Below are 72089 nucleotides of genomic sequence, written 5' to 3'. Positions count from 1 at the left end.
CTCAAGATCATGTACCTCTAGACTCAGCATATATTTGTGGGAAAATGTGTCATAGACTTTAAGGGGAATGTTTTGCACCAACTGTTCTTATAATTATAGCACCTTCATAAATAACCCTTTCTAAAGGGGTGTTTCTAAAATTTCTTGGAAAAAAAGAGGAAGTATTTCTTCAGTAGCTTTCTAAAAACTGCTTAAGATTGGATGATAAAAATGATTATAAACTGATAATCTTGGGTCACATTGGGAGCTTGAACCAATGGCATTAAAGAATGACACCTAAGTCCTCAGGGGTATCCCTAGAGCCCTGAGGATAAGATATAGCCTTACTCCAGGACCCAAGATTCATCTCTGAAAGCAATAGTTATGAGAAGGAACATCAGAGCTTATATGGACTATACTCACAAATTTAAGCAAATAGCAGCAAAAAAAAAAAATAAGTGAAAACATGTAAATTTTTAAAAATGGAAATTGAAATTTTCTGTTCCTATTTCTTAAATGAGTACCCTTATGCTTCCTTCTTCCTTAGCACAGTCTGGGAATGAAGCTTTCCTCCTCCAGCTTTCCTGCCTTGAGGAAGTCAGGCAAAGTAGAGGCAGATTTGAGCAATTGGTGTTCCTAGTTCTCAGTCAGCACTCTCTGCCCAGGTGTACCCCTCCTTGGCACTTTCAGACCCTGGGAGTTTGTATAGCCCTGCTGCCTCATATCCTCATAGCTGAGCCAGCAGCCTGCTCATCTAGTTCCTGACTGGCCCTGTGACTTATCATTTCATCACATGGCTCAGCTTCTACTTCCTCCTGGACTCTGCTATTCCCCCTTAGGTGATCACTCTGTGTCGTAGGCACATTCCATGAATCTATGAGATGTTGGCAATGAGGGAATCCATTCTGCTATGTCAGAAAATGTTGCGATGCAACAGTTTTTGCTGTTCCTGTTGCTGGCAGTATTCTATTTGTAAACTGGTGTTTTTCATTGCCATATGGAATTCATGGTAAAGAAATTCTCTCCACCAATGAAGATCACTGTGTTCCATGAGTTCATAGAGAGTTGATCTGAATCCCTTGTCCCCAACCTTTTCTAAAACTTAGGGTCTTAGTGAACTGCCTAGAGCATTGAGAGGTGAAGAGCCTGGCTGAGAAATGTATAATTGATATCAAATCATCTGCTTTCTCAAGGAGGGGGAGGGGAAAGAGGGAGGAGGGGAATTTACAACTCAAATTTTTAAATAAATATTGAAAATATTTTTACATGTAATTGGGAAATATTTAATGAAATAAATGAAAATCTATTTTTTAAAAATATATTTGGCAAGTTAACCAGTGTCCTCCATTTACTCTTCCGGACTCTTTGGAAACTCCAAATATCTTTATCCATCTCCTCTCAAGTCATAGAAGATAGCCTTCCTCACCGCAGCTTACTCCTTTATTCCACATATGCCCAGTGCCTAGTACATTGTCTGGCACATAGTAAGCCCCTAATAAATTGTTGTTCATTCATTCAGTCGTGTTCAACTCTTCATGACCCCATGGAGCATAGCACAATAGTCCCTTCTATCTTCTATCTTTCAAAGTCAGTTCAAGCTCACACTTATTGATTCCATGACACTCTCCATGCCATCCTCTGCCATCCCTTTCTCCTTCTACCTTCAATCTTTCCCAACATCAGTGTCTTTTCCAATGAGTCTCATATTTTCACTATGTGGCCAAAGGATTTAAGCTTCAGCTTCATCATTTGACCTTCCAGTGGCTAACTTGAATTAATTTATTTAAGATTCAACTGATTTGGTCTCCTTGCTGTCCAAGGAACTCCCCAAAGTCTTCTCCAACTCAAAAGCATTGATTCTGCATCACTCAGATTTCCTTAGAGTCTAACTCTCATAGTCATACAATGCTATATGGACCTTGTTTGGCAAGGTGGTGTTTCTGCTTTTCAGTCTGCTGTCCACATTTACCATGGCTTTCCTTCCAAGGAGCAAGTCTCTTAATTTCCTGGCTACAATTGCCGCTGTAGTGATCTTTGAGCTCAAGAATAAAAAATTTGACAACAGATTTCTTCTCCCTCTATTTGCCAGGAAGTGATGGGACCAATTGCTAGGATATTAGCGGTTGTTTTTACTTTAGACTCCCAGCCAGCTTTTACACTCTCCTCTTTCACCCTCATCAAGAGGTTTCTTAATTCTTCTTCATTTTCTGCCATCAGAGTGGTATTATCTTCGTATCTGAGATTATTCATATTTCTCCCAGTGACCTTAATCCTTGCTTTTGATTCCTCCAACCTGGAATTTTGCAAGATGTGCTCTACATAAGTTAAATAAATAAGGTGACAGTGCACAGCCTTGTGTCCCTTCCTCCTCTTTTCTTCCCTATCTCTCCAAAAAATATTCAAGAAAGCAGAATTGGCATGGTTTTAATAGTTAACTGCTTTTAAAACCATTTTAAACACATAACAAGAAATCAAAAAGTTCCTCTTAAAGCATTGAAAGTTTAATGCCAGCTGCTCAAGTTGTCATTGAGAAAGCAGCTTCATCTCCCCTTATCCTGTTCCATCAGAAACTTAGTGAAGGCACATAAAAGGAGTGTAAGTGTCCACTTGTATCAATGGGAACCTCAAGATAGTTTGAACATAAAACACACATTTCTTCCTGTTTGATGAGCACTTACTGGTGTTAGGCTATCTTGTCTCCCCCTCACAATGTCCCTAGAGCCTAGATCTCTTTGCTAACATGGGTAAGGGAAGCACATTCATTCAGGCCACATCTCAACCAAACATTGTAGAAAGTTTTGCATGAGGATCTGAGAAGGAGGAGGGGGTCTCTTCCTGGCCCCCAACTAGTGCTATAACACCATTCTTCTCCATCATCTTCACTGTCATAAATTCTCCTTTCTCTCCAGTAGGGGAAGCCTTGTCACTCTTCTAAACCATTAAGAATTGGAACACTTCCAATGAAAAGTGAAAGTGTTCTCTTCCCTCCCAGGTTCCAAACCTTCCTAGTCTCTGGAAGGATCACAGATTTGAGTTGGAAGAGACTATCAAATCTAATCCTCTCATTTTACAGGTGAGGAAACTGATGCATCAAGGAGTTAGGCATTTTTTCTTCTCTATTTTATTTCACAACATGACTATTTTGAATGCTTTGCATGACTACAAATAGATAACCTATATGGAATTACTCGCCTTCTCAATGGGGGGACAGGTGGGGACAAAGGGAGGGAGAGAATTTGGAGCTCAAAGTTTTAAAAACAAATGTTAAAAACTGTTTTACATGTAACTGGGTAAAAATAAAATACTAAATAAAAGCTTAAAATAAAGTATATAATAAATTCAACATGTAACTTTCAAAAAAAAAAAAGGTTAACTGACTTCTCTTGGGTCACATGATATCTGAAACCAGTCTTTCTAACTCCAGGTCCAATACCCTATCCAGGTAGGTTAGAGGGGAATTTATTTAACTATTATAGAAGCTATTAATGGTCTAGCTGTTACTGACTATATTTTTAGAAACCCTCCCATTTTCAAAAGGAGAGTTCCTTTTTCTCAGACCTTTAAAAATCTTGATTGATCCATTGTGATTGGCACACAAGGGAGGCAGGTCTAAAGAGTTAAAGAGATATACCAATTACTGTGTATACTACAATCTCCACGCCTGAGCTGTTCATTATTTTAGTCATCTATTTTGATTCTTTTAAATAACTGTATCATACTCTTCAAAAAGGTTAATCAGCAGATGGTCAAAAAATGAAAAAGATTAATATAAGACTGAGCATATAAGGCTTCAAAACTCTAAGCTAAAGGCCAAGAGTGAGAAAAAGACACAGCATACAAGGAAATTACAGATGTGACAGATAAAATGGATGGAAAAGAGATCTGATACAATTCCCTGAAGTGGCCTCCTCTGAACTTATTCACTTTTATTTATAGGCATCCAGAGCCTCGGGCTGACAGCTTCTGTGACTCTGCCCAGATGTCCTACTGAGACCTCAGCATTAGTGACAGTAATGTTCATATACAGTGCAAAGCCAGATGGCATCTACCAGTACATCAGAGCATGAGGTCACCTGAAAGAACGTGAACTAAATCCCCATTGGCTAGTTCTGGAACTCTTCAGATTACATTAATTAAAGAACTCCGAGGGAAACAGGAAGAGGATGAGAAGGAAAGGAAAACAATTTCCCCTTTCTCTGACAATGATCTTTGGTGAAACTGGGATTCCAAGAATTTGTGCACATTGACAAGATCATGCTTTAGCCGAAATTGATCCAAATAACTGATAGTGTCTGTCAGAAAAAAAAATTCCCAATAATTAGAGCTTCCCCCGAATGGGCAGTCTTTGGATGGCTTTCCCATCATTGGAGGTCTCCAAGCAAAGGATGGAGTAACTCTCCTCCCAGTTACTGAGGCCCACAACTTTGCTATCATCCTCATGTCTTCATCGTCTTTCACTTCATATATCCCAATTCATTGCCAAATCTTACTGTTTCTTTTTTCACATCTCCTATATACATTCCCATCTCTCCTCTTATAGAACCACTATCCTAGTCTAGGGCCTTGTTATCTAACTCCTGTACTGTTATAATATCCTTCTAATTGGTCTCCCTGCCTGGATGGCAATATTTTCACTTCAATCCATTGTTAGCTGAGCAGCCAAGGTGATTTTCTAAAGTGGTGATGGTGGTGGTGCTGGTACTGGTGGTGGTGCTGGTGGTGGTGCTGGTGCTGGTGCTGGTGGTGGTAGTTGGTGGCGGTGATGGTGGTGGTGCTCATAATTGCCAGTGGCTAGGTGGTGCAGTGAATAGAGCACCAAGTCTGAAGTCAGGAAGACATTTTCATGAGTTCAAATCTGGCCTCAAACACATATTAGCTGTGTGACTCTGGCCAAATCACTTAAACTGATCTGCCTCAGTTTTCCCATCTGTAAAACAAGCTGGAGAAGGAAATGACAAACCCCTCTAGTGTCTCTGCCAAGAAAACTCCCAGTGGGGTCGCAAGGTATAGGATCCAAGTGAAATAATCCAACAGCAGCAACCCCATGCCAGGTTCTGTGCCAAGCTCATTACAAGCATCATCTCATTTGGTCTCCACTTCATCTGTGCTGGGTACCCCCATGCCTGAATGCTCTGCCCCCTGACCTCCTTCTCTTAGTTTTCCTGCCATCCTTCAAGAGCCAGCCCAGACCCCACCTTCTGCAGGAAACCTTTCCCACTAGCTCTTAGTGCCTTCCCCTCTAAGGTTATTTTCCATCTATTCTCCATCTCTGTTGCATGAACCTATTTCTTTACTTGCTGACTCCGCCTTTAGAATATAAGTGCCTTGAAGGCAGGGGCTACTTTGGGCCTCTCTTTGTATCCAAGCAATTAACCACAGTGCCTGGCATTTAGTAAGTTTTTTAATAAATTATTTTAGACTGAATGACGGTATCTTCCTAACTTGATCCAATTTCCTTATCTGGTAGCCTCAGCTTACCACCCCCTCTCTTTGCTAATCAGAGCATACCACTGACCCAGTAAGTATTTAATTGTGGTTGTTCAATTATTTCAGTCCTGTCTGACTTTTCATAATCCCATTTTGGGGTTTTCTTGGCAAAGATACTAGAATCCTTGCCATTTCTTTCTCCAGCTCATTTTACAGATGAATTAACTGAGGCCAACAGGGTTAAGTGACTTGCCCAAGGTCACACAGCTAGTAAGTGTCCAAGGCCAGACTTGAACTCAGGAAGATTCATGACTCCAGACACAGCATTCTATCCACTGTGTCACCTGAATAGCCCTTAAGAATCACTGGCCTGGTCACCATCCCCTTCACTTGTTCTCTCCTCCTTTGCCAGTATGAATTTCCTGGAATGGTGGTAACAAGAGTAGAGAAACCTCCGTAAGCCAGTGTACCAAACACAATACAGATTTAAAGCACATAAACAGAAGGTGAAGCATCTGAATGTATTTGGAAATGTAGTAGAAAATCAATCTGGAGAAAAATAGAGACATTCAAAAAAGAGACAAACCACAATATGCCCACTGCATTTCAGCTGGTGATGGCTTGTATGGAAAAGTAGAGAGTATCACACAAAAGACCCATTCCAATCTCTCTGAATAATGTGATTTGGCTTTAATTTGTCTGTCTTCTCTCCAAAAAATATCACATAAAATACATCCTGAGTTTTGGGCTTGGTTAGCTATGGTTCTGGTATTGCTTGTTTATTCATTTGTTTATGGTCAGCTTTTTATACATGGAGTAGGGTTGATAAAAATTTTGAAAACTTTCACATTTAAAATTTAATAACATAAATATAATAACAACAGTGTTAGTTGTTATAATTGTTATTATTTCTGTGTTATGTTTGTATGTTCATTATCAATATAAAACATGTACTGTGTACAAAGAAAGGCAAAAACAGTCCCTGCACTCAAGGATCCCTATATCTAAAACAGGAGACAACCTGAAAACAGCTATGCAGGAATGAATTACATTGGAGGTCATCACAGCAGGGAAGATCTGCAAATACACCTGACAGAAGGGGAAATTTTAGCTGGGGTTTTAAGGAATCCAGGGAAGCATGGAGCCAGAGATGAGGAGAAAAAGACTGCAGGCATGGGGTACAGCCAGATACACACAATCAGGAGATGTAGTCCCTGCCTAGAGGAAGAGCAAGGAAGTCAATGTCATGGTATCACAGGGTACATAGAGGAGATTATGCCACAAGAAGACCAGAAAGGTAGAAAGGGACTAGGTTATAAGAGACTTCAAATTTTATATTTTATCCTGGGGTAATAGGGAACCACTGGAGTCTATTTTTTGGAAGTGGAGGAAGGGTTAGATGGTCAGACCTACACTTAAATTTGACAATTGGGTGAAGGGTGGACTGAAGTGGGGAGAGGCTTAAGGAAGGAAAACCAAGCAGCAGATTATGGCAATAGTCCAAGCATGAGGTAATGAGAGTTGAGTGCAGCAGTGTTGGAAGGGAGAAGAGGCCATTATGAAGACAGAATCAACAGGGCTAGGCAATAGATTGGATATGGGGAGGAGTTGAGAATGCCACCAAGGTTTCCAGCTTGGGTGACTGGGAGGGTGATGGTAGCTTCAAAGGCAATAGGAAAGTAATGAAGAGGGAAGAAGGGGTGGAAAGTTTGGGTCAGCTAGAGTTTAAGAGTCTACAAGACATTCAACTAGAGTTTATATAGCATTTTAAGGTATGCAAAGCAATTTAAATGTTATGCCATTATATATAAGTATACACAAGAAGAAAGATGCACAATTTGGATGTGTGTGTGTTGTGTGTGTGTGTGTGTGTGTTTGGGGGGGAGAGGGGGTGTTATGGTTTAAGGCAAATGAGTCTTGAAGGAATCCAAGGACTCTAAGATTCAGAAGTGAAGAGTGGAGTAAGTCCATTCCAGACATGGGGGACAGTGAAGCTCAGGTAGAATGCAAGCTGAGGATGGTGCTTTTATTTAATTAATTTCTTAGAGTGGTAGCTTGTATCTTTTGTAATAACAATGCTAACATAAATGCATTTGAGTAAAATAGTGCTTAATGAAGTACTTAATGCCAAGCCAAAGGGAGGCACTAATTGTCACCAAGAGAAGATGAGTTTAAAAAGGCATATCTTGCATATGCCCTAACCATGGGGCTGTGGAACAAGGATGAGGTGAGAGCTGTATGAGTGAAGGTACTTCCAAAGAAACATCTTGCATCATCCAGTTCTCTGCAGCTGGCACTGAGCAACATGTTAGCAGGAACATCACCAGGGAATATGAACTGGCTCAGTGGTACAAACAAGGAAGGGCCATTTTAAAAGTTGCTAGAAACCAAATTTCCTGATGAATTTCTATGCAATGAATTTCACAGACAAACCATCTGACCTCCCATTCAATGGTTCATGGTATCATGAGAAATATATATCCCTGTGTGCTTATGTAACAATACCAAATACCACCTGTGCCCAGGAGACAAGGGCCCTGTATTCTTTCCTCTAAGGGCTCCCTCTTAGTTCTGAACCCAAGCTTGTGTGCAGATGAGGTTCAAACCTAGGAGAATTTGACCTCTAATGAAAGCGGTCAAGCTATTGAGTCATTTTTATTCCTCTCCCAGAGTCACAGGGGAAATATTTATATTTAAGCTAGTAACTAGTTTCTCAAAAGGGAGTTGTGAGTATAAAGGTGATCAATGTACAATATAGATCAGATATAGGATAGTTATTTATTTCTTCCTCATAAAAGAAGTTCTAACAAGCACACCAACTCATAGTACATATTTACAAAGATTTAAAATAGGGTATGATACCTTTTAACTCTTTTTATACCATCACAGGAGGCTAAGACAGATGTCAGAGCATGAAGCAGCTTGTAGGGCAGCACAGTATCTTATCTTTCACATTGAATCTGTTCTGTTCAAAGAATCACGCATCTTCTGGCAAGCCAGGTCAAGGACTGGGCTGGTCCTCTACCTGGGGGTTCTCCAAGAAGATCTGTAGTAGATGTGGGTGTAGAGAGGGCACTCTTCACAGTACTCAACACCAATGCTGGAAACATCCATTTCAGGATCACTGTTCATCACCTACTATCAGGCATAGAAACACAAAGGAGAAGAGGCAGTTGAGTCTCTGAGAATAAGGCTCAAGCTTGCCCAAGTAGTATATTTCTTTCAGTTATAATGTGTTCAGGGGCTGCCATGAAGCCTAGGTAGAGAAAGGGTCCACCTTTCTTCCTACCCATCATAGAAAAGCTACTCCTGGGAAGTTGAGGTGATTGATACAGTGCTGCCACACTTCCTGACACTTTATTGAGACTGGGAGAAGAGGAAGTGTTTCCTCTATCATCCCAAGGGACTTTATAAATCTTCTATTCCAACTCTGTCATTTTATAGTGGAAGAAAATTAGGCTTAGAAAAGCAAAGCAGTGAGATGACACATTGTTGGACTTCAAATCAGGAACACCTGAGTTCAAATCTCAGACAAGAAACTTAACCTTGAATAATCTGTTTCCTCATCTGTAAAATGAGAATAGCCACACCTAATCCATAGGGTTGATGTCAGAATTATGAGATAACATATTTAAAGTGTTTTTGCAAATCTTTTCATTCCTATTTAAGCAGTGCTATTTTTTTCATTATTAGGAGAAATGACTGACCTGAATTTCCACCAGCAGCAAGTAGAAGAGCTGAAGTTTTTGATCCAAAATCCAGCACTCTTTACAATGTCCCACATTATCACCTTTGCTAATATACTTTTCTGCTGCATGCTTTCTATTGAACTAGATACACAAAGAAGCTTTACAATTTGAACAAATTCTAATAACATCTCTTAAAATAATTCTTCTTGTAGTACCCATGAGGAAGACCCTTGGTCTTCTAACACCTTATATTTTCTATTTTAGGTCAGATCACTATGGAATGGAATGGATTGAAATTTTAGGCTTGGGAAATATTTAAAATTATCCACTAATCAAACACTTTTACATCTTCTTTTTATTTTTAAAGCAATCAGGGTTAAGTAACTTGCTCAAGGTTACATGGCCAGTTATTTCTGTGTGGGTGCTAAGTATCTGAGCCCAGGATTCGATCTCCAGGTCATCGCGACACTGGAGCTGGTGCTCTTACTCGCTGTGCTACCTGGCCGCCCCTACATCTTCTTTTTCAAAGGAAGTGGACATTTATGCAAAACGAGTTCTGTTGAAAACATATTTTACCCTGAAACATATGGAAGAGAGAAGAAAATATTACCTAGAAAATTGTCTATTGGCAAAAATAGTAATATCCTGTAGGGAAACTGACTGGAAAAATAGGCAGCTGCTATGAAGTAAGGCTTTCATTAAGTCCTGGAAAGACCTAGAACTCAATAATCTTGAGAGTGAGATAAATGGAACACTAGAATAAAGCATTGATTCTTAACCTAGGGTGCACAGACCCCTAAATGGGGTGAGTGATTTCAGGGATTCTGTGAACTTGAATGAGAAAATATTTTTTATTTTAATTTATTTATTTACTTTTAGTTTATGACATTCAGTTCCACAATCCCTTGAGTTTCCAATTTTCTCCCCCTCCCTCTTCTCACCCCAACTCTCCCCCAATGGCGGCATGCAATCCGATATAGGTTCTACAAACACCTTCACACTAAACATTAGTCAAGTTGTAAAGAAGGATTATAACCAATGGAATGAACAAGGAGAAAGAAGGAACAAACAAAACAAAAAAGAGAGAGAGCAAGTAATTTGCTTCATTCTGCCTTCAGACTCTGTAGTTCTTTCTCTGCATGTGGATAGCCCTCTCTATCATGAGTCCCTTGGAGTTGTCTTAGAACTTTGCATTGCTGAGTCCAGTCTATCAAAGTTAGGCATCACAGATACGATGTGTCTGTAATTGTGTACAGTGTTCTCCTGGTTCTGCTCTCCTCACTCAGCATCAGTTTATATAAATCTCTCCAGGTTATTATGAAGTCCCTCTGCTCCTCACTTCTTATAGCACAGTAGTATTCCTTTACATTAATATACCACAACTTGTTTAGCCATTCCCCAATTGATGGGCATCCCCTTGATTTCCAATTCTTTGCCACCACAAAAAAAAACTGCTATAAATGTTTTGTACATACAAGTGGGAAAATATTTTTATAACTGTATTTCAATATAATTAATTTCCTTTGTAATCCTATTTATTTTATTTTATGCATTTAAAATGTTATTCTGAAAAGGTCACATAGACTTCACCAGGTAACCAAAGGAGTCATGAAACAAAACAGGAACAAAACAAACAAAAAAAAAAGATTAGGAACACCTGAAATAAATTACTGAAGTTAATCCACTAAGAGAGGGATGAGAAGGATAGAAGGATGAAATTCATTATGAAAAGATTGACTAGTCTCTTTTCATTCCTCCTAAGGAGACACTGCTCTCAGTGGTACAGTGAATCAAGCATTTGGTTTGGAGTCAGGGCAAACCTGAGTTTGAATCTCCTACAGACCCTTACTAGCCATGTGACCCTGGATAAGTCATTTAATTTCTCAGACTTGGTTTCCTCCTTTTTAAAATTGGGATGATGATAACAGCACCTACTTCACGAGGTGTTGTTGGGAATCAGATAAAATAATCTATGCAAAATGCTTTGCAAACCTTAAAGCACTCTACAAATACTAATTGTTATCATTAAATTAGATTTTTTAAAATTTCAACAGGAAGTTTTTTGGTTAAATATAATGAAGAAGATCTATGAAAAACTCTAGAAACTCTGGTTGTTGTAGGAAGCAAAAGTGGTCTTTGAAAATACAATAGGTTTAGGGGAAGCCAGGTGGCGCAGTGAGTAAGAGTGCTGGCCCCAGCGTCGGGAGACCCGGAATCGGTTCCAGCCTCAGATACTTGGCACCCACACAAAATAACTGGCCATGTAACCTTAAGCAAGTTACTTAACCCCAACTGCTTTAAAAAAAATACAATAGGTTTGGGGTGGCTAGGTGGCACAGTGAATAGAGTACCGGCCCTGGCGTCAGGAGGACCTGAGTTCAAATCCGACCTCAGACACTTGACACAATTACTAGCCATGTGACTTTGGGCAAGTCACTTAACCCCCCAATTGCCCTCCCCCCCAAAAAAAAGAAAGAAAGGAAATACAATAGGTTTATATTGGGCTAAATCAGTTCAAGTCAGCTTCTATCTAGAGATGAAGGATGAACTTTATCAGTTTTTGAGGACTCATCAACTCTGTTTTCATAATCCAAGAAGGTAGGGTTAAGTTCTGGTATTTTTTTTTAGATATCCTGAATATATCTATGCTTTTATCCTCAATTCTCCTTTATTTCTCTCTTTCATCCTCCCTTCTCCTGGCTACCTCTTACCTATTCCAACTCCCCCTTCCCACTCCCAAAAAAAATCATTTAAGAACAAGTATTGATCTATATCATTCAGATTTAAATGATAAAATACATGCTCAGTATCCAAAATCTTCAGACTCAATGAAGTTAGAGAATCATTAAAGCTTAGAATCCAAAGAGAATGATGTTGTCTATGATAGCCTAACCCTGGGCAGGAAGCTACCTTGGAGAGCACCAACCAGGCATAATCCAGATTAGATCCATTTCCCCTTTTCCTCCCCTACAAATTGAAAGGACTCATCTTAATAGTCTCCTTTTAGCCCTAAAATCTATGATTATGTGTTTTAGAAACCTTTAATTACTTTCACATAAAGTAACATTATTGGCCTATGAAATTCACAAACAAGTGTAATGTGACCAATATGTTTTTTGGTGATCAGAGGGATGATTTTTTTTTTCATGGAAGCCCATCATTTTGCCTTAGCCTGGACTGCCACCTACTGGTAAAAGGTGAAACATTCATTCCTTTTCATATCCCTACTTACCAATCCTTCATCCAAAGAGAAAGATTAGATAGATAGATAGATAGATAGATAGATAGATAGATAGATAGATAGATAGATAGATAGATGATAGATACATAGATACAGAGAGAGAGAGAGAGAGAGAGAGATGTTAATAATCAGAGGGTCATTGGGTAGAGTTATCTTTGTGGCTGTATTTATCAAGGAATCCTACAGGATCTTAACACATACCTGAGAACCTCCTTGTTGAGGGACAACCTTTAAAGTTATGCTTGGTTCTATTGCATCATTTTTTTTAAATAATGATAATAAACAACAAACAGTAGGCTCTTGCGTTTTTGCACATTTTAGCCAACTGTAGGACTCTAAAGATGTGGACTGCTATAAATAAATCACTTGCATAAATCGGCAGTAATACTCAATCACATTACACCAGTCAGCATTCCATATCCATGATCAGAAATTCCTCTAATTCTAAGGCAGCTAAGTCAGGAGGACCTGAGTTTAAAACCAACCTAAGCTGTATGACCCAATGCAAATCACTTAACTGCAATCTGCCTCAACTGTAAAAAAAAAAAAGGGGGGGGTTATAATAGCACCTGCCTCCCAAAGTTGCTTTAAGGATCAAATGAGATGTTGGTAAAGCACTTAGTATAGTGCCTGCCAGAAATAGAGCAGATACAATAGAGATGCTTATTCCCTCCCTCATGTCTAACCATAATTTTCCAGCTCTCCCTGCACCTCACTCCCCTTAAGTCTGTTTTTTTCCACATTGTGATCTCCAAACCTTCCATGACTCAGTGCTCTCCCTAGCCATCACCACCCAAGAAGCCCTTGAACCCTCATCCCATCACCACTCGTGCCCTGCCAAACACCTTCTCTAAGTTACTCCCACAACCCACCTTCTTTGCCCCCATTCACATGTGATTGAATGATGCTGGAGGAAGTCACATAGCCAAGCTAACAGGGCCGGAAATAAACTGTTATCAAATCTCAGTTGAGCCCTCAGTGAGCAAGACAATCCTTTTTATTCTTCTTTATTATCTATCAAAATCCCCACAAAAACTGTGGCAAACTTTCTCTTCTCTCCTCAAGCCTCCCTTCTTCTCTTTCTCAGCAGAGGGTCTTGTCTCATACTTTACTGAAACAATAGAAAGCATTTCCTGTGAGTTCCCCCTAATCTCTATCTCAAAATTCCTCATCCCATTTCCTTATTGTTTTTACTAGTCTCTAATGTAGGCCTTCTCCTCATCAAGGACAACCCCTCTACTTATAATCTTGATTATCTAGGTAGCTCTGTGCTATAGAAGATGGAGTGTTATTCTTGGGACCTGAGTTCAAATCCCACCTCAGACCCTTAAAAGCTGTGTGATCCTGAGTAGGTCATGTAATCTCTGCTGGTCTCAGTTTCCTCCTATGTGAAATGATAATAATAACAACATCTACTTCAGAAGGTAAGCCCTTACTTATTAGTAAGGACTGAATGAGATAGTACATGAAAAGTGCTTTGCAAACCTTAAAATGCTTTGTAAACATTAACCATTATTATTATCTGATGTCTTTTCATAGATTTCTTCATCAATAATACATTGTCTATAAGTTTGTGGCTCCACTAGCTACTTCCCCACTGCCTACAAACACATCCCAAGGGTCCTACATCCTTAACATTCTGATAACAATTATCCTCAATTTCCCCTCACATGCATAGACAAACTCCAAGGGGGAATTTTTTCCCACTCAGTGTTGTCTTCCTCCTTTCCATCATATTCCTCGTCTGAATTCCAACTTCACTATCAGCTGTTGCCTCCGAAGTTACGAGTGATCTGTTATGGGAGGGGATGGTTTGGGTGATGAGTGTTAAAAGGGCATTAGGAGAGAATCGTTCCATCTCCTGTTTCATTCACCTGTTTTCTGCAAAGAACGTCAAAATATTTTGGAGATACTCTGTTTCCCAGAGTTTAGGTCCAGCTGTGCCCTGAACTTGGCGTAACAATAATCCTCATAGTTCTTGTTCCCACCACTGCTCCAGAATCAGGACCACTCCTGCAACCCCGGCCTCTTGTCATCTCCCTCTCTTGGTGCCATAACTTCAAGCTAATGATTATGTATGTTTTTTGGCATTATTCCTTGTGGTCCTGGTCAGTGGCTACTTACACACATCAGTCTGACGGTAGGCAAGAAGTCCAGATTCCTGAGCAGGGCAAGAAGGTAAGCAAACCCCAGATTCCACAGGTTCTGTCCTTCACTCTCCTATTATGCAGCATCCTGTCCCAGAATGACTTTGGGGCAAGAAAGGTTTCACTGTCATCTCTCTACCCCCAGATAGAATTAGATAAATCTCAGATCCAGTGGCAGCTAGGTGACACAATGGCTAGAGTACCAGGCTTGAAGTCAGGAAGACTCATCTTCCTGAGTTCAAATCTGACTCCAGACACTTACTAGATGTGTGACCCTGAGCAAGTCACTTAACCACTTAGCCTCTGTTCCTCATCTGTAAAATAAGAAGGAAATGGTAAACCACTTTGCCATGGGCTGCTCAGTGTCCAGCACTTAAACATGACCAGAGACGTGAATAAGAAATGACCAGGCCATGTGGGTAGTTCAAGAAAGAATGATGAACTCCATTTATTGATTCTTAGGACAAGATTTTTATAGAGCAATGAGACAACGGAAGGGGACTCAAGTATTCTTATCATTACCTTATAGTCTGTTATATCCTGGAAGTAGCACAGAATAGATAATTTGATAAGGATTTATTCTCTAGGTTGCAGAGAGTCTTAGGAAGGGTCAGTTAACTCCTTTCATATGCAGTCACATTATAAAGGATGCTCTCAAGAGCTGGCTTCAAGGCCTAAGTCAAAGCCATGATCATCAGGGCATTTACATAGGAGCCAAATAACTAAAGTCTTGGGAAGAGCCTATTGGTTTCAGAACTCAAACAACATCCTTATAAGTGTAACCCCTAACAAATAACTCAGGAGCTAACTTAACAAAAAAGTCTCATCTCAAAGAGCTCTTAAAGTCCACTATTAGGATTTAATATCTGAGTCCTAAACCAGGCCTCTTTGGCTCCAGTATCTTGGCCAAGAAACCCCCAAATGAGGTCAGGAAGAGTCAGATGTGACTGAGACTTGACAATAAGAGAAAACTTCTCTTTGAGTGAAATAGGGGGCACTTCCCTTGAATGGGTCTTGGGCCAATCCCTTTAGGGTTGTGGAGAGAAGGAGTAAGGCAAGATCTTCAAGAAGATAAAAGGTCCACTTTGTTCACATTTCAGTGTCTTCCTTTAATCCATTTCCTTACACAAGAGGCTTTTTTGTTCTTAATCTAACCCACCTTAGAACTGTAAAGTCTGAAAAGTCCCTTAACCTCAGTTTCCTCATCTGTAAAATGAGTTGGATAAAGAAATGACAAACCACTCAAGTATTTTTCCCAAGAAAATTCCAAATGCAGCCACAAAGAGTTGGACACAACTATAATGACAGAACCACAACAGTACTTCTAGTGATGTGTCTTACAAATTCTATTCCATTTCTCTACCCCTTTGGACACATGTTGGGTTCTGGGATCTCCACAGAAATGAAATAGGTGATGAAGTACCAGCTACATACAAAACTATTTAACATCAGAAAAAATAGAGAAATAGATCAGTGGAACAGAATAGAGAACCTGAAATAGAATATAATAAAAATAAAAGGTAAGGATTGGATAAATTCACACTTTAAGAAATCATTGGGCAATGAAATTATTATTGAATTGTTTGCCCAGGAAAATTAGATGACTAAGAGCAAAAATATGTATTTGGATTTATACCTCCAAGAATTTGGATCCCATCTCACTCCATAGGACAAATATCTACCAGAATATCCCCTCCCATCCCCAAATGAAAGTTAGACTGGTTTTTCCCTAAAAGACAATAAAGCCAGGATTTGATTGGCCCCAGGATGAGAAGAGGCTTGGCTATGCCTCCCTTGAGTTTCCAGATAGCCTCTAGCTATATTGATGGTGCTTCTGGGTCACCTCAGTACATAAAAAGGTGCACCAACATGAGGTCAGAGTCCTCTAGACTTGGAAAATGTCCCAAGAGTAGCAATTCATCACACTTTGCTCTGCTGAACAAACACATTTTTATATGAAGATGGGGGGAGGGGAGGAGTGAGAATCTACCCAAGCTGGACTCTGGGGTATTTTTGTTGAATATCCTTTCTATATCAGGGCTAAGTAAACATTTTGTTAACTTTTGTTAACAAAAGTCTTGTGTTCGAAGACCTATGAGTAACCCATTGCAACCCAACACTAAAAGGTGCTACCCTGAGTCAGGACAACCTCCAACTCATCCTCTCCCCAACCCTGCCACTAGCCCTCCAGAACTTAGAAAGTTACCCTTACATATAAAGCTATCCATATTCATATCCATATATATGTTTGTGTATTATATATGTGTACTTATATATCCTTACAATAAACATATCTTACCATCAGGAGAAGTCTAGGGGGTGAGGATTTCCCCTTTATTATATTCCCGGAGTTCTGCCTGAGTCACTAAGATTTTATAGTTTAAAAAGAATGCATAAAAAAGAGAAAAAAGGAATATTTACCTCCCCAATGGAGAGAAAGGGTTGTTTTATGAGTTAAGCAAGTAGAAGAAATAATGGTATAAAATTGAGGTATGTGATTATATGAAGATAGAAGAATTTTTTTAATCAATGAATATTTATTAATATTTACTACATGCCAAGCACTGTGCTAAACATTGGGGATACAAAGGCTGGCAAAAACCCATCTGTGCCCTGAAGAAGCTCACTTTCTAATGGGGAAGACAAAATGTAGATGAGTGCTTATACAGAGTAGAAAAAGGTAACAGGTAATCATAGAGGAGAAGAGAATGCCTTGTGCTAAAGTAGGCATTTGATTGGTTTCAGTGGAAGCCACCAAAACTAAGAGATAAAGGGTAGGAGAAAGTGGATTTCAGGCTTGGGCAACAGCCATTACCAAGGCAGGAGATTGTGTGCCATGTGCAAGGAATGAATGGTCCAATGTGGCTAGATCATAGACGATTTCCTGTTAGCTGGGAAGGGACCAGGCTGTGAGGAATTTAATTCATCTATATAGGGTATTCCAAAAGTCTTAGTGCAGTATAAGTTTTAATAATCTTATTAAAGCTTATTAAACTTGAATACATTTATCTCTTATTAGGATATATTAAATAAGCTTTTTTCTTTTTTATTTATTAAGTTTATTAAAGCTTAAAATTTCACTAAGACTTTTGGGACACCCTATATAAGAACAAGAACCATTCTCCCCAAAAAATGTGAATAGGCAATGATCAAGAGAAGAAATCCAAGCTATCAAGAACAGTGTAAAAAATGCTCCAAATCACTAACCAAAAAAACCAAAAATTAAAACTCTGAGTTTATACTTCATAACAATCAGATTGTCAAGGATAGAAAAATTATAACCATTGCAATGGTTATAGTAAGAAAGGCATACTAATGCAGTGAAGATACTGTGAATTGAAATAAATTCTGAAACGCAATTTGGAAATATACCCAAAAAGTCACTAAACGATGTCATCTTTTGAACCAACAAAACTGTTACTAAGAAAATACCCCAAAGAGATGAGAGACAGAAGAAAAAGACTTTCTATGTATGAAAAATATCTATAGTGACTTTTTGTTTTAGCAAAGAAATGCGGGTACCTATCAATTAGAGAATGGCTGAATAAATTATGACAAATAATTGTAATGTAATATTAATATGGCATAAGAATTAGTTAAAATGACAGTTGCTGAGAAACCTTGGAAAAGTTACATACACTGATTCAGAGTGAAGTGAGCAGAAATATAACTAAACAGTAACCTACAACACTGTAAATGAAAATAATTTGGAGAGATTTAAGAACTCTGAGCAGCTCAATGAACAATTACAACTCAGAGAATTAGTGACAAGAATACACTTCCTACTTCTTAGTGAAGAGGTGATGATGGACTATGGGTTTGGAATGAATCATACATTCTTAGACAGTCAATGTGATAGAAATTGATTTTGCTTGAATATACATACTTGTCACAATGATGGGCTTTTATTCAGGAGAGGGGTTAAGTTGCAAAGTAGTGATCAAAAGCTTTTTTAAAGGAAAGGGAAGAAAGCACACCAGTGAAATATTTTAATAATACATAACAAAGAGCAGAAGGAAGCTTAGGAAGGGAAATTGAAGAAACAAAGCAATGTTGACAATAGCATGAGAAATTTTACTTTATTTTGAAAACAAGCTGTATATGACAGATTCAAGAATTTATATGCAGTCCTTTTCTTGCTGATCTTTGTATATATAAATATTCATGTTGGTTGATGATTTTCTAGTTCATAGTAAAAAAAACATTTTTTAAAGAAAAATACAGTATGGCATGCAATATAGTGGGCAATGCTCTGCTATTTGAGGAGCAATAATATAGCTTATCGAATGTCTATTAAAATGTTTTATTGATTCCCTTCTTGTCTGGAGACCAATCATAGAAGAGTAATTCTGTGTTGTAAGGAAAGTAGTGTTGGAATAATGAAGATTGCTTAGAAAGTGGGAAAAGGATTGCCAAAATTAGGGGACCTCTAACACAGCAAGAGGTCATGGAGGGACAGCACTAAAAAGTGGTAACTCCATTCCTGAGAGATGAACCTAAAGTAGACCTAAAGTCAGACCTTACAACCTGAGCACCAAAAATAAAAATTGTAGTCTTTGTTATCTGAGAGACCCTACCTGCCTTTATTCTTTTAACTTTTGTTAACACAGGTCTTTTGTTCTGACCTATGAGTAACTCATTGCAACCCAACACTAAAAGGTGCTACCCTGAGTCAGGACAACCTCCAACTCATTGTAATGGAAATGCAAATTTAAAGATCTTCTCTGCCCCTAGGCCCTTTGATAGGCTTAAGAGACTCTGAGAACCTTCCTTGATTTGAAAATATACTCTGCCTTCTAATAGGCTGAATGTGGTCACATGGAGCCTGTGGCAGGAGGCTTGGTTTTCAGGAATGCCCATACCTTGATGCTGTGTGATTGGGCAGTGGGTCAAGAGGGTGGTTACATTCTCTGACCCAGGAGAAGGATATATAATCCCTGATGTGAGGCTTTGCTTTGGGGCTCACTTTGAGAAGTGTTCTGTGATTTGATCAGATGAGACTCTGGGAAGCCATTGTTGAGAGCCCCCCCAGCTTTGAAAAACCCAGATGTTGATTTGGTATGGATGTAATCATTGGACAGTTTGGAAACCTGTCTACTTGATCTGTTTCTCCGTCTTAATAATTCTGTCTGTATACTCTGAAGTTCGGGGTACTGACCTTTTTCCCCTGAACTAGGTAAACGATATATGTTTGACTGATTAAAGTAAGCTTGTTAACCCATTTTGAGTTGCTTTCCTTTAGCAAAGCAGATCTAAGATCCTGTGTTGGCAGCCACCCTGGGGACGCTTGGGGTGCTTGCTGCTACACTCATCCTCTCCCCAACCCTGCCACTAGCCCTCCAGAGCTTAGAAAGTTACCCTTACATATAAAGTTATCCTTTCCTATAAAGCTATCTATATTCATATCCGTGTCCATATATATGTATGTGTATGTGTGTATTATATATGAGTATTTATATATCCTTACAATAAACATATCTTATCATCAGGAGAGGTCTAAGGGGTGAGGATTTCCCTTTTAGTATATTCCCAGAGTTCTGCCTCAGTTTCTAAGATATTATAGTTTTAAAAGAATGTATAAATGATGAAAAAATAGAAAAAGAACTATTTTCCTTTCCATACATGCACTCTTGGTTCAGTGACACTGGCCTCCTGGCAGGTCCTCCAACAAGGCACTCCATCTCTTGGCTCTAGGAAGCAAAGTGAACAAAGAACTGACTCTTACAACTTTTCCTAAGGTTATACAGAAAATTAACTAAGATCAAAAGTGAAAGGAAATAAATTTTTATTCATTAAAAATAAAATATTAAGAAGGTCAAAGGTAAAAATTCAAGCCCAGCATGTAAATAATTAAGCTCTTATCTCATGATATAATAGTATGTAAGAAGATCAAAGACCTCAAGATTGCATGTTCAGCTGAATTCCAGCTTTACATTGGTTCTTAAGAGTAATAAACAGTTATAGGTAGCATATAAGGGATAATTTGTGTTATAAACTAGATTTTCAAAACTTGGAGGTAATCACAAGGGCATAGTACTCTCATCTCTAAGATCATTGTTTAAAACCTTGGACAAATCACTTAACCCAGTTTGCCTTAGTTTCTTCATCTGTAAAAAAAATGAGCTGGAGAAGGAACTGGCAAACCATTGAAGTATCTCTACCAAGAAAATCCTAAATGGGGTCACAAATTGGACACCATTGAAAAATGTTTGTTTTTTTATGACCCTGCTCTAAGTACAAATTAAGTGTACAATTTAACCTTAAAATGTCTTGCGCACACACACATAATTAGATTTAGCCTACTGCTTTAGGGTACCCTTCAACTCTCACTTGCAGACCAGGTTCCCTGAAGAATGATTACAATGAGGTAAAAGATCTACAATCCTCAGGAACCCCCACTGATGTTTACCTTTCAAACAGTCAGAGATGACAACTGGCTTAGAGCAACAATATTTACTGAAATAGCTGAGCAAGAAAATTTACATTAGAACATTACTGCCAATACTTCCCCTTCAACATGCTATTGTCAAAGAAAAGATATTAATACTGTACCATCTGCATTTTAGGTGCAAGTCAGCGTGGTACTTAATAAAAGTTTATTGATTGATCAAAGTCTGCCAGGAACAATTTTATTTAATTTAAAAATAATCTAATATCTGAACATTTCTAACTTGGAGAGGGAAAGAGAGAGATGTCCAAACAGGCATAGTTTTTCAATACCCTTAGACATGACTCTTTCCCCCCAAGATGATTTAAGTTAACATTTATAGAAATACTGAACAGGGAAAAAAATCATCAAATTAATCCTAGACAGAAGTGATGTCTCCATTTCCTCTTCTCTCATTCTCTTTTTCACTCCTGACAGTCTAGTTTCCAACCTAAATCAAAATTGTTCTCTCCAAAGTTACCAGTGCTTTCTTAAATGCCAAATCCAATGACATTTTCTCATTCCTCATCCCTCTGAACTTGATTGCAACTTGTGAGATTGTCCTCACCATCTTCTTCTTCATACTCTCTTGAGGTTTTGGGGACACCACTCTCTCCTGGTTCTCCTCCTGCCTGTCTGACTGCTCCTTCTAAGTCTTCTTTGCTGTATCTTCAGTCAGGACACCCTCACCAACAGTGGATGTCCCACAGCATTTCTGTCCTGTGTCTTTGTCACATGAATTGTCTTAGAGTCATCGTGAGTCAATGCCAATTAGCCAGCACAGGAGACAGACACAGGAAAAGAAAAAACTTTATTACACTCAGAGCACAAGCTACACTGAACTGTAGTATCTAAAAACTAAATAAATAATAAATAAATACTAAACTGTATCTGCCCATAAGTCAGTGAGCCCCAAGCATCAGTTTTAAAATACCTTATACAGGTCTTGACTACATAAGCAGGATGGGAACCATGGAATTTTACAGATAGCAGAAAGATAAGATAAAGTTCATTCCATGAGGAAAACAGAAAATGAGGGGGTTGAAACCAGAATGGTGACTGATGTCTCAACCCTGATATCACAGACTTCAGCAGGATACATGACTGAACTCTCTTAGGACCTTCAAGACAGAGCCAGAGCCAAAGATTTTCTTTTAACACTTTATACTCCTTCAGCTACTGATCTTAACAGCTCCCAAGAGTTCAACTATCATCTCTATGTAGAAGATTCTCAAATCTGCTTATGCCTGAACCTCTCTGCTGACCTCCTCTCCAAATGCCTATAAGACATCTCAAACTGAATGTCCTGCAGACATCTTAAACTCAACATGTCCAGAACTGAACTCATTTACCCCTAAATCATCCTACCTCCCACCTTCCCCCCATTACTATCATTACTATTACTAACAACAACCAAAACTGCTCTCTCCAAAGTTATCAGTGCTTTCTTAAATGCCAAATCCAAAGACATCCTTGTCGATACCATAATTCCAATCCCTCAGTCTCTCAGCCTAAGTGCCATTCGTAACTTATCATCTCTCACCTCCCATATCCCAATCTGTTACCAAGGCCTATCAATGTCATCTCTGTAACATTTCTCAAATATATTCCCTTCTGTCCTTCAATACGTCATGCCTGGATTGCTGCAAAATCTTGCTGGTGGGACTTCTTGACATACGTCTCTACCTACTCAAGTCCCTCCTCCATTCAGCCACAAAGTGACTTTCTTAAAGGGCAGGTCTGACCACATCAACTATCCACCCCACCCCCACTCAATAAACTCACTACCACCTCCAGGACAAAATCTTCCATTTGTCATTGAAAGTTTTTCAAAACCTAGCCTCCCCTACATACCCATCCAGTCTTCTTACACCTTATACACCACACCCATACATCCACACACACACTCTTGGTTCAGTGACGCTGGCCTCCTGGCTGGTCCTCCAACAAGCCACTCCATCTCTTGGCTCTAGGAATTTTCACTGGCTCTCTCCTATGCATCTTCTTCCTCCTCATCTCTACCTCTTGGCTTCCCTGGCTTCCTTCATGGCTCAGCTAAAACCCCACCTTCTGTCAGTCAGCCAGTGAATATTTATTAGGCACCAACTATGTGCTGGGCATTGTTCTAAGCTCTGGCAGTTGCGACATGATACTCAAGGGTGCGTGATGTTGGTGGAGTCAGAGCAGCTGATAGAAAGTGAAAAGCTAAGCTGCACAGTTCTGTGCCCTCTACAGAGGAAGGCTTTCAGAGAAGTTAATTGCCTTGACCTCCAGCTCCAACCAGGGGAGAGGAAGCTGAGAAGGTACTAAGAATCGAGGCTGGATTAGTCTCCAGGAGGATGAAATTCCAAGTGATGATGAGCTTATTCTGAGGGAGTGATAACGTTCTTTTGCTGGGCTATTGCTGTGCTCTCCTTTTCCTTTGCAGTTCAGTGGGGCAGGGCTTAGAATGCTGGTCCTGATAGTCAGGAGGACCTGAGTTCAAATCTGTCCTCAGACACTTACTAGCTGTGTGACTTTGGACAAGTCATTTAACCTTGTTTGCCTCCGTTGTCTGACCTTGGGCAAGTCAGTTCGCCCTGTGTGCCTCAGTTTCCTCATCTATAAAATGAGCTGGAGAAGGAAATGGCAAACCACTCCAGTATCTTTGCCATGAAAACCCTAAAAGGGGTCTGACAGAGTCAGACATGACTGAAACAACACAACAGCAAAAATAATTAAACAACACCTACAAGAAACATTTCCCAAACCCTCTTAATTCTAGTGACTTTCCTCTGTTGAGTGTTTCCTATTTATCTTACACGTAACTTGTTTGTACATAACCATTTGTGTGTTTTCTGCCCCTTTAAATTTGAGCTCTTTGAGGGCTGGGGCTGTCTTTTTGTCTTTCTTTGTAACCCCAGCTCATAACACGACTCCAGACACAACACAATAAATATTTATTGACTGTAGCTAAAATACAATTTGGAGTTAACATTCCAAACCAATAGTTATCACTCAGATTCTTCCTTGGCCATTTTCCCCCAAAGAATCAAAAAGCTTTGTCCCAGAGATCTCTATCAAGAATTATTTTTTAATAATAGTTGAAAGTAGGTTGCCCAGTGGATAGAGCACTGGGCTTGGAATCAAGAAAACTCATCACCCTGAGTTCAAATCTAGCCTCAGACAGTTACTAGATATGTGACCCTAGACAAGTCACTTAACTCTGTTTGCTGCAGTTCCTTATCTGTAAAATAAGCTGGAGAAGGAAATGGTCAACCACTCTAGTATCTTTGCCAAGAAAACCCAGTTAGGGTCATGGAGAGTCAGACATGACGGAAACTTGACTAGACAAGAAAAAAACTTCCCTTTGACTGGAATATAGGGCACTTCCCTTGGGTGGGTCTTAGGCCAATCCTTTAGGGGTGGGGAGAGGAGAAGAGGGAAAAGGGCACGATCTTCAAACAGACCAGAGGTCCTCTGTCCAAATTTCAGTTTTTTCTCTTGATCATTTTCCCTATATGAGACCTTATTTTTGTGTGCGTCCTTGACCTAACCCACCTTGAAAAGGAAGTCTGGAACGTGTTTTTCAAGACGATTAAAATAGCATTTCTTGAGGTTTTCACTTTTTCTGAAAAGAAGGATTTCAATGTGCTTCTACAAGATGTAATATCATTTGGGAGACTGAACATTTACAAAGTATACTCACAAGGACTCACTCTATATCAGAAAGGACCTCTTGAAGGCCCTTTGAAGAACCTCTCCCGTCTTCTTGTGATGGCCTCATGACACTCCTCCCATGCTGAGCTGGCCATACAGCTCTGCTGAACATCCGTGGTCTCCACTTCAGAATTCTGATAGATGCCATAATAGTTCATGACTCCAGAAGATAAATGATGAAGCCTATTTCCCACCTCCTGATGGAGAAAGGATGGACTGTAGTATAAGCAATATTTTCAGAAATGACTAATACAGCATAAATTTGTTTTGCTTGACTATACTATGCATTTATGTAGTACCTACTATTGCCTGCCCCTGCGCTAACCATTTTGCACATATTATCTCATTTGATCATCACAACAACTTTAGAGGGAGTTATTATTGTCCCCGTGTTATGGTTGAGGAAACTGAAGTACATAGAGGTTAAGTGACTTGCCCAGAGTCATACAACTAGTGTCTGAGGCAGAGCATGAACTCAGGTTTTCCAGTCTTGATCATTTACTAAATTGGAATAACAAAATATGTGCATGTATCTCAGTTGTACATGGCACTTTTATTACTGTATACTAGAACATTGAAACCTCATCAACAAAGGCAGAAAAGCAAAATTATTCAATGCTACTTTTACTGATCATAATACAATAAAAATGACAATTATTTAAGGACCTTTGAAGGAAGGATACAAACTCAGATGGAAAATTACTAACTTGATCCTAAATTAACGGGTGGGTCAAAGATCAAATCATAAAAATTATATATAATTTCAAAAAGATAATGACAACAATTAGATAATAAACCAAAAATTTTATGACGCAGACAAAGTAGTCCTTATGGGGAAAATTATATCTCTATACACTTTCATCAAAAGGGAAAAATAAGAGATCAAAGAATTGGGCATTCATCTAAATTTCTATAATAAAAACAAATCAAAACTCCCCCCTAAACATAATAATAAAAATGTTGAAAATCAAAGGATAGATTAAAATTAAAAATTCACACGGGACAGTTAACTAATTTTATTTTTTAAGAGAGTAAAGTCGAGTAGCTAATTTTTTTTAAATCAAAAAAGAGAATTCACAACAAATGAAAAAGAAATCAAGGAAATTATAAGAAAACATTTTGCCAAGTTTTATGTGCACAAAACTGGTAACTTAAAATAGATGAATATTTACAAAAACATAAAATACGCAGCTTAATAGAACAAAACATAGATAATTATAATAATCCAATCTGGGAGGGAGGGACTGAACAAGTCATATATGAAGTTCCAAAGGGGGAAAAAACAAGTCCACATAGGACACAAGGTGAGTTCTAATAAACATTAAATGAACTGTCAATCTCAATATTACGTAAACTGTTTTTTAAAATAAGAAAAGAGAGGCTTCTACCAAGTTTCTTTTAAGATACAGATATGATCTTGATGCCCAAATTAGATAGAGAGAAAGCAGAGAAAGAAATTTATAAAACTATTTCTAATGACTATCAATTCAAAAACATTGGAGGAAAAGAGTAGCAAAGAGACTACGACATTATCCTTACTTAGAGATTTGCTGGAAAAACTGGAAAAGTCTGACATGAATTAGGTTTAGACCAACACTTTATATTGTATGCAATGATAAATTCAAAATGGATATGTGACTTGAATCATAAAGACCATACCATAAAAGTTTAGCAGAACCAGATCAGAAACTCATCACAGCATTAGTAGCCAAATTCTTAAACAAAGGTTATAGCAAATACAAAAGGTGGGAAATTTTGATTATATGAAATTTAAAACTTTTCTATGAACAAAATTAGCACACCTCAGATGAGAAGGGGAGCGGTACACTGTGAAAAATATTTATGTCAAATACTGACAAAAGTCTGATATCCAAGAAATATAGATAAATAACAGAAAGATGGAATCAGCCTCATATCAGAGAGGAAGCTGGGAAAATGCTGTGTTAGTAATTCATATGTCATTGTGAAACATTTCAGTTAATAATTATGGATCTTATGCTGACCCACCACTTTCCAATTTTGTAGGAAAGCTGATTTCTATCTCCTTCCTTGTTGAACATTTTTAGCAGTGCACAAGCTTTTAATATGTTGAACTTATTTCTGCCAAGTAGATGATCAGAAATTTTCCACACCCTTCTTTTTCAGAGGTTCTACAACTCCTCTAATTTCTTCATTTCTTATATTTCTATAGCATAGTTTGTGGCTTACGTTGAACTTTTAAATTTTCTTACTTTCACTGTTTCATTCCTTATATCACCTTAACCTTTTTGTTTTTACTTTTATATATTTATTAAAGATATCAGAATTTTCAGGTATACCAGATTCCATTCTGCATGCTTCTTTTTCCATGCCTTTAATCAAGTGGTATAAACATCCAAGTTTTCTACTGCATCTACCAATTACATATGGATGTAATCTCTCATTGCCTTTTCTTAAGTTTTCATTAGTGTTCTCAAGCATCAAGCTTCTACCATGATTTCATTTGATGTGTGTCCTTAGAAGGATACCTCTACAGTTCCACTTTTTTTTCTTCCTATGGTCCTTACCATGGCAAGGGCAGCAGCATTACTTTTGTGTGCAGGTCCTGAAATGTTTTTATGCCATCAAATTTTGGGAGGATATGTTTCTTTATGATGGTTGTAATAGGCACACACATTACTTTGTTTTGATATAATTGGATCCATACCATAAAACTCGATTAGGACTTTTCAAAATTACCTTCTAATTATCCTCATCTCATCAAAATCAGATGAGACATCCATGTGATTTTTGCCATATATTTCACTATGAAGTAACTCTCCTGTGTCAAGTGTAAATTTACAATTCTTTCCACTTCTTCGGCTTTTTCCCCTTCATATTTAAGGAATTCCTCAATTTCCATTTCATTTAGCTTTTTGGAATGTGCTTACTCTTTATTATTCTCCTGCACTGATCAGTAATTATGTTCTGTAAATTGAGAATGAGGATACCATTGACAAAAACATACAGTATGGAACCCTTGTCTTGACCTTATAAGATATTTCCAATTCTGTTTTATAATGTAATAATGGGTCATAATAAAAGCGATCATACATTTAGTCTATTTCATGTTTATTCATGGCTTGTCGTTTGGTGGTCAATCCCATTTTCACACCTGTATTTCTATCAAATGGGGGTGTGGGTATCTTTATCTTGCCTTCTTGTAGCACCTGGGAAGGAAGAAGCCCCACTTGCTTTACAGTCTTTCATGTCATGTCCTTCACTGTCAACAGCAGCATGACAGTTTGAAGTAGAGCCAGCCTACATTCTTCTATTTCTTAGGTTCATAGGACCAGTTACAACACACTGGCAGGGTGTTAAACCCAGAATCTAATTGTCTGATTTTTCAGAGTTCCTGAAACTGTAGTGGTCCCAGGCAATGTGAAATCTCCTCTGTGCATCACCCTGGCTGGCCTTCCTGCTCTTTGTTGTTACACTCCAATCATAACATGTACAACAGATTAGCCTTTGAGTTAATTATTATTATTGGACTATAATCACTTTATGTTAGAGAGGATCAAGCTCACTTAGAATAAAGGATACTTTTTATCAAAGGTAAATGCTTCATGCCTTAAGATTGGATTTATTTCTTGGGGAAGAATACCTGCATGGCCTCAAGTAAGTTTTTCTGGGCCTCAGTTTCTCACTTTGTCAAAATGAATGTGTGGAGCTTAATTAGCTCTCAGATTCCTTTCCATTCTAAAGCTATGATCCTCTGACAACAAGTATTATATAGGCTAATTTCTCGGCTCAAAAGAGTAGATCCAGATAAGATGAAAAAATCCTGTGTATTTTATATAAATGGAATCCAGATTCAAATATTTCCATTGGAGATTTTGTGTGAAATCTGAGACATGTCTCTGCCACTGACCTCAGGGAGATACACTTCTCCTGTCCTAAGATACAGCAGAATTTGACACAAGAAGACCCGGGTAAAGACCCTTGAGCAAGTCACCAAATTTTGGATGCCTATAAGGTCCCATGCAGCTCTACATATATGACCTTATTTCTCTCTCTCCAAACTACCCACCGTGCCATTCATCTCACTCTGGCCCAGGGAGAGGGCACATCAGGAAGCAGCAGAATTCAAAACATGTTCCCAGTGGTGAGATAACCCATGCTTTGGAAACCACATTAACAATGTTGAACTCAAGTGTCCATGCAGAAGAACAAAGAAACCAATTGTCTGAGAGGGAATGACCTCTCTTGAACTTCTCTCTTTCATGTTCCTCAAATATTTATTTAGTTCCAGTTAATGAAGCTCATTCATGCTTATGAACAGATTTCCCTGATTTTCTTAAGGGCTCTGCATATCCCTCATCAGCAGAAATATGTATGTAGAAAGCTACTTGTTGGCTCAGAAACCTTGTTTTGGGTTCTAACTTTCTTGTTAGAGTTTTTTTTGCACATCCAGATGTGTAAATATTGGGGTGAGATGATGGCAAGACCTGGCTTCTTTCCTGATTGTCTAACTCTTACTGATTCTTCCTAAGTGCATCTGATCTCTTGAGACAGTTCACCTACATACTACTCTATGCCAGCTATGTTAAGTCTTTCAAGGTACTCAGCATCTTTTTAAGGTTTTTACTACTGTCCCCTGACTAGCAGAGAGACAGAATTGTGGAATGGTAAGTCTGATAGACCCGAAGGCAAGAGACCTAGATTCAAATCCTGCCTCAAATATCAACTAAGCAATCAGTCAAGACGACCAGTGATGACCCAGGATGCAGTGGATGACCTTCAATGTCTCAGCAAACTCTCAGTGCTCGACATTGCTTGCTTTAGCCACTGGAACAAGTTGCTCTCCTCCACCCGTTCCACCAGGGAAAGTCTTTCCACATTTGAGGCAGACATCCCCCTAAGTCACCAACAGGTTTGAGACTTGTCATTTACCCTCAGCCTGGGTTAGTCTGTCTGCCACGACCGTTTTACCAGGATGTGGCCATAGTGCATGCTACAGCTTTTTGGAGCCACAGGTGAGAGTTGCCCTGAAAAGGTTCAGCCAGCCCTCACACTAGAGGCACTAGAACTCCCTTTACACCCTACACACCCCTATTAATAATACTGACATTAATTAACATAATTTCTTATTATATAGTGCATATTAGTTTGATATTAATTCATTAATAACATAATATTAAGAGTGTCCCGGTTTCCTCATCTGTAAACCAAGAATAACAATGATAACCCAACCAATGTCATGGAGCTGTCATTGAGAATCAAATGATGTGATGTATTATGACATGAGTGTAGACTTGGCTAGTGGCTCGGATGACACTTGGAACCCTCGGCTAGTGTAAGCAGTACACATTGGCTAATGTCTTGCCTTCTACAAGCCTATAAGAAAGACCTGGTGTTTCTTGGCAGTGGGGTGTAGTTTAAAATTTTATCACCAGGTGGCACTGTATTCCAACCAATAGACAAGTGGTCCCTTAAAGAGCCCATTGACAGGTGCAGAAAAGATTCTTTCCTTGAGAACAGGCAACCTGCCAAACTTCAAAAAGACCCAGCAGGAGCATTCTTGTTGTTCCAGGATCAGGGGAAATGCCCCTCTGTCCTACGAAGACAGGGCAATGTAGCTCTAGAACGTCCACCCCCCACTGTCTGGGACATTCTCCAGCTCCATCTCAAGCTCTCTGTAAGGTAAAGGAGAACGTAAGGATGGCAGACCCTCAGCCTGATGGTTCCTGCCTGGCTCCTGGCTTTTGAACTATGCCAGCTTCCCTGCCACAGCTCCCAGCACAGATGGCAGATAGGGACACGGGGCCTAGGGGCTGCTTAGCAGACCAGAAGGTCCTGACATGACCGGGATGGCTTCTCCTGTCCCTGTGTCCTAAGGGGTGCTAGAAGTCCCTCTTGGTCCAGGGCCAACATGCTCATGGCCCCAGTCCCACTTCACAAAGTCACCGTCATGACCCCAACCAGGAGCAGCCAAGCAGGCTTCCTTTAAGGAAAATTCCCATTCACAAGGGTGAACTGGAAGAAGGGGAGAAATTCCAAGTCAGTAATCTCACATTCAGCATCATCACTCCTCTTTTTTGTTTTTTAGGTTTTTTCAGTTAGAATATATTATGGCATATAGCATAAGATGCAATTCTAAACCTAGTTTTTGCCAAAACTTTTTCCAGCTTTCATAGCCATTCTTGTCCCTTGGAGTTCTAAATCTTTGATTCTGGGAAACTCCTTTAGGACCCTGACCCCTTAAAGTACTCATCAGAATGTTAGGAAACCTGGTTGACAAGAGGAAAGGGGACCTCTGAATAAAACCATTGGATATCTATGTTAAGAGCTGGTGGTTTCCTGGTAACCATATCATCTGTAACACACAAGTCCAGAGCCAACGACCCAGGCCAGAAGGTTTGGGTCCTGCTAAAATGACTAAATGGGGGACATATCCCCTTGGGTGGGGTAGGGGGAACAGAGGGAGTATTTGGCAAATAACTATAAAGGGTGTCTCAAAAGTCTTATTTAAGCTTTCATAACTTTAGAAATATAAATGCTACAGACTTACAAAAAATACCATTTGAACATTTACTTAAATTTCTTTCACAATTATTTAGTTTTATGAATTTTGAATTTTAATGACAGAGCATCCTGTCATTATACATTGCATGGGACACAGTTTTTGGACGACATTTTCTCAGATCAGTGGATGAGTCGAGGAATTCCTCTTGCTTGGACACCTTGGTTACTGATGTATTTACATTTGACTTTTTCTTGTAGGGTCACATCAGAAACATCCTATATACATCAAAACCTCATTCTCTGGATGATCTTAAGGCTAGAATTACAAATGCTCTTTCAGTCACTGAGCCAAGCTTATGAAAGTTTTTACAAAGTTTGAAAATCAGCTAGAGTGGTGTAGAACACAAGATGGTTGTTATGTTGAATTTTATTAAGAAACATTGATATTTTAAATATTTAATCTTTCAAATGTTGCTTTTATGAGTTTGTAGCATTTATACTTCCAAAGTTATTAAAGTTTAAAATTGCATTAAGATGTTGGGTCACAGGGCAGCTAGGTGGCCCAGTGAATAGAGCACCAGCCCTGGAGTAGGGAGGACCTGGGTTCAAATCTGGCCTCAGACACTTAATATTTAACTAGCCATGTGACCTTGGGCAAGTCTCTTAACCCCAATTGCCCTCCAAAAAAAAGATATTGGGGTCACCCTGTAAATGAGTCAAACGTAACACTACAAAAGTAGTTGTGCAAGTAGTGGGGAAATCCTGGATTGAAGAGAGAAAGGTCAGGGTAGAGGGTGGATGGTCCATTGCAGAGCACCTGACAAATTTAAAAGACAGTTGAAAGACAATTACTACTGACCAAAACCAAATGAAGCTTGTTGTTTTTAGAAAAACATTGATAGACTTGCACAAAATAATGAAGAGTGCAATGAACAGAACCAAGAGAACATTGTATATAGTAACAGTAATATTGTTTCAACAACAAATCTGAGCAACTGTCATTTTGACTATTACAAAACCCCAAATTAGCTACAAAGGACATACGAAGGAAGATGCTATCTGCATCCAAAAAAGAACTAACAAATAGAATTATATATAGAATGATTTGACATATATGTGTGTATGCATATTTGTGTCTAATGGTAGCCATCTCTAGGGGGCAGGGGGAGGGAAGAGGGGGAAAGGTAAAAAAAGAAATGGACATGCTAAATTTGTTATATATTTAAGAGGAATAGCAGGCTGTATATAATAAATTTGCAGTTTCATGTGCAATCATCTTTTTATTATTCTACCATGTTATGGAGATGTTTGTTTTATTTCATAAAATAAAATAATTTTTTAAATGAGGTTTGATATGAAACATTTTTATATAAAGCTAGAAAAAAATCAATGATAGTAGCTCATAAATGAGTTTCCCAATAATCAGAAATCCTGAACTGGTTCCCCAGTCAATGAAGTTGCCACATTTTTGTTGTGCCATTGGAGAAGCTTAGCTCATTTCTAACCAACACGCCCATAAAAGTTGAAATCCTTTGCTAACAACTTCTGCTTGTTTAACATAGTCACGGAGCATGTTCGGATTGGTCCTTCCTGGTGGTGGACCAGAATGCGTGTAAATATTATCTTCTTTCCCCCGTTTTATGGCAGCCATGTGGAGATCCAATGATGATGGGATGTAGCGTTCTAATAGAATGGTATGGACTCTAAGTGATCCCTCCATTGTCCTCCCAGCCACTGAGTGCATGGCACTTCTTTAACAGATGTGGTCCCTCCTGAACCAGATGCTGTATGACCCATCAAGAAGGGCAAAAGTAAACACATTCCACTACCCTGTTAAACGAGTTAAATTGTTATAAAAGGAATTGCAGTTTTATCAGTCTGTTGGACAAGTGAGAATGGGACAGATTTCTCTAAGGGTACACTCAAAATGTGACCACAGCAGCAAGATTTGCAGGTAGATGGGGAGGGAGACAACCAGGGATCAACCATTTCATATTAGAATGCCAAATCCTATCAGCCCCAAAGCTCCCGTGCCATCGGTGGGAAGTAGACTGAGAATACCCTGCATAAATGGCAAAACCCACCAAGAGGGGACCTCTTTGTGACCCTGTCACATCTGTCAGTCAGGATTCTCAGTTCAGTCTTCAATCAAATCTAAAGCAAGAAATAACGAAAGGATGCTGAATTCAATCTGTGGGTACCGAGATAAAATTGGCAGTTGATTAAAAACAGAATCAAAGGTCTCCTTAACTTATCTGGCTGTGTTCTGAAAAACATTTAACAACTTTATGCTACTAAAAGTGTTACATACCAAAGAATTTACTTTATAAAAAATTTTACTTATTTCTCATTTTTATTTAATAGCATGTTATTTTTCCAATTACATGTAAGGATAGTTTTCAACATGCGTTTTATAAGATTTTGAGTTCCACATTTTCCTTTCTCCCTCCCTCCCTCTCTTCCCTCCTCCCCAAGACAGCAAGCAATCTGATATAGCTTATGCATGTGCAATCATGTTAAACATATTTCCACATTAGTCATGTTGTGAAAGAAGAATCAACAAAAGGGAAAAACCACCCAAAAAAGTGAAGCTAGTACGCTTTGATTTGCATGAGTCTTTTGGAATTGTCTCAGATCATTGTGTTTCTGAGAAGAGCTAAATCAGAGTGGATCATCACACAATGTTGCTGTTACTGTGTACAGTGTTGTCCTGGTTCTGCTCAGCATCAGTTCATGTAATTCTAAGTTTTTCTGAAATCTGCCTGCTCATCATTTCTTACAGCATATACTGACTTCTCATTCTTGACAGTTATGACACAGTGGGTAGAACATTGAACTTGGAGTGAGAAAGACCTGAGAGCAAATCCCCAGACACTTGTTAACTGTGTGACCATGGGAAAGTCACTAAAACTGTTTCCTTCAGTTTCCTCATTGACAAAATGGGGATAATAATAGCATCTATTACCCAGGGCTGTTCTAAGATCAAATGAGATAATTAGTATAAAGCATTTAGCACAGTATTTGGCATACAGCAAGCACTATACAAATATTTTGTTGTTATTTAGACATTTTTCAGTCACATTCAGCTCTCCATGACCCCATTTGGGGTTTTCTTGGCAAAGATACTGGAGTGGTTTGCATTCCCTTCTCCAGCTCATTTTACAAATGAGGAAACTGAGGCAAAGAGAGTAAAGTGACTCACCCAGGGTCACACAGCAAGTAAGTGCCCAAGGCTAGATTTGAAACCAGGTCTATTAAGTCCTTACTATGTGCAAAGCACCATGCTAAGTTCTTGAGATACAAATAGAAAAGTAAGACAGTCTCTGCTTTCAAGGAGCTCCCATTCTATGGGGGAGGGGGAGGAGGGAAAGGGGAAGAAACATATATGGAAGGTTTCAGCTGCAAGTCAGATGGAAAGCCCATGGTCCTTAGGATACAGCTGCAGAGCAGATGTTAATGTTTCTTCCTTAAAGTCATTTCCATTGATAAGATTATATCAGTTTCTAGTGTTAAACCATCTGATGGCACCTTGACAGACCTTGGTGACAAGGACTTTCTTTTCTGAGTCTTCAGGAGCTCTGGCTACTACACTTACAGGAGCAGCTGCCAAGCTGTATCTCCATTGCAGGTGCTTCCTAAGGGTGATGTTTGAAGACACTGAGCTAGGTGGCGCTGCAGTGGATAGAGTGCTGGGCTTGGAATCAAGAAGACCCATCATCTTGGCCAAACCTGGGCTCGGACATTTACTAGCTGTGTGACCCTGGTCAAGTCACTTAACCCTTTTGCCTCAGTTCCTCATCTATAAAAAATGAGCTGGAGAAGAGAATGGCAAACCACTACAGTATCTTTGCCAAGAAAACACCAAAAGGGGCCATGAAGAGTCAGACATAAAACAACTAAACAGCAGTAAAAACAAGTTCCTGATTCCAGCCCTGGCACTCTAACCACTGCCCCATACAAATGTTAGCTTTTATCATTGTTGCTGTTTTCTGGATAAAATGAGTTAATATTTGCAAACTCTTTGCCAATTTAAAGTGCTATATTCATACCATATCTATCTTTACACACACACACACACATATATATATATATAGTAAACTCTATAATTCATCTCCTTTCCTATAGAATGAGAGAGCCAGAAAGTTTGCTAAAAGCCAAGGTTGGCAATCCTTGGACTGGATAGGATTAACCCACTGAACACTTTAGGAAGCAAGCATGCCTGACTCTCCAGGCTGGTTTGGCTAAAAGCTAAGCTCTGTTTTGCTGAAAAATTATTGTATTTTCTTAATATGGTCTTAATTTTCTTAACATTCACTCAATACCAGTTCTTAGCTCTATGTCCTCTCTCAGCTGCACTTACTGACTTGGCCAAGTACTGTGTGTGCCATTAATAAATAAAATGTGCCTGTTTTTCCCCTCTAGTTTACAGCCCCATGGTCATAAGTGACATCTGTATCTGATCCAGCCTCCCTCGCTCTGGGGAGGAGCTGGGAGGGCATAGGCCATCCTTTATCTAACAAACGTATTTATTCACAGCACCTTGTCTGGCTGCAGAGTCTGATGGATTTCCTCTGGCTCTGTTTCATCCTGTCCCCCACCAAGGCAAAATACACCTGCAACTCAACCTTGCCAGCTCGGAATAACAACCACAAAAGGCGTGGTCAGGTCACTTTTTTACTATCCTGTTCCTCTTATTTTTTTCTAAGAACATTGAAAGAATTCATCTAAGTTGACTGGGTCACTGGAGCTGAATCAGTTTCCAAATCAGGCAGAAAAAAAGTCTGGATTTCTGGGGGTTTTTTTCGGGACAGGCAAGGAACAGGTAAGGAAAAACACTATCCTCCATTCATAACGACCTTGCTTAGGTTATGAAAAAAATAATATAATTATTAATAATAAGAATTAATAATGATATAATCAAAAATTCAAAGAACCAAAAAGCTGAAGGGTGAACAGAGGGCAGAGGAAGGTGTGGTTAGTATTCCGGAGAACTGCCTTGTTAGCCTTAGTCTGCTGCTAACTGTGTCCCATCTGGAAAGTCACTTGGGTGAGCCTGAAGCTCTTAGCTGAGATGATCTCCAGGTTCCCTCCAGCTCTGAAGGGTTCTACTCTGCTGTGCTGTCAGAGACATGGAAAAAAATCTGAGTGCATCGTTGTGATGTGGGCCCCTATGCCACAGTGTGACAGGGATGGCTTCCCCCCACCCTTAAGCAATACAGGTGGAATCTGAGGAGTCTCAGGTCCGAGATGCTAACACATGGACTTGAAATGTGTTCACAGTTAGATTTGAAATGGACAAATATAATAATCATGAGAGCCAAGTCAATTATAATTTGAAAGGAGTGTTTATTAACCTCGGTGACTGCCTCCCTAATAAGGAAGACAGCATCGAGTCTTCTGTAAGATACACTTATATAGAGTTAGGTGTTGCTAATCAACAAAATATGATTCCAAGGGGTGTACCATTTCTAGCAAAGTCTTGGGTACCCAACAAGAACAGACTTGTATCTGGGGTATGTTTCTAGCAACACATGTGAAATGTTCCCCCACTATTATGGACTATCAGGTGGATCCAGGCTTTTCTTCAGGCCACCTTAACAGCAGAGTGATCTGGTCCACCACTCGAGCTGCGTCCTTGATGTCTTGGAGATCTTGGAGGGACTTGAGAAGTAAATCATTAACAGTCATACATAATAGCCTTCAGCACCCAAAATACAATAGAAGGTGGGGTGCCAAACAGAATCTTAAAAAGGGGAGTGAATTTTACATATATGCATTCAGTTACAAATATTAACACTTGCTTAGATGATGGAATAACTACAAATTCAGATTAAAACAGCAAGTTCTTTTCTATTTTACAATTTGTTACATCAATTTTGCAAGTGAAGGTTTTAGTGGGTCTCTTAAAATCATACCAGAGATTTTTAAAAATTTCTTCTAAAAATATCTTCCTTCTTCAAAACAGTTTCAAGATTTATAAATGATCACTAAACTTTTATGGAGGAAGTTAATTGAAAACTTTTAAATGATCTTAAGCAATTTGCATAACTTTCTGTATATATTCTAATTCTGGATGAAAAATAACATTAGATTTTCCAATAAGCTAACATAAAAAGCTCACATCTTTTATTGATTACTTGCTCTGAGCATAGAAACCTGTTATAGAAGGAAAAAGGCAGGGACATGTGACTTTCCAAATATGCCAGGAGAAACATCCTTGGCTCTGTGTAAATTCAGGTATAGTTACAGATATTCCATCTCATGCAGCCTCTGTTCCATCTCATAGCTAGACTCAGGAATAGGTGGGAAACATTCCTTTTCAAAGCAACCTCATGGGTAAACTGAGCCAGGAGGGATCCCATCTCAGACAGAGGCTAAGATTGTCCCTTGGGCCTTTACCAAATATAGACTTCCACCTGTTGACAGTACAGGATCACATTCCTCTGAGTAGCTAGTGGCATTTTCTCTCAGACACTGATTTAATGCAGACAACTATACCCAAATTCAGACCCAAGATAAGATTTAGTTATGGTCCCAAATGCTTTGTACCTTAAACAACAAGCTTCGCCAATTACAGCTTAGAGCCTGTTATAATTATTTCTATTCTCATGGGGCTGCAATAAATAATAAAGATGTATCAGATCTGATAATGTAAGGAATTCCATTTACCATCCTTCTAAAATATAAAAACCAATTTATAAAAATCCTTTTTAATCTTTGCAACTTCTTACCAACTTAGGTTTATTTAAAAACTACATATCCTTTCTCAGGCTGAATGGCCTTGCCTGGAGATAATTTCTAGGGGGTCTGACAGTTTTACAACATAAGGAAAATTTATATGAATTGTAAGCAGGAGAGACTGTTCTGAATGGGCAGAACTAGTCAGACAAGTGTTCGTTCATACAATAATCAATTAACAGTTATAGGTTTTAGCATTAAAATAGTAGCCCAAAATAGCTTAATAATTTTACAAGTTTTTCTAAATAGCAGATATACATATTACAAATCAGGGTTAACATTAACACTACTGGTCTTACACAATTTTCTCCTCACTCAGGTTTTACAATATACAGTGTAGAAATACAACAATATAAATTGTGAGATGACATTAATTGCATTTCCAAATTACAAAGAAGAATGATTGATCTTACCAAGTGAAGAGGCTAGTTGACTTCTGACCTCATTTTCTCCTCTCTTTTTCTCATCTCCCCACTTTAAAGATGAATTGAGACTCAGGGTTAAGTGATTTATTCTAGGTCATACAACCAGTCAGTGCAGAGTTTGAAACACACTTTTTCTCACTGACAAGCTTTTTCTCACTTTTCTGATTTTCTCTCTTTAATCTTTCTCTCAGCTGTACCTCTCTTGTTTTTCTCTTTTGTGCTCTATATTCTGGGGTGTTTTCTCCCTGCTCCATTGTTTTCTTAGTCCTTAGCAACCTTCTTTAATTCCTTGGCCGTGGAATAAGCAAAGGGATCATTTGCTGCAAGGGAGAGACCTCTTAGATGGTACTGAAGTTGGGGCTTCATGGTACACAGTGAACTCTATATTTCAGGGGGAAACCCTCCATTTTTCCAAATTCATCACACTCATAAGCACATTATCAGCCTATACTCTATCAAATAAACCTCTATAAATGCTTAGCTGTAGCAGACCTGGTTATGGAATGGTCGATTTGGGAGAAAAAGGGCAGTGCTCATAGCATTGAGGAGAGGGTTTGGGAAACTTGAAGTAAAAACTTCAGACTCTGCTTACTTAGAGGGGTGGGCTTCAGGGTACCTGGGAATCTAAAACTATTGCTGGTGGGAGCTAGATCAAGTACCCTTTTACTAAACTATTTAGGCTGTGGAAAGAATATAATTTTACTTTAATAGCTCAGATGTATCTCAGGCTTAGTATATGGGATAATGATTAATTTGTGTTTGTACCTTTGTTTCACAAGCTTCTTTTCCCTTGTCTAACTGTTCCCATGCCATCCAGAAAAAAATATTCTATTCCAGGGATTTAACTTTTCAGGTAGGCAGATGACAAGCCTGCGTAGCTCCCATGTAGCTACTGTACCTTCCCCCCTTTTTCTTTTCAGAGGAGGTTAACTCAAATTAACTTCACTGCAGCCCTAGCTCAGTTATAGCCAGGACAACAGGGAGAAAAATCTTAATGGTTCAAACCTCTTACTGTCTCCTCAGCTCCATCAGAGCTGGATGACAGAGGAGGGCTCCGTAGCTCTAGCTAAGAAGAACTGGGACCACAGGGAAGAGAATCTTAGCAGTTGTGACTTGTCACTGGTCAGAATTGGATCACAGTGAGCAGGCCCCATAGTCCTTAGCCTTGTCAGAGGTAGGGCCACAGGGAAGAAAGTCTTAGTGGAATTGTCTTTTTGACCTTTTGCCAAGTAAACTTTTCTTAGGTGCTCATTCCTTTAAAATTTCAGATCTACTTCGAGACTTTTAAGAGAAACTGCTTCTCCTACGACATAGATGATATAACTGCTCACCAGTAACAATCATGGTCTTAATTTTGAACTTTGAAATAAAAACAATTGAATAACCAATCTCGTGACCTTAAATTCCAGTTTTTGTAGATAAACTATAATTTTTCTTGGTGCCACATAGTAACCACAACGAATTCAATTACCTGGATCTATATTCCCAATGATGTTGCACAGTTCTCTTTCTGTGACCCAGGAAAGGGTTAAGTGTTATCCTATTCCAAAGTGCAATGAATCAATGAAGTGATCCCTTTTTCTCTTAGATAGATCTTAGGGGAGAAATCTCCCATTCTTTCTCTGTCCATTTGTCTTTCTACTTCTAGAATTTTGGCTGGAGCTCAAGGAGTAGAAGGAGAAATGCTTTTCTCTCAACAGCCACTCCTTGAGAGATTATTAATCTTTCTAGCACAGGTCTTGGCTGCTTTTTTATGCATATTACAGGGTGGCAGATTCAGAAATTTCTTTACATAAACCCACAGACAGGATATTAAAGTTACAGAGACCAAAAGAAAGGCAGGCAGAGACAAAACGAAAGTTACAGACAGACAAAACAACACAACACACAGGATACACTCTGGTGGCGTTTTTGTCTCTCCTGTGGCTCCTTGCACTGAGATTTTTTGGATTTAGAAAGGGGGCCCAGAGGAACCTCTCAAGAAGTGGAGAAAGTTCACTCCCTCCCTTTTCTGGGATCCCAGGTGGAACAACTGAGCGCCCCGAGCAACGATTGGCAGTTGTCCCAGGTTGGCTGGTCAGATCCCAGGGATGGAACAAACTGTCCTAACTGGGGCCATGACAAGTTTATTTTCCATCATCTAACTGGGTCCCCATTGAGGTGAGGCAACCCTGTAACCCTTCCATAATTGCACCACATGCACTGTCTGACTCACCTCTTTCATCCTTCCTCAGCCTCCCATGATTCCCCTTCCCTCACCCTCTCAGCCAAGAACCTTATTCATATTTCACTGAAAAATGAGAACATTTGCCAAGAGTTGACTTTTCTCCCCTCTTCCTCAGCTCAGATCTACATGCTGTTTGCCACTCTCTACTCCCTCATCCCTGTTTTATGTGAAGAGGGGGCCCTTCTCCTTACCAGGATAAACTCCTCTACATGTGAAAGCCATGCCATATTACATTTTCCAACATCTCTCTATTATCCCCACTTTCTCACCAACCTTCAATCTCTTCCTTTTTACTGGCTGCTTCCCCACTGCCTACAAACATGCCTGTGTCTCCCCCATTCTCAAAAAAACTCACTTCGGGGCGGCTAGGTGGCGCAGTAAATAGAGCACTGGCCCTGGAATCAGGAGGACCCAAGTTCAAATTTGGCCTCAGACACTTAACACTTACTAGCCGTGTTACCTTGGGTAAGTCACTTTACCCCAATTGCCTTGCCTTCCCCCCTCCAAAAAGCAAAAAACAAAAACAATAACCAAACTCACTTGATCCATTCATCCCTGCTAGCTTCCAACTTTTTTCTCTCCTTTTCACGTCTAAATTCCCTGAGAAGGCTGTCTGGTGCCTTCCCTTTTTCTGCTCACACTCTCTTCTTAACCATTTATAATCCAGGTCTGACCTCATCACTCAGCCAAAACTGCTCTCTCCAAAATTACCAATAATCTAATTGCCAAACCCAATGGCCTTTTCTCATTCCTCATTCTTTTTAACCTCTTTGCAACCTTTGACATCGTTAATCACTCTCTTGTGTTTAATATTCTCTTCTCTCTGGATCATTTAACACTATTGTCACCTGCTTCTCCTCCAGTCTGACCTCTCTCCTGTCTCCTTTGCTGGGTTTTCTTTCAGGTCATGCCTGAACTCATGGGGGTTTGCCAAAGCTCTATCTTAGGCCCTCTTTTTTTTCTTCCTCAATGTTATTTTGCCTGGTAATCTTATCAGCTTCTGTATATTCAATTATCATCTCCCTCCTCTCCTTCTGTACACAGAGGGACACCTTCAGGTGCTCTGCCCAAAGGAATATAAATTTTGATTGCTGAAACATAGCAAGATGCCTTCGAGCTTATGGGATAGATTTCTTTTTTATGGACCATGCCTTAAACCCAAATCACTCGGGCTCTCATTGATTGGCCAACAATGCATTCCAAGCCTCGCTCGGTCATTGTCTGGATTCTGATGGCTCAAAGTGAGTGCAAATAACAACCATTTCTGTTCTGGCCAGAAACCCTGAGGGTCTTCCCCTCTCAGACTGATTTTTTTGACAAAGTAAAAGAGTCATTCTTTGCCTCATTTCCTAGCCTTAATCACTGAATGGGTGTTGCCTCAGACAAACTGAGACATGGGAAAGACCTTAGCTTACAAAGGCCAAGGCCTCCCACTGCATCTGGGGCCATGTCTAGTTGCCCTGATCTCTATCTTGCCAATGGACCCAGATGGCTCCAGAGGAGAGAGTGAGGCTGGTGACTTTACACAGCCCTGCCTCCCTTAAATCCAATTCACTTGCAAGTCATGACATCTCCTTCCTGGTCCTCTTCAAGAATAAAAGACAAAAAACAACCTGTGAGGGTCAAGGTTAGACTAGGAGAATGGAAATACGGAAGGTAGATGGAAGGGTTATGTTGGAGATGCGAATAGATCCCAAAAGGGATCAAAAGGTCTGAGTCTGAATACTCAATCATCTTCTGCTTCGTCTGCTCCTCATAACTCCCACTTATGCAAAGCTACCAATTTGGTTTGGGGGGCAAGCAATGATAGAGAGACAGAGACAGACAGACAGACAGACAGATATATACGCACACATATATGCATACATAATTGTCTGCATATAGAGAGAGACCATACTTACTTTTTCCTTTTTCATAATAAAATGTGAAAGAGTTGGTTAAAATTAATTTCATATACTCAACAAGCAAGAAAAGTAGTAAATACTGCAATTTCCTAATTACCATCAATCAATCAACATTTATTAGGTATCCCACTATATGCCTTGAATTATGCTAAGTGCTGAGTGTTGGAATTTTTTTTTAAACTGATAAAAGCAAGTGATGGTTGCAGAGAAATAAAATGGTCGTTTATATATTCAGAGAGCAAAAGGAGGAAGAAATAAAGGAGGCACATGGGCATCAATAAATAAAGATACCAACTCTCTGATTGTCAGATTCTTTGCTAACTAAGTTTCTCCCCAAAAGAAAATCTATTGAGAAAATGCAAAGTTGTTTATCCATACTGTCAGAAGAAGCTAGAATGGATGATCTCATAGATGTCTTCCTCCTGAGGTTTGTGCTGGCAGGTGGTGTCCATGGAAATAAGAGGCCCTGGGGAAAACAGGTGGACAGAAGTCTAGTTAACTCTCCCATTGGCAATCACCTGTGCCTCGAGCTCCTAAAACAGATGCCTCCATAACCACTAGAATCCCACTGTGTGCATACATTGTCAGAAAATTCCAGGGTATTGATGAAATCAGAAACAGTGATGTATCTAGAATTGGAAAACCTGGACTCTTACTCACTAACTGTGTGGCTTTATTAGTAATAACATTTACGCAGCACCTCAAAGTTTGCAAATCACTTTACCAAGTTATTTCTTTCTATCTTCCCAAAAACCCTGGGAGGTAGGTGCTATTATTACCCCCATCTTATAGATCAGGAAACTGAGGCTGGGAGATGTAAATGATTTGTCCAAGATCACACAACTAATATATGCCTGAAGCAAGATTCTATCTCCAATCTTCCTGATTCCAAGGTCAACATTCTGTGTGCTTTTCTCCTTAGCTGCCTTCTCAATTTCTCCATCTACAAAATCAGAAGCAATGGGCATTGAGGGAAGAGTGCCAGACTTGAAAATAGGGGTGCTGACTTCGAATCCTACGCCCATACACTTGTACCTGGGTGACACTGGGCCTGTTTGTAGAGAGAGAAAGATTCTGAGCGAGTCTATGTATTTATAAGATTAGGATAAGAACACTGGTACTAACTACTACGCAGGATATTATTACTAAATAATAATAATAATAGCTAGGGTTTATGGAGAGCTTTAAGATTTGCAAGTATTATCTCATTGGATCCTCACAACCAACCTTGGGGGTAAGTGCTATTATTATCCCTCTGTTACAGATGGGAAAGTTGAGAGAGACAGAAGTGAAGTGATTTGCCTGCGGTCATTCAACTAGCAGCTGTTTAAGGTCAAATTCAAACTCAGGTATTCTGAGTCCTATATATTATCCAGGCATATAGGTGGTAAAATGGATAAAGTGCTGTACCTGGACTCAGAAAGACCTGAGTTCAAATTCAGCCTCAGACAATTACTAGCTATGTGACCCTGGGCAAGTGACTTAACCTTATGAGACTCCATTTCCTCGTTGTAAAAAGAGTTGGAGAAGGGGATGGCAAAGCGCTCTAGGATTTTTTCCAAGAAAACCCCAAAGGGGTCATGAAGACTTGGACATGACTAAAATAACTGAACAGAAAGTTGCAGTCAGGCTAATAATTGGATATTGGATTGGAGGAAAACATTACTAAGCAGTAGTTATCGGAAAGCAAATGAGCTGACACGAGGCAGAATGAGAAGAATCTGTGGTGGGAGGCAGGGGATAGCCATAAAGGTAGTTTGGGTAATTAATCCAGTTAATTAATAGCCCAAGTACGTAATTCAGGCACAGATTGGACTTGACAGATTCTGAATGCCTTTCTAACCATAAAATTTTATGATTCTGTGATCAGGGGCAATAGAATTCCAGACTGTGCTTTAGTTAACCCCTGATAAGGGGTTAATCACATCGTTCAGGGGACTGATTGTTTTCCAAAAGGTTAGAAATATTCTCTGGAGGAAATTCTATTCCCAGAGACGTTGGTTAGAGAAGTAAACAGCAGGGTACACAGGCTGTCTGTAATGTGAGCTTACTGTATTGCAAGGATTCCTGACGTAGGAATTTGGAAGGTACTCAGGGCAGAGTAAATTGGCTCTGATACCTGATTTTTTAAATCTCTGGAGTTTAAAGGTAAGTGAAATTTGCATCTAATAAGATACATTTTGGGAATTTCTTGCATAGAAGAATATTTTGGTTCTAAGGAGTCATGATTTTGCTACATGATATAAATCAACTCAATGCAAATCAGACTAGCACATAAAAAGGGCTAGGGATGGAGAAAAGCCATTTTTAACTAATGCTTAGTTTCTGCATGTAAACTACAATAACTAAATTGATTTATTGTTATCCCCGGGAGGTTGGGGTAAATAACACTTCATGTAAATAATACCATCCATTATTGTGATATTGCCACCAATTAAGTGGGACAAATACAAGATATGGTATGTCCTCAGAAATGGGTCAAAAGAAAATATTCTCCGCTTTTACAAACAAGCAAAGCAATCCTGATATATGTATAGAAAGAATAGCTGTTAAAAGATAAAACACCAGATCACGTGAAATCCATGTCTTTTCCTGAAATGTGCATAATGTCCTAAGCATTATATTCCTATAACATCTCGATTCTCATATTTTCATGATGACAATTTAATTTTTTTAAGTACTTCAGTGTCCTAGAAAAGGAACAAAAGGCATTCTGAGCTACACTATTCTCCTTTTCTGGGATGCTTTTCTCCTCCCTTCTATCCAGTCATCTAAAAAGGAGCTCCACTCCTCTTCAAAAACCAAAAACCTAACCAAGATGGGGCGGCCCGGTGTGGTGGTTCAGTGAGTAAGAGCACCGGCCTGGAGTCGGGAGGACTCAGGATCAGTTCTAGCCTCAGATACTTACCACCCACACAAATGGCCGGGTAACCTTGGGCAAGTTACTTAAGCCCAGCTGCTCTAAAAAAAAAAAACCTAACCAAGATCCACCCTTTCCTCACCACAACTTGCCCATGAAAGCTCTCCAGTCCATGCCAAATTCATAGCAATCTCTCACTTCTATGAGCATCTATGACACCTAATGTCCTATACCACTAGTTGGTACTATCAGATGGTAAGGATAGTATTTTTCCTTTCTATCCCCAAGAGTTTGTTATTAGAATCAAATTTCACATTTGTGAAAGTTGTCTAAATACTACAAAAAACTTTCCAATGTATAATACTGCTATTGTAATTAGTCATTAATAATTCCAATAGTCATGATTTAAAGTTCAGCTCTGAATAAATATTATTTGCATTGGCATTCATCACTTGAAATTGGTATCCTATCTCTTGACAACTTAATTACAGGCACTTTGATATCTCTGTCTGAGTTGGTGTCTCCCTGACTCTAAGGACAGCCCATACACATGTTTAGACATGAGGCTGCCTCACTTACATGCTTTGTGAAATTTTCCCAACAGCTCTGCTTGTCATCCACAGTGAAATTCCCATCTTAGGAAATTCACTTTCAGTGTACAAATGAATCCAAAAACATTCAGGAGAAATGCCAAATGAATCTTCCTAACCAAGACTAAATGAGGGGACGGCTGTTTAAAAGGGACACAGTTCCTTTGTGGAGTGCCAAATTCACCCTAACAGCATTTCCAGGGCTGACTTTAGAGTCAGAAAGACTTACCCTTCTAGACCAGAATGCTGGAAAACTATACTGCATGATATTCTCTGAGACTGGGCTTAGTCAAGATATTTAGGCAGTTCTAAATGTCAGAAAGGAGCCCTGGACTAGACACCAAAGGCTATGGGTTCAAATCCCAGTTCTGCAACTTAATTAATTCTGTGATCTTAGACAAGTCACTTGACTTTTCTCACTTTCCTCATCCAAAAAATGAGGGGATTGAACTAGAGCAGCAATTCTCCAAGCGAGGTCCAGACCCTTTCGGGGGTCTGAAAGGTCAAAATTATTTTCATGGTGATATTAAGGCACTTTAATTTCCAATATGATAAATATCGATAAATATAACCCACATAAACAAAGGCTCTTTGAGTTTCTTTCTCACTCTTAGTTTTTAAGAATATCTGTTACTCTTTTTAAGAATATTTGTCTTACACAATTTTTAAGAGCAAGTGTTTACTTTTAATTTTGAAGAATGATTATTTGCTTTTAATTTTTAAGACTATAAAGGGGTCTGTAGACCAAAAAGTTTGAGAACTACTCAGCTAGATGACTTCTGGGGTCTCTCCCAACTCTAAATCAAAGGACTTAGACCCCTAGGATTGTGGTGAGTCCAGAGCCTATGTCAGGAGCTTGGAATCCTGGGATGGAGATGAAGAAAGCTGTTGTTTCCTGGGTACAATGGAAGGGAAAATAACTTGCTGAGTGCAAGGGCAAAAGCTGGGGGCTGGAAAGCTCTGGTCATGCATTAGAGTCTAGTCTGAGAGACCGAGAAGGGCAGGACCTGGGTCTTCATGATCTGCTTTGGGAAAAACCAACAGAGAGAGAGCTGTTCTGTGAGCCAGGAAGATTAGCTTCAGTCTCTTACAGTGTATATGAACTGTGGGCTTTGGTGTACTCCTGGGGCTGAGTTAGCAGAAGTTATCCTGGACAGCAGTAGCACAGGGTGACATAGGTCAGAGATGTTCATGATGATACCATCATCAGAACTTTAGAGATGCCATAGAAACAGCTCCCCTGCCTCTTCATTGGAACTATTTGGCCTGGGAACAGCTCAAGGATCCCCAAGCATTTGCTACTAACATCTTAGAAAAACAAGCTTGTTAAGGGCTGTTCAGGATGACCATTTCCCTATCCCCTTCCCAATGGCTCCTGAGGAGTCCTCTAGGGTATCAAATCCCACCTTCTTTAAGAGACCTTGACCAGCCCCCCCACCCTCACACACACACACACACACACACACACACACACACTGCTAGTGCCTTCCCTATGAAATTACCTCCCATTTCTTGTAGATACATACATACATAGATACATAGATAGATGGATGATAGACATAGAGATATACACAGGTATCTTATAAAGCATAAGATATACGTATGTATATGTGTCTCTCCCATTCTGATGTGAGCTCCTTGAGGGCAGGGACCATGGTTTGCCTTTTTTTATATCACCAGGGCTTAGCACAGTATTTGGCACATAATAAGTACTTGTTGACTTGCTGGTTGATGTCATTCCATAAGTTCATGGACCTCCCCTCACTCTCACTGCTCCCCACCCCCCCAACCCTCCATGGACTAAGTTATTCTAAAATCACATGGGTTACAGCAATCGCTCTTCTGAATGATGTCATGGAGTATGCCTAAACTTTTTTTCCCTATCATGTCTTATAGTGCCATCCCCAAAGCCTATTATAATACTAGGAACATTATTGATGTGCCAACTGGAAGGGTCTGTGATGTGGTGGTGCCTTTGATGGAGCCTGGGAGCCTGATGCTTGAAAGCTAAATTATAGGAAATATGTGGTACCTTCCCAGGAGGCAGATTCTGTGACATCAGTGCTAAGCAACAGGGAGGGGACACGGCCCCAACAGGATACATGAAGAAACTCAAGCATTTGAAATCCAAAAATGATCTTGATGAAGATTTTTAAATAATGATTTGGCAATACGCTTCAAGACCACCTAGCAGGGCCTCTGACGACCTGACAAGGCCAATGCTCATGGGATATTCTCATACCCCCCAGGCAATAGACTAGAATATCCTAGGCACTAAAGGAGATGGGCTCCAAAGGCCAGAAGGGATTGAAGGGTAGGCATGTCTATAGTCCATGTAGCTAGGAACCAAATGACCTAACTGGGCACCCTGGGGTTAGCAGAACAGGGCAATACAAGGCATTCCATGAGCCTTGGGTCACTGCCACTCAGATCGCACTACTTCTGTGTCTGGGTAGGAAAGAGGAGCCTATAGATGGGCAGCAGAAAGTAGACAACAGCCTCCATTCTCCAGCCCACTAACATTCTGGCCTGGGATGAGCCCAGTTTTTAGATATGGATAGATATGGAATACTTGACTCCCCTGTGTAGGCAATGGTGCCCTACTGGAAGATACAGGCAATGACCCTACACCGGACTGAATTCAGAAGGGCAAAGTCCCACCAACCCCACCTATGCTGATTCCAAACCAATATCTTGAGTCCAAAGTTGTAAGAGGCTGTAAGAGCCCAAAATAAGGGGCAGTTTGAGGAAAGAACAGATCAACAGCCTTCCAGCCACAAGGAAAAGGGTCAGTTTAACCTTGTATCTGAGGAGATGGAAGGGAACCAGTTATTAGGACCCTGAAATTCAGGCTTCTCCCTCAAGAGACTTAGACAAGGACTACGGACCTAGATGAGAATTTCTGTGACGGGAACAATCTTCTACTACCCAGCACCTATACAGTGCAGTCTACGTTTTCATAAAAGGTATTAAGACCAACTTCAGGCTGAGTCGATGAAGGGCTCAGGAGGACAACATCGCTTCCAGGTCACTTTTGTAAAGACATCTGTGAGGGCTTCATCATGGCTCCAAGGTTTGGCTGGTAGACCATGACAGGCAACTCAGACAAAGAGGAGCTTCACTCAGCTGAAGCAACTCATTTTGTCCTCCCAAAGCCCTTGCTAAATATTCTTTCCCTGCTATGGCTAATTCAATTCCCTGTAAGTATCTCATTTTATTCCAGCATTGAATTGAAATCACCTGGGGATTGGCCCAAAACAACTGGTTTTGTCCTCCAGTCACATTCAACACTCAGCCAAGATCAGCCCATAGAGAAGTAAAAGGTATAACTTTGGGTAAAATATTGGACCAGGAAGCATTTAAGGAAGAACTCAGTACCTTTCCTGTCTATTCTACCAGAAGCTAGTCAGTATCTTTCCTAAGTCCAAGCCAAAAAGGTCCAGGATTACAGAGAAGATATGATGAACCCTGAAGAGAACTGGGCCAAGGAGGGGAGAAGGGGAAGTAGTTGTTCCCTGGAGAGAGTTACAAGGGAATACAGGGAGCCTTAATCTCTGGATTTTTAAAGAGAGTCAGGAGGGTGGCTAGGTGGCACAGTTAATAGAGTACTGGCCCTGGAGTCAGGAGAACCTGAGTTCAAATCCAGCCTCAACACTTACTAGCTGTGTGACTTTGGGCAAGTCACTTAACCCCAATTGCCCCTCCAAAAAGTGAGAGAGAGGGGGAGGGGAGGGAGAGAGAGTCAGAAAGTGGAGTCAGGGCTGGGATTAATTGACTTAAATAAGGCATTTTAAAGACCAGTCTGGGAACCCAAATGGAGAGCTGCCTAGCTCTGGGAATGAGGATGCCCAGAGTGCTTGGGAAGTAGGACAGCAATATGATTGGAAAGCAAGGACAGAGATGTGGGGGATCCAGAGAGTAAGTGACTTGGAGGGTGCCAGTGAAGAGCTGGGGAAAGGAGTGATGGCAACTGGTTGTGCTTCCTCTAATCTGAGAAAGAGTATTGGGGGGAGTGAAGCCTGAGGCTGTGAATTGGCTTTCTACTGTATTAGTAGAGAGAAGAGTCGTAGAAGACTACAAAATCCCATTCTGTCTGTAGACTCTAAATCAGGGGTAAGGAAACTGCATCCTCAAGGCCACATGTTCTGAGCTCTTCAGTTTTCTTTTAGAAAGAGATGGCTTTCTTAGTGGGTTCTAGGGTAACCTAGGATATAGGACATGCATAATTGCAGCAGGACATTCCATTTTGGGTGACTCCATTTCTTCTTCTTCTTTGGTTATACCCAGCTCTTCTTAACCCCATTTAGGGTTTTCTTAGCAAAGATGCTGGAAGGGTTTGCCATTTTCTTCTCCAGCTCATTTGACAGATTTGGAAACTGAGGTAAACAGTGACTTGCCCAAGGTCACACAGCTAGTTAATGTCTATGACCAGATTTGAATGAAGATTTTAATCCTGTTTGCCTCAGTTTCTCAGTCTATAAAATGAACTGGAAAAGGAAATGGCAAACCACTGTAGTATCTCTGCCAAGAAAACTCCAAGAGGAGTCATGAGAAGTCAGACATGACTAAAAAGCAACTGAACAACAATGACAACTTCTGACTCCATGCTCGGGGCTCTACCCACTGTGCCCCGTCACTGCCCAATTCCACTTCTACTCCCCTTGAATTATATTTATTTTAAATGGCCATACTTACTGCTGGTTTCAGTTAAGCTTTAACAGGTTTCAGCTCTAGGAGAAGTGACATTATTGTCACAGCCTTAATCTCGTACAACTAGTTATACGACCATAGAAGAGGCCTTTTAGTTGTGTGCCCTTTTACAGATGAGGAAACGGAGGCAGACAGAGGGTGAAATCATTTGCCCACCATCACACATCTAATGTGGGTCAAAGGCAATATTTGATCCTGGGTTCTCTGGCTCCAAAGCCAATACTTTCCCCACTATACCACAATGTTTATTATTGAGTATGTTTTGTAAAGTGATTTTAAGTTATGTTAGGCATAGTGAGATGGAATTTAGGGGCAGTTTTCCCACCACACATCGAACAACCAAGCAGAGTCCTAAAATGCAGCCAAGTCAGCACTGACAGCAGGAGGATATCTGAAAGAATATAATACAGAATACATAAAAGACAGAATAAATAATACAGAAAATAATACAGGAATAATTCAGAAAAAATGACTGATCCATTAGTTATTCAATCAATAAGCATCTATTAAACACCTACTATGTGCCATCTGGGTCTGAATTGGTATGAATAAAGAATCCTGCAGGTGGCCACAAGTATTCAAATTCATATCATGTGAAGTTATGAATCTTCAAAAGATGGTTATTGGCTCCAGTCCAATGGAAATATGCAAAGGGAATTGAAATAATGTGACTGCTACACAGGATTCATTATTCACACTTATCAGGACCCAGCTGACTAAATAAATGTATGTTAATTAATTGGTTTATTAGTATCTTAGCCAAAGCTAAAAACTTGGACCATTGAGGGTACTTTAATAATTGACAGTTGTGTGATTTTTTTTCATAATCTTGTTTTTGTTCCCATTTTGTTTTTTCCTGATAAGAACTTTGAACTTAGATTCTAACCCTGTAATTAAATTAATTTTTTAAAAGGGGGGGATTCATTTCCAGGACCTCACACTGATAATGTTGATTGAATGTCTGGTTGAATGTCTCAAGGAAAAACTGAACCACTTAGCCCAGTATTATTCAGTTTTCATGTATGCAAAATTAACTATTTAAATCACTATAAGGATACCTTGACTTTTATATACATAAAGAAGGATATGATACAAAACTTCTCTGAATGCTTCTATGTTAGTCAATCAGTCAATAAACATTGATATGCTAGCCTCTGTGGTAATCACTGAGAATATAAATAAAGGGAAGAAGATGGTATTATTGAAGATCTTGCAAGCAGTTTGTCCATTTTGAACTCTGGGATTTTTCCAAATGCTCAATTTCTTGTATTATTTCCACAGTGGTGATGTTGGAAGTCAAAACTATTGTCTCCTCAATCATCAATGTTAAATCAGGACTTTAGTATATGTGGTTTAATAACTATAACTAAATACCTATGGCTAAATAATAGGGAGCCACCATGTGTAGTTTATGGTTTAATTGACCCAAAAAATTATGTATGTATGTCTATGTACACACACACACACACACACACACACACATATATATACACACATAAAATATGTAGATCAAAAAATATATATGAAATGATAGGGTCAAAATTAAAATTTCACGAACTCTGCCATATTCATGGGGGTATTCCATTTGTTCTAAATCCAGTCTCTGAAAAATGGACAAGAAAGATTTGTTCAGACAAGAACTGGAGTATGTTCACGGAGTGCCCCTCTTCTGGACCATCGCAGAAGCGTGGTCCGAGGTAGAAGGATTCGAGGCCAGACCAGACGACCTTCTCATCTCCACCTACCCCAAATCTGGTGAGTTCAGTCACTTCACTAAGACAATTACAAGACACTTCCAAAGACAATGTGCTAGTGTGTGGTTGGAGAGCTAGCCTCCATATCAGAAAGATGGTTTAAATACCATGTCTGTCACATACTGCCTGTGTGACACTAAGTCAATCACTTCATCTCTCAACATCAAAGGTGTTAAACATGCAGTTATCAAGCATATATTACCCATAGCTTTCCAAAGTGTGGTTGGAGCCTGATTAAAACGGAGTTCCTATCTGATTTTTTATATGTTGATGTGTTAAAATATATATATGTATATACATATATATATTTCTCTATTTATGTGTGTTGTTGTAAGTCAACATGCAGCCACCAAGGGATCCTCATGTATGGTTTAGGGGCTGTTTCTATCTCAATTTGGCCCCACTGATCTAGACAACTCCTAAATGTGGATGGATGGATGGATGGATGGATGGATGGATGGATGGATGGATGGATGGATGGATGGATTGAAGATGGTAAGTTGCAGAGAAGATGATAACCTGCATTGGATGAGGGAGTTTCATCCCCTGGGATTTCAGTCCCTATTCCTATCCCTTGTATGCTAGCATCTAAACTCACTTTTCCACAAATGGCCAAATGGCTCCCACCGAAACTTGGTGAATCATTCCATTTTAAGAATTGAGGGGTTCTTAAGATTTTTGTGACATAGACTCCTTTGGCAGTTTTATGAAGCTTAGGGTCACCTTTGCAGAAGAGTTTTTTAAATAACTAAGGGAAATGCTAGTTTTCAGTTCAGGGTTAATGAAAATAAAGGTGTCACTTTTTCCCCTCCAGAAATCTGTTCACAAAACAGAGTCCATGGACCTCTGGTTAAGAACTCGTCTAATAGACTTCTTGATTGAAGACCAATAAATTCTACATCTTTTATCTGTTTTTCAGTCATCAAAACAGCAGTGTCATACACAAATATCTCACAAGCAAGGTCTTCATCCTAATTAGTTCTAATGGATTATTAATTGGTTTGTATTTAGTTAGTGGATCAGAATGGCTTTAAATCTGCAATGCTAATAACTTTTCTCTCCCAGTACTGGATACTTCATTTGATTCTGAATGGCCTTACTTGATTTTTCTGTGCTTTGTCAGAGCAACTTGACAAATTTCAGATCAACCAGATCTGTGATGTCAGTGATACAGTCAAAAGAACACTGTACCTGAAGTCATCCAATCAGAATTCAAACCCTAGCTCTCCTCACCTTGGGCAAATCACTTTACCTGGTGGGCCTCAGTTTCCCCATCTGTAAAATGAAGGGGTGGGACCAAAAGATCGCTAATACCCCTTGTACCTAAATCTATGATCCCTTTATATGTCTCTCGCAGCTCCTCTTCTAGCACTTTTCAGTCTCCTCTGCTAGGACAATCAATCAGAGAACATTTCTTCTTATAGATGACTTGGTGGCTTCTAGGTGGCAGGACACGAGTCAAGAAAAGCTGAGTCTGAATCCTGCATTAGATGCTTGCTACCTCTAAATGGGGTCTGGTGGCTAGGGCAGTGAATCTGGAATTAGGAAGACTCATTGGATCCTTTTGCAACATTTCATCAGCTCTGCTTTCTCTACTCTTTAATGTTCACTTTGAGCAGATTTTGACTAGTTACAAACCTTGTAGGGCTGGGCACACAGAAGGGCTTTCCCTGAGTAATAGAGCCTATCTATTCTGGGTTGTTGTGAGGACATTAATGGTTGTAAAGCATTTTGCAAACCTCAAAGCACTCCATGAATGCTGTTGTCGTCATCATTGCTGTTGATGTTGTCCCACACCACATTATCCAAGGGATTGTCTGCTTTACTCATTCACAGTGACAAAATGTAAGCTCCAGCACTAAGGATTCCCAGATGCCTGAGTCATCATAGTCATCTAAGTTCTTAATGGTTGATTCTTATGTTTCCCATAATTTGTCTTCTAATCTGTTTATGATATGACCTTTTATATCTAAGGCATGTGTCCATTTGGAGTTTTGCTTGGTATGTACTTCAAGGTATTGGTCTAAACCTCATTTCTGCCAGCCTGCTGTCCAATGTTCCCTGCAGTTTTAAATACTGAATTCTTCCTCCTTTAGCTGTGTGGTCTTTGGATTTATCACATGCTAGGTTAATTTACTATGTTAATATGCTTCTATAACTTGTGAATCTATCTAATCTTTTCCACTGATTGACCTTTCTTTTCCTTAACTAGGACCAAAACATTGTAATGATTTCCACTTTTAGTATAGTTTGATATCTGTTATTGTTAGGCCCCCTTCCTTCCCACATTTTTATTTTCCCATAGCTTTATCAAGTAATTTTTCTCATAATATAATAGCTGACATTTATATAGTATTTACTATGTGCCAAGCACTGTGCTAAACATTTTACAATTTGATCTTCACAACAACTCTATTATTATCCTTATTTTGCAAATGAGGAAACTGAGGCAAACAGAGGTTAAGTGACTTGTCCAGTGTCACACAGTATCTTTGGTAGGATTTGAACTCAGGTCCTCCTGATTTAAGGACCAGTGCTCTATCCATTGAGACACTTGGCTGCCTTCAGTTCCCTCATGTGAAAATGTTTTTTTTAATAATCATGCTTCCATAAGGTCTTTTCTTAATTTAATGAATCTAATTTCTGTAATTTATGTTTTCCAGGTACCACTTGGGTCAGTGAAATGTTGGACCTGATCTATAACAATGGAGATATAGAGAAATGCAGGCGAGATGCTATATTCAATCGGGTCCCTTTCATGGAACTGATAATTCCTGGATTGGTGAATGGTATTTCCAATGAATGTTTCTTTACCTAGAAGAAATCAGCATTCCCATACTCTTATCCATCATCTCTAGGGCTGACATTATGAAAAGTTATGGTAGAAAAAAATCTTCAAAGCTAAAAACCAAAGCATAGGAAGCTAATCAAATGTTATCTGAGCAAATAAATTCTAATAATCTGATCATCAGATAATAGCAGCAAACTCGCTCCATTCTGCAGCCTCTTGGTGGTTAAGGGGGCAGTAAGAAGAGGAGGAAACATCATTTTACTGGCCAAGAAACACATCATTCCCTAAGTTCAGATCTAAAGATTTTTAGAGCTTTGATCAGATCCTAAAGGAAAATCTTGAATGTACTTATGAAACATTCCCCAACTTTGTTATAGAAGGAAGCACTGACCCCAGTCAAAACAAGAGCCTGGGCCAAGTCTTTGTTTCTCAGCAGACCCTTCTCATATAACAGCATCCTGCCCCTTGCCTTTGTTAGACATGTTGAACCATCACTGCTTAAGGCTCTCTCTCCACTGAAGTAAGCCCCAATCTTCCTGACCTTTCCTGATGCTATCAAAACTTGCACCGGGACCTGTTTCCCAGTTAAATAACACAGAGGATAAAGCACTAGTCTTAGCATGGAAAGACTGAGTTTAAAGCCTACCTCTGACACTGCCAAGTTCTGTGATTCTGAGCAAGTCTCTTGACATCTCTCACCCTCAGTTCACGGGCAATCAATTTCTTCATCATTTCTCCATCTGCAAAATGGAGTCAGTAATGGCTTCCTCTAACTCCCAGATGATGGCATATTTGAATATGATTGAAATATTTCTTGCTGAAACATATAAGCTCCTAAGGAAACTATTTAGAAAAATAGCTGAATAAATATTGTAGAAGACAAGTAAAACATAAATTATTAATATGTGAATTTCAATATGAATTGGATAGAGTGCTGGGTTTAGAGTCAGGAAGACTCCTCTTCATGAGTTCAAATCTGGTCTCAGACACTTACTAGCTGTGTGACCCTGGGCAAGTCACTTGATCCTGTCTGCCTCAGTTTCCCTAACTGTAAAATGGGGGTAATAATAGCACCTGCCTCAGAGGGTTGTCGTAAGGATCAAATCAGATCATGCTTAGCAAAGTACCTTCATAGTAGGCACTTGTTTCCTTCTTTCCTCCCCTGATGAAAATCATCTATCAGGGACTGCTAAGTGACATAGGGGATAGAGCACTGGGACTGGAGTCAGGAGGAACTGATTTCAAATCTGACCTCAGATACTTCCTAGTTGTGTGACACTGGGCAAGTCACTTAACCCCGATTACCTTTTAAAGAAATCATCTCTAAATCTAAATTAAGACTGTTCCAGTGGTGGAAAACCTGCAGCCTCAAGACCACGTGGGGTCCTCTCAGTCCTTGGGTGCACCCTTTTAACTGTGACCGAGTTTTACAGAACAAATTCTTTTATGAAGGGGATTTGTTCTATGAAGTTTAGAGTCAGGCAAAGGGCTGAATTTGAAGACCTAGAGGGTCACATACAGCTTCAAGGCTGCAGGTTCCCCACCGCATCCCCTATAGTAGGTCTATAGAGAGTCATTGCATTCTGGGGGAGGCAGGGAGATGGACAGTCAAAGAGCCCTAGTTTCTAGAGTTAGAGAACTAGCATTCAAATCCTGTCTCTGGTGCTTATTCCCTGGGGGATCCTGGACAAATTACTTAACTCATGATATCTCAGCTTCATCTGTAAAATGGGAGTATTTTACCTCAGTATTCCATAAACCAAATGGCCTCTTTGCTGATTCCAGCTCTAACCTATGAACTGATTTCAAGAGACTCAGAGAAAGATGGTGCAACAAGACATGATTTTACAGAATTAAGCTTGTTTTATTCTTTTTTTTTTAAGAAAAAGGAGGAAAACATTGACCACACAATAAAATTAAATGTATGTAATTTATCAATTATGTAATGGACTTTAACCAGGAAGGAACATGCTAATGATGACTTGGACCACAGAAATTCCCCTATCATGCTGAAGCAGAACTAATCACCAATCTTGGTTGTGTCTTTCCACACTTACAGGAATAAAGCAACTGGAAGCACTGAAGTCCCCACGCCTGGTGAAAACCCACCTGCCAGTACAACTCCTTCCTTCTTCTCTGTGGAAGAATGACTGTAAGGTAATCAATTCTAAAAGGAGGAGGAGGCTGAGGGGGGAGACTGGCCTTCTTCAGATAGGACTTCCATCTCCTATTAAGGGGAGAGGTATTTGTTTCCCAGGGAGGAGGCAATTAGATAAGATCTTGTCTGAAGGGACCCCGCCCCACTAATAAGAAATTTGCATTATCAGAGGTACAGAATTTTAATAATGGCTGTCATTTTACATAGCACTTTAAGACTTGCAAAGCACTTCACAAATACTATCTCATTTTGTCCTCACAATCAAAGGTAAGTCCTATTATTATCCCCATTTTGCCAATGAGGAAACTGAGTCAGAGATTAGGTGAATTCCCTAGGGTCCAATAGCTAGGAAGTGTTGGAGTCTGAATTTGAATTCAGCTCTTCCTGATTCCAGGTCTAGTGCTTTATCTACTGAGCCACCAATCTTCTTCCCTTCCTAGGGATTCTCTCACAATAATATTATATTTCTACATATATATATATGACAGAATATAGCAGCATAATGCAGTAAAAAAAAAAAAAGTTATCACATCAAGTCAACAAGTACTTATGAAGGTAATTTCTCTGCAAAGAATAAAAGGTCCTTTGGGATAAGATCTTCTTTCTTATTTCCTTACCATTTTTGCATCCTTAATGATTGAGGCAGTGCCTGACACACAGTAGATACTTGAGAAATATATGAATGAATGAATGAATGAATTGAAAGGAATCAATTCAGCAGTAACCATCCCTCACTGGAAAGTCCCTTGATCACCCTGCCTATTGGGCACTCTTACCAGTCATCCCACACACACTCAAAGAATTGATATTCGTAAAGCACAGGTCTAAGCAGGTCAGTCCCCAATTAAAGAAGTTTGTAGAAATCCCATTGGACTCTAAAATGAATATAGATTCCTCTAGTTGACCTCAGAAGCCCTTCAAAACCCATCTTTAGCCCACTTTCTCAGCCATAGTACAAATAACGCTCCTTCATGCACTAAATTCCAGTGAACTATTCATTTTGCTATCCCAGGTTCTGAACTCCCTGTGTCCCTGGCTCAGTTAATTAATTCACTCTCTTACCTTGTTTCCTCATCTATAAAATGAGAGAATTGGAAGGGTCCTTTCCAGCCTTAGATCTATGCTCCCATGGCCTTCTATTTCTTGCCTCTTATGGGTTGTCAGGCTGTCTCCTGTGCTTGGAATAAACTCCCTCCTCACTTCTGCCCCACATCCCTATCTTGCTTCAAGGCTTAGCTCAAATTCCACCTCTTACAAAATCCCCCCCATTATGAGTCTTCCCCATGAAAATTGCCTTGTACTTGTTGTATATTTTTTAGTTTCCTTGTTATGTCATTTCTCCCCCAAAGGAATGTAAGTTTCTTTAAAGCAAGGGCTATTTTGCTATTGTGTTTGTATGCCTAGCAAATAGTAAGTGACTTTCCCAGGGTCACATAGCTAGTAAATGTCAAGTGTCCGAGGTGAGATTTGAACTCAGGTCCTCCTGACTCTAGGGCCAGTGTTCTATCCACTATGCCACCTAGCTGACCCACATAGTACAAACTTAATAAATACTTGTTGAACAGATGAATAAATGGTTTTAAAACTTCATAGAACAGCCAACTTCCATGATTTATTTTTAGTAAGTAAAATGTAATCAACTCAGCATTTTCTTTGATGACTGCAATGCCTTAATATCATTCTTTTGATGTAACAGGAGTTCCCCTTATTGAAGAAGGTGGGAGGGAGCTAAGCTTACCTGGGTCATCTCCAGGGACACTTTTGGTCCACCTGAAGGACTTGGTCTTTGAGATGGTGATGCAATCCCCTCAACTCAACAGTCTTTATTTAAAGGGAGAGATAACGTCTGACCTCCCTCCCTGCTTCCCACAGGAAGAACTAAAGAGAGTTCCAGGGCACATGTTCTTAAGTGCAGAGTGAAAGCAGAAGTTGCCTCTCTTTTCAGCTCCACCCTGAATGTTCCCATGGGGTTGTGCCAGAACAGATGGGGAGACAAGACCTGGTAACCCCTATAACATCAAAATATGAACACTGAGTCATTACAGTCACCAATAAATTGAGTTTGTTATACTGAACTTAGATCTAGGTGAAGTATAGAGTGCTAGCTTTAGAGTGAGGGAGATCTGAGTTCCAATCCTCCCTCAGATACTAGTTGTTTGACACTGGGCAAGTCACTTAACCTTTATCTGCTTCAGTTTTTTAATCTGTAAAATGAGAATAATAATAATAACACCTACCTTGCAGATTTATTGCAAGAATCAAATGAGATAGTATATATAAAGTGCTTTGCAAACTTTCAAGAGTAATCATAAAATACAAATGCGAGCTGTTATTATAACCTGCTAAGTAAGGAAAAAACCCAACCATGAAACTTCAAAACTCGACAAGCTGGTTTGGAGTGCCTACAATGTAATAGGTACTGTGCCAGGTTTACAAAGACAAAGACAAAACAGTCCCTGCTTTCATTCTCCAGCAGGGAGAGGAGGAGGGAGGGAGAAATGACATGCAAGGAAAAATCTAAATATTTCATGTTCAAAATACAAAACAAGTCTCCCCACTCCACGGAACAACAGCTCTTTTGTAGTGAGAGAAATGTACTATTAGAATCATAAAATCACAGGTGGTCAACTCATCCACTCCTCTCCTAAAGCATGAGCCTTTATCTATAAGATGGCTGACTGTGGACATATGTCAGAAGTATTTGGGTTTTTTATGGAATCTCTGATATTAGGCTTGCTTTCTTGTGATTGGCTTGTTTCCTCCAAAGATAGAGTGCAGAAAAAAGATTCTAATTGAAGGTTAAAATTCAATTGAATTTTTATTAGCTGGGATTTTTTCATAGTAGTGTATTTGTATTTCTGATGACATAATTTGTTCCTTGTTAGAATACATACATGGGGTAGTGTGCTGGCAAATGTTTAACAACTGAGCCCTATAGGTCAGCTAGGTGGCTCAGTGGATAGAGTGTTGGGCCTGGAGTCAGACCTGAGTTCAAATCCTGCCTTAGACACTTACTAGCTGTGTGACTCTGGGCAAGTCACCTAACCCTGTTTGCCTCAGTTTCCTCATCTGTAAAATGAACTGGAAAAGGAAATGATAAACTACTCCATTATCTTTGCCGAGAAAATCCAAATGGGGTCACAAATAGTCAGATACAACTTAAGCAACTTAACAACCTCAGGGGGGAAAATGTAGGCTAGGAACTTTTAAGTTTAATTAATCCACATTATTAACATTTTCTTCGCTGCTTTCTTAATTATAGACAATCAAAAAACCAATAAATCCAGCCCTGGTTTGTAGCCTTAGCCAATATTTGAGGTATAAATGCTCACACTGAAAATTTAAATCAGTTCTCTCAAGTCAGTTTGAGCTGCCTCTAGCACACTCCTGGAGACCTAAAAGTGGTACCCTCTCCCCTCCATGTGGTGCTAATGCGCAGCTGCGGAGGTCCTGTGGCAGAGGACAGACATGGAGGCCCAGATTTGAGATGAGGAAGGGGAAACATCTGTTCTAATAACACAAATACATGTTACTGAAGTCACTTAATTATCTTCTTTTTAAATAACATGAATGAAACCCCACGAATCTCCCATCTCTTCCCACAGATAATCTACGTGGCACGAAATGCTAAGGATGTAGCTGTCTCGTACTATTATTTCTACAAGATGGCAACAATGCACCCAGAGCCTGGTACCTGGGAGGAGTTTCTGGAGAATTTCATGAATGGAAAGGGTAAGACTAAGTATCCACTGGAGCTCAGAGCTCAAAAGCAAGAAGTGTCCTAGAACATACAATGAGCGCTTAATAAATGCTTGACGATTGCGTGACCCAATAAGGATACATGGAGCTCACAGTGAATCAAAACCTATTGGTTGAGGTCCTTTTCTCCATTTCCTATTCTCTTAGATAGCTAGTGGCACAGTGAATAGAATGCTGGATATGGAGTTAGGAAGACTTGAGTTTAAATCCATTCTCAGACACTGTGTGACCTTACTTAACCTCTCTCAGCCTCAGTTTCCTCACTTGAAAAAAGGTCTAATAAAAGTGCCTCATTCCCAGAGTTGTCAAGAGAATGTTTTTTAAAGATAACACTTGTAAACCACTTTGCAAACATTACAGCACTATTTAAATGCTATTATTATTATTATTATTATTATTACAAAAATGAAGAAAAATAAAAAAACAGGTAAACATGACAAAAAATTAACATTTAATGGTATCCCTTGCAGGCAACAGGTATTATAAATAATCAGAACTTTTAGATTAGAACTTTTGGGGATAATTTGCCAAAATTCACTCTCATTACCCTCGTGCAGCCCCTGATCTTATGCCTGAAATGTTTCAAAACTCTCCTATCTCGTCTTCCTGTCTCCAATCTGCACCTTCTCTAATCTACCACATGTTGTAAGATTTACTCTTGTTTAAAATCCTCAGTTTCTACTGAATAAAATGGAGCTTGCTTGGTCTGGTTTAAGGGAGGGACTTCATTGATTATTCTACCCACGTAAAAGTAACCTTAACAAATTGGGTTATTGTTGTTGATGCTGTTGTTGTTCAGTGGTTTTCAGTCCTGTCCAACTCTATGTGACCCCATTTGGGGTTGTCTTGACATAGATACTAGAGGTTTATGCCACTTCCTTCTCAAGCTCCCCTTAACAGATGAGGAAACTGAGTCAAAGTCAAGTGACTTGTCCAGACCAGCTAGAGTCACTTCACTAGGAAGATGAGTCTTTCTAAGACCAGGCCCTTCACTCTATCCATTCCAGCACCACCTCACTATCCCCCAACAAATTAGGTAAAAAGACTTTTGTGATAGAATCAGAATGGAGGGTGACAAAGAGATCATAGAAGTGGGACAAAGATGCATATGTGCAAAAATATTTATTGCAGCTCTTTTTGTGGTGGCAAAGAATCGGAAGGTGAGGGGAATGCCTATCAGTTGGGGAATGGCTAAACAAGTTGTAGTATATGAATGTAATGGAATACTATTGGGCTATAAGAAATGACGAGCAGACAGACTTCATATTTACCTGGAGAGACTTATACAAACTGATGCTGAGTGAGAAGAGAAGAACCAGGAGAAATTTGTACACAATTACAGACACAACGTATGTGTGATGACCAACTTTGATAGACGGGACTCTTCTCAGCAATGCAAGGTCATAAGACAACTCCCAAAGACTCATGATGGAAGGAGATGTCTACATTCAGAGAAAGAACTAGACAGAACCGAGTTTGAATGCAGACTGAAGCAAACTACCTACTCTCTTTCTTTTTCTTGTTTGGTTTTGTTTCCTCTTTTCCATTGTTCATTCCATCTGATACAATCCTTCTTTATAACCTGACTAATATCTAATGTGAAAATATTTGCAGATCCTATACTTGATTGCATGCCACCATGGGCAGGGAGGAAAGGAAGAGATGGAGGGAGAGAAAATTTGAAATTCAAGGAATTGTGGAACTGAATCTTGAAAACTAAAAGTAAACAAACAAATTATTAAAGACAAAAAATACTAAAAAAAAATGGAGAGTGAGCAAAGCCTACACACCCCCTTGAATCCCTCAAAGTCACTGAGAGAGAGACTGGCCATGCCCTAAGGAATTTGTATGAAAGGAAGAAATTATCTCAAAACCTGGGATTCTAAGGGTCTGGATTCAAGCGGTATCCCAGTGGATCCCACTCTCACAAAATGGCTTTGATAGATTCATGGAGGTGAAACAGGCCGTGCAGACTGATTCTAGTTGTCAGTTGAAAAGATGTTCTTATCTAACAAAGGCAATTACTTTTAATTGAATGGGATATGAGTGGAGCCTTATCCTCACACTAGTATTCAAGACACAGCACAACATTCCCTAGACTATCTCCCCAACCTTCAATCTTCTCCTCCAACAAAACTGTATCTACTCATTTCCTCCCAAGCCTGTCTTAGACAATTCTACCTTTTAACTTTTGCTCATGACATTCTACCTGCCTAACATGCCCTTCCTCACCTTCTCTTATGATTTAAGTAGTATTTGTCCTTCAAGGCTCTACTTAAGTCCCAACTGCTCGTATAGGCTCACAGACCCAGAGCTGGAAAGCACCAAAGAAAGTATCCAGTCCAACTCTTCCATTTTAAAAGTAAAGAAACTGAGAGGTAAATAGCTTGTCCATAGGTAAGTGGAAGAGGCAGGATTTGAACTCAGATCCTCTCATTTCAGAGTCAGGGTTGATGCCCACTTGAGCATGATCTCTCTTCCCTCTCTGAATCTTCATTTTACCCATTGTTTCTACAAGACATTTAGCACTTCCCCTTCCTCACTTGGTAACACTCCTCATCTTTTTTGTGTAGGTGGCCTTTAGCTCATCAATACCTTGAGAAGAGACGTTATTTTTTATAGAGTATCTCCTTTGATTCCCAGGACATAGTGCCTTAATTGTATAGGTACTCATCACATTGTATTACCACAGCAGAATGTAAGTCCCTTGAAGGCAGGTTCCTTGTTGTTTTTTTCCTTTATATCCCTAAAATTTAGCAGAATTTTCAATACAGTTGGTACTTAATAAATGCTTCTTGAATTAAAATGGATAAGACTATAAACAGTGACAACAACAAGAAATGTGGGCAGTTTTCTTATAAATCTTCCTTTTTCTCTGAATGTCTTACCTTATGTAACATAGTGAGTTTCGGTTCCTGGTATGACCATGTGAAGGGCTGGTGGGAGAAGAAGAAGGACTGCCGTATCCTCTACCTCTTCTATGAAGATATGAAGGAGGTGAGATAAAGAGAACCTTCTTCCACATGAAAGAAACTCTACCTCTCTTCCACCCTTGAAACTCTCTTCATTCATGTAATTATTTCAAATACAACTGTCTTGTAGTCATTCGATCTTCTTCTAACAAAGCATCTCACACTCTTTTCTTGGAGAAGAAGAGAGATGAATTAGAAAAGAATATAATTCTATGGGTTCAAAACTGGTGGGATGGCCAGACTCAAAGTTATTGTGAATGATTCAATGTAAATGACTATTTAACATTTTTAACAATGACTCAGATAAAGGCATAGATGGCACACTCCTCCAATTTTCAGATGACTCAAAGTTGGGAGAGATAGTTCACTCTATGGATGACAGAGGCAGGATTTCCAAAGGGCCTTTACAGGCTAGTGTATTGGCCTGGTTCCAACAAGATGAAATTTAATAGGGATAAATGTCAAATCTTATGCTTGAGTACAAAAAGAAACCAGCTTTCCATATAAGAGATGGGGGCATGATTAGAAATGGTTGTATCTTTCCTGAGATCCTCTTAAACAGTCTTATGAGGACAACTGCCTTACCCCCTTTATTTTTGCTTCTCTACATTCATTTTGTGGTGATATTCTGTCTGCTCATGGAAGAAATTTGGAGAGCTTGGAAATTTCTGACCTATTCCACCATCTTCCCAGAATGCCCAAGAAAGTAATTTTTCTTTCAAAAAAAAAAGTTACAGGATTTTAGTGAACCATGAGGTCAATGTGGGCCAGAAGTTATGTGGCACCCAAAAAGTTAATACTATCTTGGGTTTCATTCAAGGAAGCATGGCTTCTAGGAGTAGGGAAGCACTCTGCCCTCACCAGCTCTCATGCAGAGTACTATCCTCTGTTTGAGAAGGATTTTGATAAACTGGAGAATATCCAAAATAAGGAGCCAGAATGGTAAAGGGTCTTGAGCCCATAATGATCCATTGAAAGGACAGGCTAGATCAGAGAAGTAAAGACTTGGGAGGTTTTGATAACTGCCTTCAAGTATTTGCAGGGCTGTCATTTGGAAGAGGGTTTTCACATCTTCTGTTTGTCCAAGAAAACACAAGCAGAAGCAAGAAGTTGGTGGCATAAAGAAAGTATTTTAGGTATGATGTCAGGAAAACACTTCCTAAAAGTGAGAGCTGTCTTAGAATGAGCTTTCTCGAAAGGTAGTGAATTCTCTTCTTTGGAGGTCTCCAGACAGAAAATGTATAATCATTTGTTGACCATGTTATAATGGGAAATTTCTTCCAAGTATGAGTTGAGCTACCTAACCATTGAAATCCCAACTTTAAAATTCTGTGATTCCATGGTTCTCTAGGACCCAAAACGTGAACTACTGAAAGTGCTGAAGTTCCTGGAAAAGGATTTACCAGAAGACATTGTGAATAAAATCCTCCATCACACCTCCTTCAATATCATGAAACAGAATCCAACAGCCAATTATAGCATGATGTCAAAAAGAGAAATGGACCACAGCATATCTCCCTTTATGAGAAAGGGTGAGAGTCTTACAGGGGGCTCATATTTAAAACATCTGGGATTTGGGGGTTGGAAGAGATCTGAAAGCTCATCTAGTCCATCCCCCAAATTACATGAGACTAAATGGCCTAAGTGTGACGAGGGAAACATAGGCAGAAGTGGGAGAAGGGAAATAGTAACCATGAGCGGTTTGGTGTTGTTGTTCAGTCATGTCTCACTTGGAGTGGTTTGCCGTTTCCTTCTCCAGCTCATTTTACAGTTAAGGAAACTGAGGCATAAAGGGTTAAGTGACTTGCCTGGGATCACACAACCAGTCAGTGTCTGAGGCTGGATTTGAACTCAGGTCTTCCTGACTCCAGGCCTGGTGCTTTATCCACTATACCACCTAACTGCCCTATGGGTGGTTTAGAAAAGCAATAAGGTGAAGGCAAAAAAGAAAAATATGACTTCAAGGTAATGTTCTGTGGCCACAGACCTAACTGGATGGGAAATTTTCAGGTGAGAACTTTCTCTTAGCATCCAAAGTGAATATCCCAACTAATGTCTTCCCTGGGATCCTTTACTGAACCAAGACACCTCAGGCTACTGGAATGACCTGGGTTTCCTCACTCAGAAAAGCATCAGTATCTGTAATAGAAATAGGAGCAAGGATAGCTGGGGTTTGTGCACTTCCCTGAGCAGCTTCCTCATCGATGAAATGAATAAGTTAAACCAGACGATCTCTGAGGACCCTTCTGGCTCTAAAATCCTATCTTACATAGTTAGTGTACTTTAAGTAAAAGCTGTGGAAAGCTAGATGGTTGAAATGGTGTGGGGCTTAGAGGATCTGCTGGGGTTTAGCCTAGCTCAGCAGTTTTCTGCAATTATTGCCCAGAAATTCAATTCAGTTCAGTTCAATAAATTGAAATTCAATTCAGTTCAGTTCAGTTCAATAAACTGTGGGTCTGCTGTATTCCAGGCACGGTGCTAAACACTGAGGACACAAAAAGAGACAAAAGGTGGTCCTTACCCTCAAAGAACTTATAATCTCATGGGGGAAATAAAGAAATACGCAGTCAGCAGTATCTATCTGCTTTAGCAAATTTGTTAAGAAAATGCTCAATTCACACATTTGTTAAAATAGTGGAGTGCCTTGTTGGGATTTGCTCAGATTGGGCTTTACGAGACTTCTAGGTAGACCTGGAGTCCAAGACAGAGTGCAAGACCTGGAACCAGAAAGATTCAAGTTCAGATCCAGTCCCAGACAGTTAATAGCTGTGGGACCTTGGGTGAGTCACTTAAACTTTCTGCTTCGGTCTCCTCATCTGTAAAACGGGGATAAGAATAATATCACATACTTCCCACAGTTGTTGTAAGGATCAAAGGAGCTAATAATTATAAAGTACTTAGCCAGGTGCCTGCCATATAGTAAACACTATATAAATGTTAGCTATTATTATTATTAAAAAGATTATCTTTGGGGTGGCTAGGTGGTACAGTGAATAGAGCGCCAGCCCTGGAATCAAGAAGACCCAAGTTCAAATCTGGCCTCAGACACTTAACACACAAACTAGCCATGGGACTGTGAGCAAGTCACTTAACCCCACCCACCCTCCAAAACACAAAAAAAAGAAAAGATTATCTTTGTAAAACTATTTTATAAATCTTAAAGCACTCTAGCAGATGTTCTAAAAGTCTTAGTGAAGATTTAAGCTTTTAAAATTTGGAATATAAAAGGGTATCACATATTCAACATTGTTACACAGTTACCTACTAATTTGGGGGAAGGTAGGTGGCACTATGGATAGAGTGCCAGACCTGGAGTCAAGAACACTCATCTTCCTGAGTTCACAAAGGGCCTTAGACACTGGCTGTGTGACCCTGGGCAAGTTACTTCACCCTGTTAGCCTCAGTCTCCTCATCTGTAAAATGAGCTGAAGAAGGAAATGGTGAACCCCTCCAGTATCTTTGCCAAGAAAACCCCAAATGGGGTCATGAAGAGTCAGACAGGACTGAACAACAGCAACAACAAACCTAATAATTTGAGGCTTAAAACTGTACTAAGACTTGGGGAACATCCTGTGTTTATGATAAAGGCTATTGAGGTATTAAATGCTATTATGCTGTTAATTCTCTCTGCCAACTACAGATATCTAAGTTACAAGAAAAGACTGAATGGATTCTTGGTGCAGTGGAGAGAACACTGGGCTTAGAATCAGAAAGACTCATTTTCCTGATTTCAAATCTGTCCTCAGACACTTAGCAGCTGTGTGACTCTGGGCAAGTCACTTAACCCTGTTTGCCTCAGTTTCCTCATCTATAAAAAGAGCAGGGAAGGAAATGGCAAATCACTCCAGTATCTCTGCCAAGAAAACCTTAAAATTGTATCAGAAAGACTTGGGAAGGGCTGAAATGACTGAACGACAACAAAAAATATGAGAAATATGGATGATAATCAAGTATCAGGTAGGGCAGCTGGGCTGCCTTCTTAAAAGGCATATTTCATCTCTTTCATTCTAAAGGATTTGGGTAGAAATCTTTCTGAATTCTTCATATTCAGAATTTGGACTGAATAAAATTAGCAAGAAAATGAAACTGTTCAGATTTTGAATCCCAGAGTCCTTTACTGGGTGGTTCAAGAGCTATTTAAGCCATGATTGCTGACATAATTTTGGAAAACACACCAGAATTATACACCTGGAGAAACTAAAGAAATTTGAGAAGGTTGAGGAGGGGGATGTGTGAAGCATAGCTCTGAAATCAAAATACAAGGTTTGGGCCAGGATTTGGAAAACAGACTAAAAGTGGTTTGATGGGAGAGGGATACCATGGGTCAATACTCTTTCCTTTCTCTTCTGCCAGGGATTTCCGGTGACTGGAAGAATCAGTTCACGGTGGCCCAGTATGAGAGATTCGAAAAACATTATAAGCAGCAAATGGAAGGGACAACACTGAAGTTTCGAGAAGAGATCTAAGAAGCATCTCCCTCACCTCCAAAGTTATCAGGGGGAGAAACGCCCATCAAACACTCAGTGAAAATATGTATAGGCTATGATCTCCCGAAGCTGTCTAGTTTAGTCATTTGCATATATATGTATACATACATACATGCATACATTCATGCATATATATACTGCTGTGAAAAGTCCTAACCCTATACATCAGAGGATGTCAAGAATGATTGTCTAAGATTTCTTAATAAACTGCCCGAGTGTTTGAATTGTCTTAAAGAATTAAATCATGGGGGTGGCTAGGTGGCACAGTGAATAGAGCACCGGCCCTGGAGTCAGGAGGACCTGAGTCCAAATCTGACCTCAGACACTTAATGCTTGCTAGCCATGTGACGTTGGGTAATTCACTTAACCCCAACTGCTCTGCCCTCCCCCGTCCAAAAAGCAATAATAATAATAATTAATAAAATCATGAAATGAGACAAGACTTTTAAAAGTATGCAATTACATACCTTCCTATTATACAGAGTTGGAACTAGAATTGGACAGGTGGAGCTTTTTCCAAGAACAATGAAATTTAGAAGGTTTAAAAATTTTTAAATGATGATTTTAAAAGATCATAAAGTTTTGAAATATGATTTGTGTTATGTTTGATAGCTCACAAACTCTGGTAGAATTAAAACATACCTCATTAGCAAAGATTCTTAGTTCAAAGTAGAAGCTGCCAGAAGGTAGAATATGTTCCCCAAATGAATTCCTCCCTAGCCTGGTCAAGGTGCCCACCTAAATACAACCTCCAACCTGCCCTCAACAAAGCTCAGTGTCCTTGCATCTCTCCTACTCAACTGACTTTGTCTTATTTTCTGTGTTGTTTTTACATCATATACCAGAAAGTTAATTTGAGGTTTCCTTTTGATCTTCCTGCCCCAGATATCAAAGCTGCTAGCTCTATCTCTGTGATGCCATGTTTCTTCAAGATTAAAATGTCTAGGTAGTAGAAAGGCTTAGATTATGGGTTCTTGGTGGAAGAAAATCTTAGCATGAGGAAGGCCTTGAGATCTGTGAGACCTAGAAACTACCTTCATCAGAATTTGTTTCCTAATTTCTCACTGTCTCTTCCCATGAGAACTGGGATCTGTCAAGTCAGTGCTAAGTTTTTAGTTGAGTCTATACAAGGAAAGTAATAGATTCACACTCAGGTGGCCCCTTAACCTATATTTCAGTTAATCAAGATGACTGTATCATAGCCTTCGAACAATCCAGTGTTTTGGTAATTACTCTCTCCAATGGATATATTTTATATAATGATGATATAAAATAATATCAAGAAAACAACAAATAAATATTGTGAACCAATAGCAAAAGTAGCAAGATTCACTTGTCACCTTCTCAGAATACATCTTTCAGAAATTATTTAGTGAGAATTTGTCATCACTTTTAATTAAATTAACTAATATTTACTGAGCAACTACATTGTGTGAGACTATACCTAGTCCTGTGCTAGGTACCATGTGAGATACAAAGATGTAAGACATGGCCCCTGCCCTCAAAAGGCTTACAGTCTTCCTTAAGAGGCAAAGTCATAGGAAGCGGTAAAATAACAAAGGCTAAGTGGTGAGGTAGCCACTGTTAGAGCAACAGAAGTTTGATAAAAGGTCCATTCTATTCCCTTTTTCAAAGATCCAGACTACTCACATTGGATTCCAAGGCTCTCTGCCAATTATTTATCCTTGACTGCTCTCCTCTCATATCCTCCCTTTGAGTCATACTTCTGTACTCACTAGAGTCTAACCAAGACTCTACAAGGTCAACAAAAATGTTCCTTATTCTAAATGGAAAGGGATCGCTCTTTTTTCATTCTTTTTTCAGATACAATTACCTACCAACTGATCCTCATCACCTTCTCTGAGTTCCTGGGCATAGTTCATGACTAGTATGCCCTCTAAATCTCCTGATAATCCTATAGTCTCTTTTAACTTGTCCATATTAAACTACCTCGTAGTGACTTCAGGACAGCTTTCCAATCTCACCTTGGTGCCTTATTTTCAATAATTATATAAAACAGGTTCTCCCCAAACATGGAACCATGAAAGAAATCCAGCTTGAGAAAACAATAGGTCCTCATCTATTCAAAAAGCCTCCATATTATGCTTCTTTTTACCAGACCAAACCATGGAACGTTAATTAAAGCAAAAGCATTGGCTACAGTACCTGAAGAAGCAGTTGTCAGGTCTAATCTCCGTAAGGGTTGCTTCCCAGGTCAGTTGCCACAGTCATTCCAACTTGGTTGGCATTGGGACTAGCAGTACGTGGAGTGTTGGCTCACCTGCCTATAGGTGCTACTTGTTCATCAGAAAGTGTTAGTAATGTCAGGGATAACAAAAAGGGTAAGCAAGGAGGGCCAGTGAGTTAACTCACCTTGAGGAGAGATCAACAAAGGATCAGGGTTAAGGGTCTAAGGGTGCTTCATTTCTTAAAGGGCTTGGGTTTTGGCTCCTGCGTTTTATTCACCTAGGTCCAAGGTTAAGCGAGTGGAGGGGGCAGCAGTGATTTGACCCATATAGCACATGGCTCTCCTTCCTTACTCTCAGTATGCCTTGCTACTCCAGCCAGGCTGGCTTGCCTACCTTGTTGGTAGTAATCAACAATTTGGGTTGATTATGGCATGGATGGCAGGCCCCTTTCCACAAGAGGAGATTGAAAGGGATTCCCTTTTTCAATATTAATTATAGGGGCTAGAATGGAGGTGGGGCCAGTGGTCTAGGGCAGTGGAAGGATAATGCTGTCACTGAAATGCTTGGGCTTACCTGTTCATTAGTAGCATTTGGACAGCAGTGGGTTTGGCAGATTTCATTTCATTTCTACAAGAATTTCTTCCATTAATGATTGTTTCAGGAGTCAAAATAACTCTACGATATAATAACCATTATTAAGTACCTACTATGTGTCAGGCACTGTGCTAAATACTGGAATAAGTCAATAAACAAGAGGAATGGTAAAGAGCCCTTGAGCACACTGTGGTGGAAATGGAAAAAGATCATGGTTACAATCATGTATGGAAGGAAGAGAGAGAGCACAAACCTCTATAGCCTCTGCTTCCACATCCAAGTGGCTTCAACCACTGGGAGACCAGAGGTTAAAGGGGTCACAAGCTTCTCTGCAATTTAACTGAGAAAAAGTTATAGATTTGGTCATTGAGAAATCTTTGGCAAATTTAGAGAAAGCTGCTTGAGTTGAATGATAAGGTAGGAAACCAAACAACAGAGTTAAGAAGTGAGAAAGAGGAAAATTAAGGCACTAAAATGGCTTTCTCAAGGAGTTAGGAGGACAAAATACAGAATGAAAGGTAGTAGGGATGGATGGATCAATTGAGATTTTTTTGAGGATGAGGGAGACATCAGCATGTTGATAGGCAGCAGGGACACAGCCAATAGAAAGGGAGAGATTGAAGATTAGTGAGAGAGTGGGGATGACAGAGGAGGCAATCTGCTGAAGAAGATAGGATAGGTAGAATGGGGTCACCTGTGCAGGAAGAGGGGTTTGCTTTGGCAAAAAAAAAGGGAGGACATCTCTTTATGTGAGAAAGGAGAGGTGATAGTGCAGGAAGGCAACTACAATCAAAGAAATTAAGCAAAATGAAGACAGGAAAAGAATGGGGTAAATAACC

At 39.6% G+C, this 72089-nt stretch overlaps 1 protein-coding gene and 4 long non-coding RNA genes across 8 annotated transcripts; 1 reads left to right on the top strand and 4 right to left on the bottom strand.

The window, feature by feature from the left end:
* Positions 1-18426: 18426 nt before the first annotated feature.
* Positions 18427-41113, bottom strand: LOC138163824 (uncharacterized). The gene is made up of 3 exons (XR_011168930.1): positions 41023-41113; positions 24599-24806; positions 18427-20173 (listed from the first exon to the last, which is right to left on the bottom strand). It is a non-coding gene; the product is annotated as an uncharacterized lncRNA (long non-coding RNA).
* Positions 20256-22961, bottom strand: LOC138163815 (uncharacterized). Of its 2 annotated transcripts, none has more exons than XR_011168926.1 (2): positions 22765-22961; positions 20256-21654 (listed from the first exon to the last, which is right to left on the bottom strand). It is a non-coding gene; the product is annotated as an uncharacterized lncRNA (long non-coding RNA). The 2 variants fall into 2 exon arrangements; XR_011168928.1 differs by lacking the exon at positions 22765-22961 and adding an exon at positions 22539-22756.
* LOC138163804 (sulfotransferase 1 family member D1-like) lies at positions 35631-68689 on the top strand. 2 transcript variants are annotated; one of them, XM_069091368.1, is made up of 8 exons: positions 35631-35914; positions 52147-52301; positions 54964-55089; positions 57151-57248; positions 60855-60981; positions 63911-64005; positions 65332-65512; positions 68334-68689. In XM_069091368.1, the coding sequence occupies exons 2-8, from the start codon at positions 52157-52159 to the stop codon at positions 68444-68446; spliced, it is 885 nt and encodes a 294-aa protein (XP_068947469.1). In that variant the 5' UTR covers positions 35631-35914; positions 52147-52156; the 3' UTR covers positions 68447-68689. The 2 variants fall into 2 exon arrangements, with proteins under 2 accessions (XP_068947469.1, XP_068947479.1); XM_069091378.1 differs by lacking the exon at positions 35631-35914 and adding an exon at positions 44411-44534.
* On the bottom strand, positions 42522-59153 carry LOC138163829 (uncharacterized). 2 transcript variants are annotated; one of them, XR_011168932.1, is made up of 3 exons: positions 58988-59153; positions 55738-55831; positions 42522-42852 (listed from the first exon to the last, which is right to left on the bottom strand). It is a non-coding gene; the product is annotated as an uncharacterized lncRNA (long non-coding RNA). The 2 variants fall into 2 exon arrangements; XR_011168931.1 differs by lacking the exon at positions 42522-42852 and adding an exon at positions 50615-50937.
* LOC138163832 (uncharacterized) lies at positions 68395-69117 on the bottom strand. Its single transcript, XR_011168933.1, has 2 exons — positions 68632-69117; positions 68395-68499 (listed from the first exon to the last, which is right to left on the bottom strand). It is a non-coding gene; the product is annotated as an uncharacterized lncRNA (long non-coding RNA).
* Positions 69118-72089: the final 2972 nt, after the last annotated feature.

Source organism: Petaurus breviceps, unplaced genomic scaffold (genome assembly GCF_028583685.1).
Source record: "Petaurus breviceps papuanus isolate PSGF00001 unplaced genomic scaffold, PetGlider_PUasm1.0 126, whole genome shotgun sequence".
Classification (NCBI taxonomy): domain Eukaryota; kingdom Metazoa; phylum Chordata; class Mammalia; order Diprotodontia; family Petauridae; genus Petaurus; species Petaurus breviceps.
The sequence above is the reverse complement of the archived record's forward strand: the minus strand, read 5'-3'. Positions and strand labels throughout refer to the sequence as shown.

Bases quoted from the DNA above. Each gene is read 5' to 3' on its own strand.
- LOC138163804 (XM_069091368.1), top strand. From the start codon at position 52,157: ATGGACAAGAAAGATTTGTTCAGACAAGAACTGGAGTATGTTCACGGA. The intron at 60,982-63,910 runs GTAAGACTAAGT...TATGTAACATAG, and splicing joins GAATTTCATGAATGGAAAGG to TGAGTTTCGGTTCCTGGTAT. The intron at 65,513-68,333 runs GTGAGAGTCTTA...CTCTTCTGCCAG, and splicing joins ATCTCCCTTTATGAGAAAGG to GGATTTCCGGTGACTGGAAG.